Here is a 72,089-nt window from a genome sequence, read left to right on the forward strand (position 1 = left end):
GTATTCGGAACATTTGCTCATGAATGGCGGAGAAGATATTCCCAATGCATAACTGTATATCTCCCATGGGAGGGACGTGGGAACAGCTTGTGGGCAGCAGATTTTAGCCCCAAAAATAGTCAGTTTGGGTTCTCTGGAAATTGTGCCAGGTTAGCCCCAACTGAACCCAAACCTAACCCAAAAGTGATGGGTTGGGTAGAAGTTTTGTATGTATAATTATTATGTAAACATCTATTTAGGTATACAAATATTTATGTACATGCATGTGCAACAATGCATTCATAAATGCATGTACGTATTTATACATGCAACATGATATATGTATTGTAAATATATGTAAAAAAAATTAAGTTTAAAGGCAAAATTTCTTTAAAGAATTTTAACCGTCCTTTTATATATGATGATGTTAAAGGTTAATTGATCTAAACCTTAAGCCTTAGAGTCTAAAGAAGAGCACTTGGCACAATAAAGTGGAGAAGTTGGGCCAACCCAAACATAATCCAACCCACCTATCAATCTACCAGTTCTGGGTTGGGCCTATCTAATCTAATATATATATTAAAGTAATGATTTCAGGCCAAAGACCCTTACAGTCAGACATGTGGCTCATTTACGTTCAGACACCTGTCATTCAAAAGATTTAAACAAAATGGATATGTGTCAAATTTGATTAGTGGTAGTTCAAGAAAAGAGTCCACTGACATGTAGAGTGAGGCCTACTACCATGTAGCATTGTGAGAAGTGGAAAGCTCCCACTTTCAATACTTTCCTAAAAAAAAGGAAACTGTACTATTAATTAATGTAAACTAATTAACTAATTAGTTAATTCCAACTATTGATTACTAATAATAATTACTATTAACTACTTCTAATTAATTAATTATAACTATTAATTAATAATAATAATTATTTTTAATTAATAATTAATTACTATTAACTACTTATAAATTAATTAATTCCAACTATTAATTACTAATAATAACTACTCACTGATAATAATTAGTTACTAAAAATTATTTCTTTTAATAATTACTGCTAATACTTAATTACTGATAATTTATTACTCACAATATTGCTCGTTATTAATTTGAAATGATGATTAATTAATGATAATTCGGAAATAAGCATTTTATATTTATATTAACTCATATTAATTATTTTGAAAATAAATATTTAATGTTATATATTTATGTTATAATTCGCACATTTATATGAAATAATTAATTATATTATTATAAGTAATAAATAATATTATTATATTAATTAATATAATTATATTATTATTATTATTTTTATCAATAATTATAATTAATTATTACTAATACTAATGATGATAATTATTACTTCGAAATGTTAATTAATAGGTATTTTAATAATGTTAATTATTAATTGGGATATAACCATTTTATATTAATATTAATTCATATTAATTATTTTATAAATATATAATTAGTGTTACTTATTTACATTATTATTATTACAAGTAATTATAATTAATACTATTATTATAATTAATCCTATTATTGTTCTCCAATAAATACTTCATTTAGTGAAAGTTAAATTATAAAACTTTCTATTATTCAATATTGTTAAAATTAAAGAATTATAAAGCAAATATTATTTTATGAATTAACTTAAAATCATATTTATAACAAATTAATTACTTAATAAAAATAAAAATAAAATAATAATAATAGTAGTAATAATAATCATACTTAATATTACTGATTTCAAAATCAATACACACATAAAAAGAATATATATTAGTTAATAATAATAATAATAATATACTTATTATTATTACTGATTTTATAATTATTAATATATTATTAATCTTTTAATGATACTGATTATTATTAAAAAATGTTAATAGAAAAATTTAATTACTTAAAATTATTTGCTGAAATTACCCATTTTAATATGGATAGATAATTAATTAATAATTTTGATTTCTTAAAATTATTATTTACTGAGTGATTTTAAATACTCTTTGATTAACGACCTTATTTTTGAACAATTGGTTTTTTATGTTCAATATTTTCTTTTTCAAAAATCCAAATAATTTTTCATTTGCAATGCTAGCCATTTTATTTTTCTCTTATTCAGTTTTCCAAAAGATAAAAAATAAATTAATGAGATCTACCTATTTTTATCAAATTATGTATTTATCAAGTTGTTGTCATTGATGATGACAATGATGATGAATCATCTTTTTGAAAGAGAGGGGTACTAATAATAATTAATGATTTTTAATTAATTAATTTCAGCTATTAATTACTAATAATAATAACTCACTAATAATAATTTCTTATAATAATTACTGCTAATACTTAATTATTGATAATATTTCTCATTATTAATATGGAATGATAATTAATTGATGATAATTAATAATGATTTTCATAATGGTAATTAATAATTCAAAAATAATCATTTTATATTTATATTAACTCATAATAATTATTTTGGAAATAAATATTTGATGTTAATTATTTATATTAGAATTGTTATCAGAAATTATAATTCATACATTTATATGAAATAATTAATTATATTATTATTATTATTATCGGTAATTATAATTAATACTTATATTAATTAATATAATTATATATTTATATTATTATTATTATTAATTATAATTAATTATTACTAATAATAATGATTTCTGATAAAATTTAATTACTAATTATAATTACTTACTGATAATTAATTCCTTAATTATAATAATGATAATTATTACTTCGGAATGTTAATTAATTAGCGATAATTAATAAGTATTTTAATAATGTTAATTATTAATTGGGATATAATCATTTTATATTTATATTAGTTCATATTAATTATTTTATAATATATAATTAGTGTTACTTATTTACATTATTATTATTATTAGTAATTATAATTATTACTATTATTATTCTCCAATAAATATTTCATGGTTAAAGTTAAATTATAAACTTTCAATTATCCGTTATTGTTAAACTAAAAGAATTATAAAAGCAATTATTATTTCAGGAATTAACTAAAAATCTTAATTATAACAAATGAATTATTTCATAATAATAATAATAATAATAATAGTAATAATAATTTAATATTACTGATTTCAAAATCAATACACACATAATAAGAATATATTATTAGTAAATAATAGTAATAATAATATACTTATTATTATTATTATTATTGTTGATTTTATAATTATTAATATTATTAATCTATACTAAATAAAGACATTGAATAAAAAAATATTCAAATTGCTACTAAATGAATGAATTAAAAATCTATGAGTATTCTAATTTACTTTAATTTGACACATCAACATGCCCAATGTTATAATTTCAACCTACATTTCCTATTTCTTTCTCCCAATTCCCATAATTTAGACATACCATTATGTTATGTATAAGTTTTCCTACCTTCTTCCTAAAGATAAATTCTAGCCAGTCTACGTGCATTGTGGGGAACTTAGACTTAAAATCCGTAACCATGATCGACCAAAAGAAGCGTTGCCACCTAACTTGGAGGTGACTTCCATACTTAGGATGGTCCCATTATTCTCTTTTCTTTCATTTTTCCTCTGTTAGATGGGCTTTGGAGTCCTGATTATATTATTAGTTGATTGTAGCCATACATGATGATTTGATTGCAGTAATATATTTTTAATCTCTTACTTCAGAAGATGGATGCATCTGCAAATGTTGTTTGGCATGGATTGTTTTTCTTAGCAACTCTTTAAATGATTGTCTTCCTTCTTTGCCTCTTTGAATGGATATCATTTAAATGCTTTGTATCCATTCATATGTCCCTAAATATTAAGCAGTATTGGTGATATTGTTGTAAACATCCATTTAATTTTACTATTTTATAAATAGATTAATGATTCCAAAGTTATTGATACTTTTTTGGGGGTGAATTGCTCAACAGGACATTGATTTTTTATTGTTAAATAGTAAATTTCAAATTAAATGATATTGTAGTTGCCCCTTACTTAGTATGGGGTCACTGTCTATTATAAATAATTAAAAAAAATAATTAAATCAAATAAATAGACTACCCTAAAAAGTCTATTATAAATAGACTACCCTAAAAGTCTATTATAAATAATTAAAAAAATGAAATAATTTAAATTAATCAAATAATTACTTGCTGAAAATTACTGAATTAAGTAAATAATAATAACAATCAATTATTTATAGAAATAATTAATAATAATAACAATCATCAAGTACTTAATTAAGTAAATAATAAAAAATGAAATAACAATCATCAATTATCATTAATGTTTATTCAAAGCATGCCCCATAATAATTACCGAATACAGTAATTAAACCTTAAATAAGAATCAATATTTATTAACAATCATTAAAATTGTTAAGCCAAATCATCAACGTTTATTCTTAAATGCAAAATATGAATTAACAAATCTATTATATAATAATAATAGTCGGTTGGAAAAAATTATTTTAAGTAAATATTTAAATAATTATAAATTTAGTTAACATTATTACTATATAAAAAAAATAAATTAAATACTAAAATAAATTATTAATAATAATAAGAATGGTTAAATTAAAGTAATAAACGGTTCAAGTTGAATTTAATGACCCGTATAATTTTACGGGTTTGACATATAAGGGTCAATTTATGTGGACCCGTAAACTGTATGAGTGTCTTAAAAAATGGCACTTTATAAACAATAATAAAAAATGGTAATAAAAATCATTAATGTTTATATATATATATAAAATTAACTTCCCTGTACTTAGTACGGGGTCATTCACTAGTTTTAGTAATAAAGAAATGAGATACAAAATTATACTCCACATGGATGGAGGCAACCCTGTGAAGATGAGTTTAACACTACGCCCATCATGAAACAACACATCCAATGATAGAGGATCTGAACCAGTGTTTTCGAACCACTTTCGACTCAGATGGTCAGACTGTTCGGCCCAGGAACCATCCAGGCAATTGGTTCCATTTTACTTCAAACTTGGTCCCTGGGTGAAAACTATGGAATTGGTTAATGATTCGCTATCCCGGACAGTTGAACCACTGACCCATTCAATAGTTTTTGACCATTATTTTATTTTTTATTAAAATAAACCATCCATTTGAACCGATCGATCTAGCCATCAACCTAAAAACCAGTGGCCATAACAGTTTTGGTTCTGTGGATCAGCTTTTAAAACCTTGATCTAAACTCGTTATTCCCATTGTAATTTTATCAAACCTAGAGGCCGTATCTTATGAGTATATCCTATTTCTACTTTTCTACACAATTACATAGATATATCAAAGGCAACCAACTAAAAATTGCCAACCCAGGTATTGAAGCCCTCACCCTCACCCTAACCCAATCCAACCTTCAGCTGATTCAAGTTTGGTGCATTTTCTTCATTATTTGTTTCTAAAAATGTTCTCATTTGCATAGATATAAGTTGGGTTTGGTAACATTGCCAGAAACGCTATGAGTTGCGCCCAACCTGAATATGACATTTGGGTTGGCGCATTTTCTTCATTATTTGTTTCTAAAAATGTTCTCATTTGCATAGACATAAGTTGGGTTTGGTAACATTGCCAGAAAAGCTTTAGGTTGATTAATACAAATTGGTGAAATTTTGTATTGTCACATCAAATATGACAGTCGTTAATACAAATTGGTGAAAATTGTCAGAAATCTTTTTTTTTTATTGGTTGTATTATGAAAGATTCTTGTATTTCTATTACTTTAAAGAAGTCAGTTAACCCTACATTTCTAAGTCCATATTGCGTCTGTTTGGAATCATTGCCGTATTGTCGTTGCATCTGACTGATTTGGGATCCGACGCCTGACAGCCGCACTTCAAACGGCTTTCTGCTACCGCCACCTGCCACCGTCGTTACTAACCGCAGAGACGGCTCTGACAAAGGAACAGTGGTGGTTCTGACCGGCCAGAGGAAATGACATCCGAACTGGCAGGAGTTCAGAAGTAATCATGCCCGATCTGACAGAAGCCTGGGAGTGAGTGTGCGAGGTGGTTATAAAAGGCTCCTACCCCCCAGAAAGGAGGTATGCGAACTTTTGCGCTATCTGGTCTATCTTGCCTTTGAAAGACTCTAACTTGAGCTTTGGAGCCCTTACGCCGGGTCCTCCCCGGAGCTTCTCTTCCCCTTCCGTTTCAGGTCCCTACCACACAGTTCAGAGGCAAGATCGTTGACAGCTAAGATCGGCCGGATTGTGCATCATCAGGTAACATTGCCAGAAACGCTATGGGTTGCGCCCAACCTGAATATGACATTTGGGTTGGCGCATTTTCTTCATTATTTGTTTCTAAAAATGTTCTCATTTGCATAGACATAAGTTGGGCTTGGTAACATTGCCAGAAAAGCTTTAGGTTGATTAATACAAATTGGTGAAATTTTGTATTGTCACATCAAATATGACAGTCGTTAATACAAATTGGTGAAAATTGCCAGAAATCTTTTTTTTTATTGGTTGTATTATGAAAGATTCTTGTATTTCTATTACTTTAAAGAAGTCAGTTAACCCTACATTTCTAAGTCCATATTGCGTCTGTTTGGAATCATTGCCGTTGCACCTGACTGATTTGGGATCCGACGCCTGACAGCCGCACTTCAAACGGCTTCCTGCTACCGCCACCTGCCACCGTCGTTACTAACCGCAGAGACGGTTAAAATCATTATAAATGGATTAGATATTGACTCAATCCAACCAAATCCAATATAAAATCATTATAAATGGACCAGGTCCAATCCAATCCAATAAATACTTTGAACCATTAAGTTCGGGCTGGTCCAATTCGATATGTCTTGTTGGTCCGTCCACTCCATTCAAATTGATTTTAGTTTGAACGGGATCCTTTAAAAAAACCGGTCCATTGACACTCCATGAGATGGAATCAAGGCCATTTGATTTGGGTTGTGTTTAGTTGGTATAGTACTTTTGAAAGACAATGGAGAAATCTATGGGGTGGTTGCGAAAATAATCCAAGGCGGTGATTATTAATTAGGTTGCACTTCTTTTGTACAATTGTTGGATCGGGTTGATATTCAATAAATGGGTATAGTCTCTTCAAAGGGACATTTTTGGTGTATAGAGAGAGAGAACAATAAATGAATAAATAAATAAATAATGAGCCTACAAAATTGATAAACAAACAGTAACCTAAGGAGATTGCAAGTAGAGGTTATTATGGGCAGGTTGCGCAACTCAGGTTTAAATATATTGGGTGAACTGAGGGCTGAGCCTACCAACTACCAAGTATAGAAGTTCTGGGCCCTTGTGGGTCCATATCATATTTTTAAGGCCTGTGGCAGGCTGGGCCTGGACCAAACAATTAGTCTGAAGCATGAAAAATTTACAGACGAGATGGGCCAGGCTTGGAATGAATCCCCGCTGACAAACGACGATGGAAGAATTATTGATACAAAGATCATTTGTATTTAATAAAACATTAATACTTCAACAACCGAAATATGGTAGGAACTCGGGCTCAATCTGGCATTCTTTAATTGTTGAGGAATTCTGTTCTTTATGCTTGGTTGAATCTGGCTAGATACTTAGACAGGTAAAGCCAATGCCCAATGGGCCAGTCGGAAAACAAATTAAAACCATTCATCTGATTTGTCATGTCTCATGTGTGTGTTGGAGCAGTTGGTTAAAGTTAAATTATTATGAAAAAACTGCTGCAATGTTGACTGATGACTCCTTCAGTCGGCCTTTCTCTCCGTCCTTCCATGCCATAATGTCTAATATACCCCCATATGTTAACCAGTGGGCTCAGACGATTGGACGGACCACTTCTCCCAAAATACAAAATTGCCGTATACAAGCAGAAGCAGGTAATGGAAACATAAAACCATCAATAGAAAAACATGGACGAACAATAGATGAACTTGGTTCTGGTTAAAGGATCTGGACCTTGGATTTGGCATTTCTGAACAAGCCAACAGTTGCATGCATTTTCTTTTATGAATCAAGATAAAAACCAATTCAAAAATGGAATCACTTTAGTCACCGGTTTTCAGATCAAATGATCAGCTTGTAATGTTTTTAAAACTTTAAAAAGTATATATAAAATAAAATCAAATAAATGGCCGGTTCACGGGTCAAATGATTCGACCACCCGGATCAACGACGGTTTTAAAATCATGCTATGAACCGTCCATATCGAAGGTACCCGATCAGATGGCTCACCTGCTCCATAAAATGCTTGTTTTTGGATTTTAATAGCCGACGACCAAAACGGCCCATTCTACGTGTATGGGCTAATGCGTTGTATAACAGTCCTTTCGTTCGATCCATTTTGAATGTGGGCTCAACTCTCAAGTACGACGGGTTGGCAGAAGAATGAATTTGGAATCAAAACCAATTCGTCCGTTACAGCTATTATTATTTTAAAATTTTAATGGGGGCATAATGGCATGCCGTAGATTCTGACACGCATTCATTTTCTTCAAATTTAACTTATGGTGGCGTCTCTTTATTGATCCCATGTGACCCTAATTGGCGTCTCCGGTAGAATATGCCCCGACAGGTCGGGCCTTGTGCTTGTTTTGCCGACCCGATGACTATCAGGTTGTGCGGTTGCTAACATATGGACCACCTGTAGACCCCCATGATAGGGCCTCTTCGGTTGTACTCTCAATTCTTTATTATCCATCACTCAATTCATATTTGTTTGATTTATTTTTCATCGGTTCATGAATCATGACTCAACCTGACGAGCTAATTTGGCCCTCCAATGGAATCGTGTCAGGTAAGGGAGCTTGGTAGGAGCAGACCAGGGACTTCGGCAAGAGTACACCGGCGACTTACATGACATGACAACTGGCTTCTATTATGTGTGACTTATTGTTTCCAATTCCTTTGGGATCACATTGCCTAATCGATAGAACTGATTTCCATGCTGCTTGCTTTGGATATAATTGGACAAGTCTTATTGTTATTCACTAAAATTAGGTCTGTAAGTCGGGCTGGATTAGGTTGGGTTGAGGCCAATTTTAGCTCAACCCGATGTTCTAAACCCCCAACTCTAACTCAACCCGACCTTCAATCCATCCTACTCAACCCTAACCCTAACTAATTCCTTCAACCCTAACCCAACCCGATGTCAACTTCAGGTTGGGTTGGGCCCAACCCAACCTTCCCATCCCTTAAAATCTAGTAGAAAAATAAGTATTTATTTATCATGAGTTATGACTTGTGATAAAATTTTTCTCAAAAATATAAATTCATGAAATCAACAATAATAAAACATAAAATTATGGAAATAAAATCACTAATAACAATTGATAGGATCAAGCAAATAATTTGAATCTATTTGATAGGTCACACATAAAAATTACAAGACAAAAGGAAAAGACAAGTAGTCAAGTACCCGTGAATAACTTAAAGAAAGGCATGATAGTATGTAGGGGGGCTATACAACTATCATGACATGTAGTAGACTAGTACTCTAGTACTATAGGGGGTTGGGTTCGGGTTGCCCGGGGGGTCAACCCTAACCCAATCCGAACTAAGGTCGGGTTCAAGAATTTCAATCCTAACCCTAACTCGATCATCAACCCGGCCCAACCCAGCCCAAGTTGCAGCCCTAACTAAAATCACCTCCAAGGGTGGTGGGCCGATAAGTCACATTTTCCCGAAAATCTTGGAGGCACTATGTGAGACTCATGCCTATATAAAGGCACCTCCTTCAACAACAAAAGGTATGCACAATTATGCACTTAATACACTTTTGCATTTACAACTTTCTTGCTCTCTTTTATTCATCGCTAATTTAAGCATCAGATGCCCACTCTGGTCTTACCGAAAAAAAAAAAAGATGCCCACCCTGGATACTCTTGCATTGTTCTCTTACAGCTTAACCTATTGACCTCACCAACCCAACGTCTGAACTATCCTCCAATAAGTAGCTATCGACTTCACCAACCCAACATCCCATGTGAAGTACGGACATGACCCGTTTTAACCTTATAGGTTCGACCCAGATCTGTCATCTTATATATATATATTATATATAAAGGATTTGGGTGCTCTTTGCACTCAAGAAATGGAATCTACTCGTGCGAGTAGATCCCACGTGCGAGCACCCATTTCTAATAATTAATTATTAATTAATAACAATAATAATTAAAAGGATATGGGTTCTCTCTACACTCAGGAAATGGAATCTACTCGTGCGAGTAGATCCCATGTGCGAGCACCCATTTCCAATAATTAATTACAGTAATTAATTATTAATTAATAACAATAATTACTAACTAATAACAACAATTATTAATTAATTATAGTAATTAATAGTGTAATCACCCATTTCCAGTAATTAGTTACTAATTAATTATTAATTAATAACAATAATTACTAATTAATTACAGTAATTAATAGTGTAATTATATAATTACTGTAATAATAATTACTGATTATGTTACTAATTAATAGTATAGTTATATTACAAATTAATAACAATAATTACTGATTAATTACAGTAATTAATTACTGTAATAATAATTACAGTACTAACTAATAACAATAATTATTAATTAATTACAGTAATTAATAGTGTAATAACATGCACCCATTTCCAGTAATTAGATACTAATTAATTATTAATTAATAACAATAATTACTGATTATCACAGTAATTTAATAAATATATAATTAGTGATTATAATTAATAATTACTGTTATTATAAATATTGTTAATAACTAGATATTTACTTTAACTTTACTTTAAATTAAAATTATAAATATTGTTATTAAAAAATACTGTTAATAAATTTAGTAACCCAATTTTAATAATTACTGATTATTACAGTAATTTAATAAATATTGAATTAGTGATTATAATTAATAATTACTGTTATTATAAATATTGTTAATAAATAGATATTTACTTAAATTTTACTTTAAATTAAAATTATAATCACTGTTATAAATAAATATAGTAATTATTGTTATATTCAAAATAATTAAAAATGTTATTAAAAGTATTGTTATTGATTATTTAATAAAATATTATAATTACTGACTATTACTAATAAATACTGTTAATTTAATTTAATTTTGGTAATTATTAATTTAATGAATATTGTTAATAAATCCTCTTCATAAATTTAATAATTACTGTTATATTAAAAATAACTAAATAATATTATTAAAACTATTTAATAATTAGGGCTGTTCACGGGTCGGGTTGGGTCGGGTTACTGGCGCTTTTCCAACCGACCCGACCTGGTCGGTTTACCTAGAAATGAAATCGAAACCGACCCAATGCAAAGTAAAACCGACCTGGTCGGTTTGAATCGGTTTGGGTCGGTTTTGTGAATGATTCTCTCGGTGTGAACGGTAAAGGATTCAAGTCTAACAAAGCAAAGGCTGGCTGCTTGGAAATTAAAAATGATTTGATGGATTAAAACTGATATTTTATAAATCAGAAATTTTATATATAATATGTATATTTCTGAAATAAAGCTGATATATATTTCTACAAATATATATCTGAAATATATATTAAAACTGAAATATATCAATATATATATATGATATATCTGAAATATATTATCTATATATATAATATATCTAAGTCAGTTCAGGTTGGTTCGGTTTGTGAAAACCGAAACCAAACCGAACTATTGGTTTATATCTTTTTATAACCCGAAACCGACCAATGCTAAAGAAAAACCGACCAACTCGGATTGAATCGAACCGGGTTGATCGGTTTTAGTCTTATTATGAACAGCCATACCTACTTTTTTTTCAAACCGAACACAACCTAAATAAAAATCCACGCAGGAAAACATGTGGCCCCTGCCGAGTTGCCGACAACAGAATAACTGAATAACGAGTTGGAAAAACAGAAATTCCATGTAGAATACATTGGTTTTTCGTGCGTGATGAGAAACAACACATCAGCTATTAAACCAAGATTCACCCTTATTCAATTTCAAGCTTAATTTATACGAAAATTATTTAATCATATATATATGTGACACATTGAAATCCAATATATCTATATATAACTATCATATAAATATATATTTCCTTTCGAATACAAAGTCGACACAGAGAAAAGAAGCATTCATTACTTTTTTTTTTTTTTTTTGTTTTGTTTTGTCCTTGCCCTCCTCGAGTTCCTTCTCTCAGGCTTTCTGATCTTCGTCCTTCTTGGAAGGGACACGGCCATCGTTTCCGGCGAGCATCTCGTACTTGTCCTTCCTCGTCAAGTTTGTGCATTCGAACCCTAGGGTCCCAGACAGCACCCTCTGGATATAGTTAGCAACTTCAATTGCCGACTTGCCTCCTCTACATGTAAGCTCGGTAGGCAGTTGGTTCAAGAAAGTAATCTCAAAAGTTGGCCTTGGGTTCATGAACACGAAATAAGGATCCATGAATTTAAAGCCGCGAGCAGTAGTTCCATAGAACATGCTTTGATTGGTATTAATGGCCACAGGAACGATCCTATCGGTGAGCTCTGCAAACAGTGCACTGAACCTCAAAAGGAATGGTTCCCTACAAGTGGTTCCTTCAGGGCAAATCACCAAATCTCCTTCCTGGAGCAAACGCTTGATGTTGGCAGCGTCTTTCTCTCTTTCCCTTGACAAGGCCACAGCCTTGATTGGGGAGATTAGTTCAGAAAATTTACTTATGCTGTAAGTGACACAACTTATCTTTCTTCCCAAGGCCACAGCAGTGACCACAGGGTCCAGTATGGTCCTGTGATTGCAAACAAAGAGGACTCCGCCTTGACCATTTGTGGGTGGTGGGGGAGGGTTTCCCTTCACAATTAGCTTGATTCCGAGGAAGGCATACATGTATTGAGCATACCTTTCGGGCAAGGGAATGTTGAGGTAGACCCTGAGAAGAGAGAGGATAAAGCCAATTGGCATCCATAAGAAGGTCAAAAGGGCAGCCAGAGGGCTGGGTCTCTGAACAAAACGCCCCTCGTGAAATATGACTGGGCTTAGAAGCTTGTTTCTAGGCAGGGGATTGCACTTGCTCCTTGGTACCATGTAGCCTTCCTGCAAATTTTAATTTTGAAGCTTCAGTTTCTTTCACACATTTTTACAAACATTGGCCGTGCATAAATTAATGATATTGGTTTTCAACTTTCCATCCACTCCAAACCAAGTCTAAGTCGTGGGAGATTTTAGAAATTACTTTTGTGTGTGAACTGTGAAGCCCCATACTTTACTTTCATTTTCATTTTTATTTTTATGTTTCTTTAATTTAATTTCAACCAAACACGTCACTTTTCACGGGCCATCGTATCATTTTCCATGCAACACAAGAATAAAGGAAAGGCAAACTGGTGAACAGGGTGGGTGGTTGCTAGAAAGCATTTACCAAGACAGTCCAGTAACAGTGACACATTTGATCCGACTTCTCTGTTTTTGTCCGGCTTTATCATGTAAAGGACTAGAGTTATCAATACCTGTAATTACTTTTTGTCATTAGGTAGGAACATTGGTTCAACTACTTCTAACTTATGAGATATTTTCACCATGACGTAACGGGATCGGGCAATTAGGCTCCGCTCATCTGGGTCCCTACATATATTTAAGCCTCAGTTTGGATTTGGAAAGAATATAAATGCAAATATATTATATATACTTGTTTTTGTAGTCCTTCCTTCCAAACTGAGCCTAACATCCAATAGCAAATTAGGAATCGGTCCCAACTCTATCGGTATCAGACTCCGAGTAGACGGATCTACAATTTCTCATAAGAGGAGGAAGAAGAAAAAAAATCCACTTTTGAGTTTTGTCATTTTGTCTCAAAACCTTTTTTTTTTTTTACATGTTTTTTAAATTTCCTCGTACCGGATCAGCTAATTCTATTAATTTCATTTGGTGGATCAGTGTGGACCCACTTGTGCAGTACCCGGCTCCAACCAAACAAGACCCGAGACGGCCGCATATGATAGGGTCCGGATTTGGGTTTGAATGGACACTTCTATCAGTGTCCAACCCAACAACTCAACAAGACCCCTCGTACTTATCTAAGAGCGTACAGCCACCTTTTTTTTTTTTTTCTCTTTTAACTGAAATTATTATTTTTTGTTATGAAAACTTAGAACAATTTTTAGAGTTTTTTAAGCTACAATAAAATACCATAATAAACATAAAAAAAAATCAAATTTACATAGCATGCGCATGTTAAGAAAAAAAGCATATAAACACAGATTAATTAGTAATATAGACTCGGAAAATGAATTCCTTGTTGATATTTCGAACAGTCAAAGCATAACTGAAATGTGATGTTATTGCATCATGGAAACTCAACAAATAATCTAGATTTAGACCTTTGACATAGGTCTATTCTATTCTATCAAATCCAGAGATACAGCAATTTTAGTCAAGCAAGCATCATGATTCTTAATGAATATGGGAGAAAAAGTAATGGCGAAATGAAGAAGATAGACAGTGGGAATGACAAATTTGAATTTCCCCTATTTGTCCTATCATGTTCATGGGGTTGACGTTTGGGTGAATTCTATCACATATCTGGGCTGTTAGTTGAGTCTGTGACCCAGTTAAGCACATCCACAAAAGCTTCACATGAATAGAGATAGATCCCAAGTGGACCAAGCAACAAATTGGCCGGCCACCTTTCTAGTTGTGTTGTTGCGGGAGTGAAGGAAGCAAGCCCATGCGGCTGTCATATCTTTCAGAATAAGATTTCTAGTTATTGGTGCCATTGAAGAAAAGTTAAGAAGAAGCGGGGATGGATTTGGAATTCTCGATGAAGAGATGAAAATATAAGAAGAAAAAGATATGCAGAGGAACTCATAGGGTGGTCTCAGTCGTATTTACTCCTACCATCCCCATAAATCCCGGCCTGTACCAGTGTCTACAGTCTACGGAGAAAGAGAGAATTTGGGTGAAATGTGATAGACAGCAGATCGAGAGGCATGGCCAGCTGGCCATCAGGTCTGGATTGGTCTCAATTCCTACATCACCTGTCACAGAGACAAGGGGATCAACTCAGACTCCCCTTTGCTGTTTCACAGGTGTCCATTTACAGAGTGTAAAATTACTCGAACCTAATAATAACCTTTAACATGTCCACATCTGTACAGAGTGGAAGGGAGAGTACTGCGGAATTAAGACAATCATAATATTGAGAAAGACAACTGACAACCACCTCTCCCTTTGTATTATTCGACGTACCTGCCACCTCGAGATGTTCATAATTTGGCCAATCAGTTGATGACAGATGCCAAAAGGTTTGGGACATTTGGGGCCGGGTGCTATTTCCTAACTTTGCCTACACCGTTTAGCATGGGACAGTGTAATTATAGGAAAAGGAGTGCAAATTGGAATTGCATCGAGAGAAGGAAAACTAACAAATTTGTATAGAACAAAATTAAAAGAGAACTTGTTGCGCAAGAGAGGTTTCATGCAAATGATAATGCATGGAAACTAATGATCGATCCATAAAGAGATGAAAACGAGACCAAAATGAAATAGGAAAAGTTGCATTTATATATATATATATATATAATGAGATCAAACCTTGCACAGGTACATGAAATCGTGGTCGGTTTCTCTATCTCCCATGCCCACATCCGGTGAGTTTTTGCCGAATTCCTGTTCGACAGCAGCTCTCTTGTGCTCTCCAACCAGAACACCTGGTTTCTTGGCGAACCCAGTGAGCCTTCCAGATTTGAAAACTTGGAGCTCGGTCCCTAGGACCTTGTCAGCCCCAAGATAGGACTTCACAAAGGGTTCCACCATAATCCTTGGATTTGCAGTTATGATGTAGCGTTTGCCAAAGGAACTGAACACTCTCCAACTCTCAGGGTGCACATCGTCAGCGTAAAATTTGGGCAACACGGACCTGGACACCAACTCGACGTCTCTTAACTTCAACCCCGCGAAGGAGATGAAGATGAAGATCTGGATAGCAAATGATTCGGACAAGAATAGGTAAATGAAGTATACAATGGGGACGGATGCGAGAAGAAGCAATCCCCTAACAAGGCTTCCAGCTTCTAGCGCAACAAGCATGAAGTAAGGGAATGCACTCCGAGACACTAGAAGAGTGCCATCCAGATCTGCGGCCACTGTTTGGTTGGACCGCCCCTGGGAGCCACAACTGGAGATTGGTTTGAAACGCGGATGAGCCCCCATGAGACAGACCGACAGACAGAGAGAGAGGGAGGGGATAGAAGTGGTGGGTTATATTATGGGGAGGATTTAAAAGGTGGGAGATTGCATTGTTGTTAGAAAGAAGCGAAAAAAAATAAGTGGATTGATTGTTAAAAGCAAAACGGGGGTGTTAAGGATTATGTGAGATACGTTTGGTGTATAAATAAGGGCAGATGCAAGGAGGAGGGAAGGGGGGGGGGGGGGGGGGGGGGGGGGGCCCGAGTAGTTGAAAGTTGAAACCAACGCCTACACGACGAGCATTCAATTGGCCTACTTTATGGTTTATATTTACTTTAATAGGCGGCGCTCCTTTAAGGCTTGGCTTGAGCAAATGATCGAACACGTTTTGTTTGGTTGGGTAAGTTAAATTTTTTGTTCTTGTAACAGTTTTAACAGGTCTTGACTCCGCTTATTTTCGTGTGAAGGACGAAGAAAGAACACAACATTTTTATTTTTGCATTGGTAACTGCCAACTGGTCACTGGTAAGGAAGAAAGTCATGGGTTAAGTACTAACGCCCATAGATAATCAAATGCACTCTCATTCATTTACTTTACATGCCAACTTTAATTTTAGCTCACCAAGCTAACAATCCCATAATTCTTTTTTCTTTTTTTTAAGAAAAAGAGAAAATTGCTTTAGAGAGACTCTCCTAAGCGAGTCACCAAGACCCACTAGGCTCTAGCTAGCTGATGAGAAAAGAATGTCTAAGGGTGACTTTGGTAATGGTGGGTTTTCGGTTTACTATCCATTGTGGTTGTGGAGTAGTAGTAGAAGGAACCAAAGAATATAACTCTAGTTTCAACTCTTAAAGAGCAATGTTTTCAACTCGCAGTTGATCCAGTCGATCGAACCGTTTGAATCATCACTCTAGGATTTTGGGTCTGGTTCAGTCAAGATCTGTTAGATGGTCAAAATCATTGTCTTGGTCCAGAACTGTTTGACCCAGCCGGTTCAACTATTGACCCATCCAACCCAGTGATCGGGTTGCGGGTTGCACAATCAATACATGCAAACTTTCGAAAGATATAACTTTGCACTACGATGTCTGATTGGTTTTTTTTTCTTTGGATAGCTTTTCGAGATCTATGCATAGGCTCCTTGCCGTTTAACCCGACCAATCAAATTGGTGACCTACGACCCAAAGGCAAAAAAGATTGGACCTCTGGATTGGTTTTTAAAAATTATCAAAGAGTGTTGGTGATGTCAAAACCAAACTGAATGACTAATATTGATTTCTCATAAGATCAATCCAAACTCTCACAAGGCTAGGATTAGGAGTGCCCTCTCTCACTGTATAACAAGTGGGACAGTATCTAGCTATAGCCTTTGGATGGGCCAAGGAGGAGCAGTCCCTGTCTCATTCTTTTTTATCACCTTCATTACTGTACTGTTTACAGGATAACGCCTATTCGTCTATATATAAAGCTCCTGTACTATAGTGTGCATCTTGTGACAAGGACTGTGAGGTGAGGGTGAGGTGCATATCTTATTTTTACCCACAAAAGAAAAAGGGAATTTCAATTGATTTGTATTTTCTGATCCACAAAAGAAATTGGTAACTCTAATATCAAATTTTAGTGTGCAGTAGTGGTTCAGGGCTGAGAGAGCACAGAAATATACAAAATAGTAGGTTTTACACTCTACATATTTGTATTTATACTCCTTCCTAACTGAGCTTCAAGGGTAGTGCAGATCAATCTTTCCCACTCACTCACACCATCAACAGGTGCTTCTGACTTCCTTATTCCTGTTAACAATAACCCATGTTAAATATATGTCTCATCAATGAAGAAGCTTCATGAATGGTTGGAGCCAAAACAATTAGGCGCCATCAGCTAGGCTAGAAGCCGATTATAAATGTAGAAGCTTAATGAATGAATGCGAGCTAACTTGATGGACTATAATTATGATCTAGTGGTCTTGTTGCTTGGAGTATCAATGGTTCAATCTTGTAGGAAAAAACCTTACCTGCCTTACTTTTCAGGGGTTTGTATTAATTAATTTTTAATTTTTAATTTCCAGACGAAGACTTTCGCTACTGGTGTTGCCTAATAAAGGTTTCATCAAATGGGTAGTTATCACATCAACAACTCTCCCCTCTTCCGTTTCTTCTCCTGTTCCCTTGTGTCTGAAGAAACATTTTACTTAAAAGTAACCAAAAGATCATTAGCGGGAGAAAATTTGAGATTTTTATTATTGATAGTGGTTTTTTTTTTTTGGTAACCCGGGGGTTAAGAGCATTGCGTCTCCCTTTATTTATTAATAATTAGAAAGTAAATTTATGTAACGCATGAAATTAAATAGAAAATTGGTTAGGTTTGAGTGGGCAAAATTTGGCTTAGAAATTGGTTTGGATTCAGGCCAATGGTCATATTTAGGGTGTAATTGGGGTTGGATTGAGTTAACAGCATTTTACAAGCTAGTCGAACAAATTGTACTCCTATTCATATTTGGGGTTGGTCTTGGATTAACCCTTAAATTTCACTTTATCCATTTAATTTATACCTCTCGATTTTAAGAGAGAGAGAGATAAAAACTAAAAAAGTTTCAAAGAGATAGAAGAAATGAGAGATTTAAGGGGAAGGAAGATGTTACAAACATTGATTACGACAACGAAAGATAGAGAGAGATAATGATATTATTAGAGAGAAATTATGTATTTTATTAGAGAAAATTAAAATTTAAGAGGGTATTTTATTAGGTCTTAAGCATTGAACGGGACCGGTATTTCTTTTTTTAGGACTAGGAGGTATAGGTATATAGTGGTCATTAAGACCCTCAAAGTACAAACCAACACTACACGAACACCTGTAATGAACCCAGAATCCATCGCATGATTGCAATGAGTTCATTACAAATTTGCGATTGCGATGCATTCACACTTGGGACAGGTCGTGATGAACTTTGGTTAACACGAATTTGCGAAAAAGCTAAGACACATGTGGGTTTGCGATGAACCCCAGACACACATGGATTTTCGATGTATCCGAATACACGTAAAATTGCGATGAACTCGACACCATCACAGAACTGTGGAGTCATGATAGAACGGGAACATATATTGGTTATGCGCACATCTCTAAGTTACGCATATGAGCTTAATGAATGTACGCCCGCCAAACAATGATATCACCTGCGCCACGTCAGTTACGTACGGAGAAAATCTAAAAGGGATATGATTCTATAATAAAGATCCCTTAATAAGACCTTCTTTCCTAACAGGAGTGATCATTTTTCCTAATAGAAAAGAACTCATTCCTTAATGGCTTGAACTATCCCTATAAAAGGGGGGGATAATTCTTCCTCAAATAGACAACGCAATCACAACCCAAACCTAGAGTTTCTCACAAGGGATGCTCCCTTCTCTCCTCTCCTCTCTTCCTCACCTTCTCTCATTCCTGTCGCCTTCTCCGAACCTTGGAAGACTGACCAACTCACACGAGTCTCGGATGATTACTGACGGTTTTCAAAGACAATTTCAACATATTTTTGAGGAAAAAAACAACAACAAAATCGAATGGGTGATGTGATGAGGTTGATTTCAGACGAGACAGCTACAGCATCTTCTCTGTCATTATGTGTACGTAAGACCTCCCATCTCAGAACAGGCCTACACGCGTAAGATTTTCAGCAAGTGGAGGATGACAGAGAGCAGAGTTCAATATAGGGGTGTGTTTGGTGGAGTTGTTTGACAACTGACGACAATTACTGAATTAGGGAGGGCCCGGGGGGATTGCTCTGGCCTCTGGGCAGGTATTATTTAAAGGTTTGAACCTTTTTGTCCGTGAGGAATTTGGATTTGTACAAAGGAGCTTGTAGAGTTAAAAATCATGCCTATGAGAAAGACAATAAACTAGTTTGGCAAATGCTCTACTGTGTGAAAAGTGAAAACATTGTGCATTTTGTATGATGTGAAATGAAGTGTTGTTGAATTGGCACGTGTGTGTCCCATTTTATGACTTTAGTTGACTCAATTCCCACCAAGTATGAGGCAAGCTGAAGTTCTTTTATTGTCGTGTGAAATGGCACTCTTCATTTCACACTTTCTCGATCTCGTACGGAGAATGCATGTTAAGCCTATATACTTGCGAGAGTGAGGAAAAGAAGATATATAATGAATCAATCTGACTTATAAAGAATCCCATGTTACTACTTAAACAAACATACTCCACCAATTGACACGTGGCTGCAGCATTAGGAAAGGGTCCCCTCCTTGAATACGTGTTACGCTATACACACTTATGTATAGCAACATCGCAACAACAGTCCCCTCACTCCAACTCCAACAGCGTCCTTCTCATTCTTAATATTTTATATATTTGCTGGAGCGTGTTTAATCCCCACTCACAGAATGGTGGTAAATATATATACAGGTTGACTGTCAGTCTGAAATGAAAGAAAAAATAAAAAATAAAAACAAATAAAGAATTCAAACCTTAATAATTTGCTGGTTAGGTGTCAATCATATCGCTGAGTATTTTGGAATTGTAAGGGTCGTTTTCTTCTTCATTTATGGAGCAATTTTTTTTTTTAATTTTTAATTTGTTCGACAAGATTAAATGATTTTCCATGATGGTAGTTGTGCTAAGGTGATAGTCTTCTATTAATGGAAAAAAAAACTTTTTTTTTAATAATAAGATTTAGGTCTCACATAAAGGCCGAGGCAGTAGTGGCATTAGGGGTGATCATTTCAGGCTGGCCCTGCCCGGCCCGCATACGTCTGGCTTGAAAATTTTAGGCTTGAGTTTGGGTTTTGTGTTTAGGCCTGATTCGCATATATTTAAACTTACATACATATATACATGTTATATTATATTATATTATATATTTTATATATAAATATTATAACAAGATATGTATAATTTATATTATATATAATATTTTATATTATATAGTATATAAAATCAAAGTTGATATGTATGTTATGTTACTTAATATAAAATATTATAGATATATAATGTTTTATATATGAAAGACATTGACCCGGAATCAAGCTCGACCTGGCCCGAGCCCATATAGACTTGGATTAGAGTTTATGTTACAGGCCTGGAACCCCGAACCAGACCAGGCCCAAACCTAAGCTTTAGCCCTTATCATAAGTGCAAAGCCCAGCCTGGGCCCGGCCCATGGTCACCCCTAAGTGGCATCCTCTCTTCTCAAGAAGTATAAGAAGCATATATTCCCACTTTTAAACAGAAGTATTCTTTCTCAAGCATATGTGATATGTCTACTCATTGCTAGAAAAAAAAGTGAGTAATTTATTTCACTCTCTAAAATAAGTGCAAAATGTTCAGATTAGTTGAATGCATTGTCCCTAAATTACATGGGCACTTATTAAGACTCAGTTTAGAAGAAATACAAATACAAATATGTAAAGTGAAAAATCTTATATTTTATACTATTTTATATATATATATATATATATATATATATATATATATATATATTTGTACTGTACATATTTGTAAATATTGTACTCCTTCCGAACTAAGCCTAATTAACAAGCTGGTGTGGGGTGTTATGATATCATTGGTCCCACAGCCTGTTAAACAGCTATTGCGTTCAGCTTATCCTGTCTCAAGTGCTAATTTTAGACATAGAACTATTTGCTAATTTTAGAAACAACTATTATGACTACTAGGGCTGTTCATAAGAATGCCCAACCCGACCAAATCGACCAACCCGGACCGACCCAACCCGAATCGACCGGGTTTTCATTCGTACTGGTCGGTTTCGGGTTGGGCACATACAAAAACCGATATATGTGAAAACCGAAACCGACCCGACCCGAACTATTCTTTCTTCTACTAGTTTGGTAGTTCCTACTTCCTAGTTTGAGTAGTTTCCTAATTCCTACTAGTCTTCTAGACTTCTACTAGAAATAGAAGACCCATTAGGCAATTACAATTAGAATTCTATTAATTAGGTGTCATTTTTTAGTTTTTTACCTAAATTAGGCAATTACAATTAGAATTCCTACTAGAACTAGAAGGCCCATTAGGCAATTACAATTAGAATTCCTAATTTCCTACTAGTCTTCTAATTCCACTTTTGTCTTCTCTTAAAATCTTCTATTCTCTAACTTAACTTGGTTGGTCCGCCCCCCCTCAACTCAAATCCTCAACTCAAGTACTCAACTAATTCAGAGTTTATTCGGCTTTGTACATGAACAAAACCGAAACCGACCCAACCCGACTCAAACCGACCAGGTCGGTTTGGCCTATCAGTGGGTCGGTTTCGGTTCCCACCTCTGGTAACCCGACTAGGTTGGGTCAGTTGGAAAAATTCCATGAAACCGACCCAACCCGACCCGTGAACACCCCTAATGACTACGTCTAATAATGTGGATCTCATTCTTTAGATGACATAGCTTTTTAATCCAAGATGTGTATTCTGTACTAATAATTTAATTTATTTTTTTTAATTCAAATAAGAAGTCGCTATAAAGACTTTTCATGATGCGTATCCCATTCTTTTAGATAACATAGCTTATTAATGACTGATTAAAACAGGTTTTCTTTTGTAAATTAAAGACCACAAAAACAGGGGCGGAGCCAAATATATTGTTGGGGTCTTAAGGCCCCCCAAACTTTTTGTTAGATCAATATTTATATATAGTTATTAAGTAGAGGTAAGGTCAAAAATTTAATAAAGTGGGTCCTTGGCCCTCTAAAACTTAGAACTAAAATGTTTAAAGGATCATTCTTTAATGTTCCCTTAACTCCCAAAATTAAAAACCTTGTTTATTTTTTCTTTAGGCTCAGTTTGGAAGCAGTGTAAATACAAATATATACAGCGTAAATACCTACAAAATATAAGGTTTTGACTCTATATATTTACTTTTGTACTCCTTCCAAACTCAGCCTTGAAAAAAATCTATAATACACCCAAACTTTCCCACCCCATTTCCCTACACAGCCTACCTCTTCTACTCCCACCTCATTTTCTTGTTTAATGTCGCCCCTCAAGAAAAATAAAATATATTATGTAGATAGTGAAATAAAATGATAGATAAGTATAATTGCCCCATACTTAATATGGAGTCATGTAATATTTAGGATTTAAAGCATTGGGGCCAACTCATCTTAGTTTGAAAATGCTTCCCATATACAACACTAGCTATCAGTCCTTAATTACTAGTAACTACTTTGACTTGGTGATGGCTTTTTGAACCTTTCATACAAGGGGTTGTTCATTTCTTTCGGTTTCCTCAATAGAGATAAACTAGTCTTGATACCATTCCTTGGCAAGCTTTGATACAATTTCCGCTTCATAAAAAAAAATCCATCCGTTACCAAATTCGAATCAAAATGGCTACCTGAAACCTTCATCTTATAAACAACGATATGATTCAAAGATTTATATTTATTACATTACAATAAAGAGGAAGCTATCTTGATTGTAAATGGATCAAATTCGGATTAGATTCAATTTTACCATATCATTAGTATCCATTTATTATGTCAGATTTCTGATGGGATTTGGAAATTTATTTATATATTATAAATGTATATAAATATAAAATATTAAATTTATTTATTATGAATTTTATATAAATTATACATTATATATATATATATATATATAGAAATCACCTTACCCTTAGTCGTCAATCAATTTCTTATCTGTCTTATTAATTTATTTTAATTTTCTAAAAAAATACAAATATTAAATTATTTTTATTAATTTAATTATGCTATTTATTAATTATTAATTATTTTTAGTAATTATTATGCATTCAATTATTTTTTATTCATGTTAGTTCAATATTATTAATTATTAATTAGTTATCACTAATTTTTATTGATTATTTTAATTTTTATTAAACTGTAATAATTTTATTATTTTTTATAGTGATTAATTATTTTTATTAATTTAATTATGTTTTTTATTAAGTATTAATTATTTCCCGTAATTATTATTTGTTTTATATGATTTTAATATTATTTTGAATTTGGTAAATTATTTTATATGAAATAGTACAAATCGAGCTCAAATTTACCAAATAGTCTATTTTAGGGATAAAATAGTAAAAACTGGGTATTTCAGATGTTAACAGTTTGATCCAACACAAACAAACCAAAAGTATTTAGAGCCTTTAAAAAGTAGAAAAACATCAATACCTCTTTTCAGATTTCAGACAATTTTACTATCTTTTTAACTTTTCATACTTCAAATTTTACATTTATCAAAAGCGCCACATTGAATTAGTCAAATGGTTCTAATGAGACTGACGTATCCGAAATTAGTTGAGCTTTAGCTCCATTACTCTTGTTTGTTTCTTATTAGACCATGGAGTCCTATTTGCTCACCCCTACCATGCATATTACAATTCATGGAGAGATGTACCCAATGTATAGTTGTAGTGTCTGTAGGTAGGTGTGCGTAAGAGACCCAAATTCGTTTAGACATGCAATTCTAGTGACTTGTAGGGAGCAGATCGGAACTGTTCTTTTTGTTATGTTCGAAGGGATACCGTTGAGCCATCTCATTGTATGGTTTTATGAAAATTTCTTTAGACCAGGAAGCGTGGAAATTTGATGAATCCCTATAATGTGTAATGAACAATATCTATGTAAATAGTTTTTTTTTTTTTTGCTGTATAATATAGTTGTTTTATTCATAAAAGAAAAAGACAAACATGATACACATTCATCATGGGGATGCTTATCCTTGAAAGTAGGGCTGAAAAGAAAAACATGATACACATTTATTATGGGGATGCTAGGAAGTAGGGCTGATAGTCAGGCCAGGTTAGGTCGGATTGAGGCTAAATCTAGCTCAATCCTAAGTTCTAAACCCCAACCTTAACCCTAATCCAACCCAACCTTCAATCTGACCTACCCAGCCCTAACCTTAACCCAACCTGACCTTCAACTTGACCCACCCATCCCTAATCCTAACCTTAACTAAATTCCTTTAACCCTAACCCAACCCAACCTAAAGTCCTTCAAGTTTGAGCCCAACCCAACCTTCTTCTCATTCCTTAAAATCTCAAAGAACTTTTCAATTTCAGATCAACTCAACTTTAACTACATATATTAATTCTATGTTTCATTAGTATTTGTTTGTTGATGGTTTTATTGGTTTTTTAGTACAAAATTCAGAAAAGTAAGTGTTTGAAATGAATTATGACTTATGATAGATCTTTTACAGGTGGCAAACAACAGAAAATAAGGATTTAGTCTTTTCAATTAGGATTAAATGAAGTGATTAGCTTAAAAGAAATACATGATACTATATGATGGGGTCTATACAACTATCATGCATCTAAAACAAATCATATTTATATATGACATGTACTATGGTGTTGGGTTCAGATTGGGTTGGATTGCCCAAAGGGTCAATCCTAACACAACCTGAATAAAGTTGGGTTCATGAATTTCAACCCTACCCAATCTAACCTAATTTTTTCGAGTTAAGGATGGATGTTGAATTCGTTTTCAACATCAATACTGTTTCAAGCAATCTGGGTTGGGAGTGAGAGATCCCTATGATAACCCGGGCTGTTAAATTTAGACAGCTTTCTTTTATGTATTCATACTTGTAATCCAGTATGCACTCCATGTTGTAATGACTGCTTATTGTCATGAATGCGGTGCTCAGTTCATGGTTGTATGGGAGGGTGGTATTGTTTCACAAGTCTTTTTTATGAAAATAGCACTTTTTTTATGAAGCACACAATGCGAAAGAGGCTATTCTGTTTATGGTTCATTGTTTAACCATGATATGTGGACATTTATTGTATGATTCATGTGTACATGTATTTTTACTATCTTTTGATTGTTTGGACATCAAATAGAGGCATAATTACCAGACTCATATTTATTTGTAAATATGGCATCTCTCCTTCACAAAAACTTTGTGCACACCCTGAAACACATTGATACCTGATTAACACATCGGCGTGTTCAAAAATCGCTGGGGGTCATTGATTTGTTGAGTGCAGGTAACATTTGCTCGGTACAAGGAGCTAGCCATCCCTCATTACCATAAAAAAAAAAAAAAAAAAGCCATTGCGGTCCCTATTGCGATGTATAATTTACAATTTCATCAAAATAGATTCAAATATATGTAATCATATTCTTAAAAATATTAACACAAATATATATTATTTAGCAAGGACCCCTATTGAGCGGGAATTGGGGACCACACGGGGTGAGGAGTACTTTCTCCATCCCTGTCTCATCTCCATCACTGTGGGGGAAAATCATCCCCATATTTACATGATTATATCCTTATGGAGCATTGCCATCTGTAATTTTAGAACTATAAATTATTAATTCTAGAACCAGTGATAACAAATAAATAGCAGGAAAAATGTTGATTCTGTTTGTGAATTAGATGAAAACCAAAGAGAGCCCTGAACAAGACACCTCCTTAATAGTAATCCATAGTCTTGTTTAGAAAACATTATGTGATCAAAAATCAAAATCTTATCCCCAAGCTGCGCTTCTAGCGAGAATTTGGCCTGTCGGTCATATTTGTCTCAATCTCTCTCTCCTTCATTCACTTCAGTCTTGTAGGTAGTTGATGTTGGGGAACCAGAAAATTGAATGCTTCGTATTATAGTAGAAATATTGATATGCCATATAACATTGGCCATTATTTTTATTTATTATTTATCTATTTATTTATTTATTTATTTTTGAAATACATATATTACTCATAATTTTAGAGGATGGAGCTGTGGAAGTAGGGTTACATACTGAATGCCTCTTTTTTTTTAATTTTTTAGAAATGTGTGCCGCTCATTTACTTACACAAATTTATAGTTGAAATATTACTGGCTAGTAGATATGAAAGAAAATTCGTTATAATTTTTGTAAGTAGAATATTGGTTACAAATTGTGGAATAAAGTTAGCTTATTAAACATAATATTCAATAATAAGGGGTTATTTGTATCTTACTCTATGAATTACTAGTTGTATTAGACAGTTAATTGGGTCAAAATCAAATAATAATATATAAAGACAAAAGGAAAAAATGTAATTGAATGCAGCCACAAACGTGTAATTAAGCTCTGAAGAAGTATAAATCCAACCACCCAAGATTAATCGTGTTGCCCTAGTTGGACCACGTCCTGTATTAATGGGTTAGTTTATATACAATTGGCCTTGGCCTTCACTAGTATTAATAAAAAAAAAAAAAAAACAAGTAATTGAGTGATAAAGATATATGGGTCAGGGTCAATTGGCCAAACTAGACGGTCCTTAAAGGTTTTCTTGGCTTTAGTTATTTAAGGCCGCCTTAATGAGAACACATGCACTTTAATTTCTCTAAATCATTGACTTCTTCAACTAACCCTTTTTTCTTTCGGAAAAATTTATGATGCGAAAAAGATATGGTATGAGAAGAGTTTTGATCAATCAACACTCACCCATAAATTTTGATAAATAATACCTAATTAACTATCACATTTGTGATTCCAGTTCTGATCAAAAGTTTTTCAGGTATCATATCTTTTCCATATTATAGTCGAACCCCTTTCTTTAACTTCTACATGCTTTAATTTAAATCCCTCATACTTGCCATACGCAGCAGCGATCAACCAACCGATCGAAAAACAACAGTCACGGCCACCTTCAACTCATGAATCCGTGGGAGCGCAAGAAGGCAAAACTCAAACTAAAGCAGACCCGCGGTCGGAAAATAGAAGTTTATACGGAGTGGTTGTCCACCGGCAAAAGCCTTGCACAATATTCTATTTTGTTCACCTGATCCTTTGCATCACTACCCATAAAGACCATCAATTACTTAATGTCTTAAACCTCCAACAAAAAGAAAATCCATGCATCATAGTTGTCAAGGTGCCGCCTAGGCGACTAGGTGCTCTTGGCTGGGCACTTTGCCCAAATGTCTTGACTTTTAGCAAATAGGCACCCTTTTAGGCGATTAAGTGCCTGCCTAAACAATAAAAATGACAAGGCAATCGCCTTTTATAATATCATTTATGTTGTTGTATCTTATTAATGTATGTGTTAATACATTTTATTATATGTTATATATTAATTATGCTTTGTTTTAATGTTTTATTATTGAAATTTAAAAGATCAAAGGGTTTTGAGGAGAGAAAAAGAAAGAAAGAAAGAATTGAATAATAATTTTTTTTTCTATTCTTTCTCTAATTAAATAAAATAGAAATCCCATCCTTATTTTTTTTCTATTTTACTTTCTGATGGTGTGCAATCCGGTCACTCCTATCTGGCACTTACGTGGCTCTTGGAAGGTACCTGAGATGGAGAAGAAGAAGAATCCATGGGGGGTTGCCCGACGGGAACACTCTGATGGTTAAGTTAGTATTCTGTAGGAGAAGCAAGGAGAAGATGAAGGCTAAGAGTGCAGATAGCACGTGAGTAGAAGATCATACCCCTCTCCCTTGATAATAAGCTCCTTATAACAGAAATTCGTTGCATCAGGCCCACTGGCCTTTGACAGGGCAAGTATAATCGCCACTGTCAGCCTGCCACAACCGTTACTGGCAGGGGCTGATGTGGCACGCACGGGGCCGTCATCGTAGGGTACGTGCCTATCAGGTGTGAGGCACCCTCTAAAGGTGGCAGGCACGACGCTGTCTGACGAGGGATATGGCTGTTGCCCCCAGATTTGTCGGGTACGATGGTCGGGCAGGAGGTCTTCTTGCGATACGCTGAACTACCCTTCCGTGAGTTACCCTGTGCCGGGCTACCTCGGAAGCGGCGAGCTGCCTGTGGCAAGCTAAGCTGATCTGTCTGGCCCGAGGTGTCTTCACCTCGGGGTGTCTATAGGTGAATCGGTGTGTTCCTGTCTGGGAGTGGTACGAGATCCACTAGGAGGAGCTCGGGTATTAGGAAAGGTTAGGGGGCCCTGAGCTCGGAGGTAGCTCGGGGTACCTTAGCCCCCGGGGTGGCGGTGCAAGCTAGGCGGCTCCCGGCGACTAGTCTATTCTGTCGAGTTGCCGGGCTGAACTCGGTGGGACGTTCCCTCCGAGTTACAATTGCGCCTGCTGTGCTGTCGCGCTAAGTCATCGTTTGAGCAAGGTCACGCACACGTGTACTTGGGCTACGAGGTCGGGCCAAATCACCCTCCATCACTTTCTATCTCGAATATTTATAATATATAGTTAATAACCTTCTTTAGCTTCTAATTAATATGAATTTGCTCTATTAAATACTCATTATATTAGTATTATTTTCAAAAATAATGAAGTAAATATATGTAAAAGATTTTTATCTTTTAGATGTGATGATTTGCCACATTTTTAGAGGAAATTTAATGTTCTTAATAAAGAGAATTGCTATTTTTTCAATTAACATACATGTTGAATGTATATAAAACTAGGAAACTAGCCAAAAGTCAGTTTTTTTTTATATTATAAATTTTTTTTTGCCTAGGTGACTAGGCACCCTAGTATTGCCCATAATCGCCTAGATGCCTTGAAAACTATGCCATGCATGCGTTCTTCTCTCCTCCCCTCAGCCATATATCTCTTTCTTTGCCTACTTTTGCTTTTGGTCGTTTTTGTTAGGCCCACCTTAGGTGCTTGTATGGCCTCCTTGATACCAAATACATAGTTCCATATATGAAGACTAACGTCTCAACTAGGGGTGGCAACGAACCGAGCTTTTCACGAGCTGCTCAAGCTCAGCTCGGCTTGATTTTAACCAAGCTTCGAGCCGAGCTTGAGCCCAATTTGGAGGCTCAATTAATAAACGAGCCGATCTCAAGCCTATATATAAATATATAAATATATAATAAAATTATAAAAAATAATATATATAATAAAAATATTATAATTCTTAATTATTATAATTATATTTTTTAAATATCAAATAAAAAATATTTTTTATTTTTATAAAATATTTTTCCTCAAATTGAGCTTGAACCAAGCCGAGCTTGAGCTTATGAGTTTTGACTCGACCCAAACTCAAGCTCAAGCCTTATACAACCTTGGCGAGCCGAGCTCGATCCTCATATTATTTGGCTCGACTCGGCTCAAATCCACTCCTAGTCTCAACCATGGCTTGGCAGTAAGCACAACGGTGGAGATAGGAATTTTTATGAGCGGACCAAAACCAAAAGTGGATTGCAGGGGGTGGGGGTGGGGGATAAATATGAATAGGGCCCATAAAAGGGCCTACCATTGGGGTGGAAAGTGGGGGAGGAGGAGGAAATTTACATGAAATAGTGTATTACAAGTGGAGATTTCAGGACCATTGGGGGGTGGGGGTGGGGAACGGCCATGACTCCTATTGGCTCCGCCCCTGAGTACGCAGTGATCAGTTTGGCCAAGCCTCTTGCTGCCTTCTTCAGTGGTCAGTTTCTTTTCCACGGTTGAATTTGTTCAACTGAGGTGCCCTTGTTTAAGGGAAATAGCTTTTAGTGACCACCCCAAACAAAAGAGATTAGTCTCTTGATCGATTGATTGATTGGACCGGATCAGTGCTTGGTAGCATCCCTCAAAACATAAATAAAACTACTATAATTTAAGATGGTGTTGGCATAGTTGTGTGTTAATGTATTTTGGTGTTTTTGTTTCGACTCAATCAGCTAGCAGTGCAACACCGTGTAATGTTTCTACTAGAAAACCTACTTGCAACGTAATTTTTTGTTAAACGTTTACTTGTTTCAATAGAGAGAGAGAGAGAGTTAAGACTAAAGAATAGTCATGTTCATGGCTATGATATTGCCTGGGCATGGGCCTAGAACGGTCCACACCCCAGACGCTACATGGGTCCACGCTGGGTTTCTAGGCCTACAGACTTGGCAAGAAAATTGAGCTATGCGCAACTCGTATTCCTTCTTTCTCTCTAACTTCCAAGTTTGAGTCGGCCCATTAGTTGCATGATTGCAAACTACGGAGCAGCAGGCAGAGGGCAAGGCGTATTGAGGCTATTATATTTGATTTTTTAATATTCGGATTCGAATCAAGTCTTATCCTTTGCATTTATATTGGATCCACATTGAATTTGGATTGTATTCGGATATTAAATTAAAAATAACCAAAATATTATATATCATTTATATTAAATTAATAAGCATGTGTATTTAAGGCTGTGTTTGGTTTGAAAGAAAAGGTACGGTTTTCTTTCATACCAAACACAGCCTATATGTAACCGAATCAGACTATGTCAGAATAAGGGGATATCAATATTCAATCCGATTATAAAGACATCAATTTAGAATTCAAATTCGGAAAATCTAATATCGTTTGCAGCCTTTAAGACCCTAACTGAACACTTGAAATAACAATAAGCTGAACCTGGTTTAAACAATGGTAAGCTAAAACCTTGGGCCCTGGGCCCGTGGCTCATGCCATTTCTGTTATGGGCCTCATTATTGATAAGCCCATACCACAAACCTCTTTATAATACTGGACGAAAGCTTGGCGATCATCGTTACATAAACAAGAAGTTGGATCCAAGTTAATTATTAGTCAAGTCTACTCCTCTAAACAGTGCAAAGGTTGACATGTTCTTGCTTTCATTTAGATAGTTGAGTAATTTTTCTAAAGCTGCAAGTATAACGTAGAATTACAAGTTTATAGAATTAGGGTAGAACACGTTATTGAACGGGTTGAGCAAAAAAAGTGGGTGAATCGTTTGCTAGGAAATCCCCCTTTTAAGATATATATGAAGAATGGATCAATACGTCATAAACCTCCAAACTTTTTAGCATGCCCACGATTAACGATCCCTCAGAAATGAGATTATCTCACGCTACATGTACAATTTGAAAGCACTCAAGTAAAGTGCATAACTATCAAGTCGAGTCGTCCCACTCAGGAGTCAGGACTCAGCTTAGTCCTTACTTGATAAATGGGCTTCAATTTTGGGAATAAACAAATTGCCCTCATATGGTTATAAATGTAGCTTAAGCCCAACTCCATGATTTTCTAACATGGACCTGGACCTGGCCCAACCCGCCCTTGGAGGAAGGCAATCCTAGCTAGCTCCCTAGAAATAATAAGACCACCCTAGAAGCAGAAGGATGTCCTAGTTTATAATGTTTATTATCTAATCAACCAAAGAAAGGCCCACGTCTAAAGAAATTTTTCTACCTTGGGCATTGTTGCCCACAGAAGGGCAGTAACAGTTTTGCTTTCCACCTATGTACTGTTACCTCTTACTTCGGTGCAGTAGATACCACCAAATTTCTACGTTAGGCCCTCCCTTAAGATCAGGTGGTGGTGGTGGTCCAAGACTTTCTTTGGTTTACAGGAATAGGAGTCTAAAATTAGAATCAGAATGGGTCATTACAGTTCCAACTGTTTAGTTGAGTGAAATCTTAATTCCATTCTCATTTCTGATGGAATGGCATTTTCCCATTTGAGGGAATGGCCATTCCTTTTCCTTTCTTGAAAATGAAATTCTATTTTTATTTTAATTTATTCCAATTCATGTTTGAACCAAACAGACTATAGGAATAGGCCATTCCAATTTCAATTTCAAGAGATTTTGATTCTAATTCTAAATACGAACCAAATGAATCCTTAGATACAATGCAAAAATTGGGTAATGCGACAATAGAAGCCAAGGGTTAGAAAAAAGTGAACACAGGGACGTGACGTTAATAGTTACGTTTTGAATGGGTGAACATGAAAGAAAAAGAAAAGCAAGTAAAAGGTAGAAGACAGAATAGTTTGCCTTTGCGTTTAATACTCCACTTTATTGGCATGGGGATATGACTTATGGGCGGTATGCATGGACCCATCACCCAAGCAATTGCAGGGTGCATCTCTACCTCACCGAGTTCACATCTGCGCATAAGGGGCGCCCCACAACGTCCCGCAGTACATTCCTGCCCTGTATTAAGAACATCTCCCCGATGAAAGATAGCATCAATTTTAGTTTATTATCAGGAGATGTTTCAACTTTGAAATACACGACTGAGATGTGCTGTAGGACGTTGTGGGGCGCCCCAATCTGAACTCCTACCTCACCACACTCAGCCCGTGGCTCTCTCACATGGCTATTGTCTCAAACCAAATTCCAAATTTTAACATATCTCTTACACGTCAGATCACACACACACAAAGATTATAGAGCACAGAGGGAGAAATTGCAATGGAAGTATGGAACCCACAACAATAATATAACTTACATTGTTCTTAGCAACAGTAGTAGGTAAACTGGCAAGGGCAAGTCAGGTTGGGTTGGTGGAATAGTGGACTTTCTCTTTTCTTGCTGTACAGTTCTTCACAGCCACACATCCCTACTGTGCACCAAACGAAACACAGCGGACAGCGGTTAATAAGGAGATAGAGACAATAGGGACCCACCCCACCTCTCCATCGCCCTTTTATCTATGCAGTGCACCCACCCACCACCTCTCAATTATAGAGATGATAAACAAAGAAAGTCCCTCAGAGATAAGTTCCCACTATTCTCACATACATGTCCAAAGAAGCAAAAATACAAAAGACAACACAGATGACCAACAGCAAGGAGAACCGGAGAAACCACTCCTCTAACTCTTATTCCGTTTAGATCTTTACTGCCAAATTGATGAAGAAAAATCAACAGCAACCAATAACCAAGCTCATCATCACTTGGATTTGAATGGAATTGCTCTGATCACAAGTTGATGGTACAAAGCCGCAAGTGCTGCTCCAATGAAGGGTCCCACCCAGAAAATCCACTGCACCCAGCATTTAAATTTTTAATCAGGAAGCTTTTTAACTTAACTAATAAAAGGGTGGATGCATGGTTAAAACTTAAAACTTAAAAGCCTCCCATGTTCTAATCATAGCATTGGCCTACTACATATAACATATCCAATGGCCCATAATGGCCCGGGCAGAAGGGGAATGAATTAAGAAATAATAGTGATGAGAGATCAATATCATGATAAGAGCTAGCTCAGATCCTCAGGACTATGAAACTAAAAAAGAAAAGAAAAGGAAAGAGCTTCTTACGTGATCATCCCAAGCATGGTCCTTGTTGTAGATGATAGCTGCACCAAGACTCCTAGCAGGGTTGATACCAGTTCCCGTGATAGGGATGGTGGCCAAATGGACCAGGAACACTGCAAATCCAATTGGCAATGGTGCCAATATCTGTTCCATTTAACACATGAATTAATATACACGTCAACCTCCAATTCATGACCCAAACAACCTCTCACAAATTAAAACTAAAACCTCGGAGTACGTAGACCTGTTAACTCATACGAGTCAAGAGCATCGAAACTCCAAGGTAGTAGTCCCTATGGCTCACTGCCTTGTTCCGGAAACCCGCTCGATCCACACCACACGATAAAACATGGAGAGAGAGAGGAGCTTACGGGAACATGGGAGTCTCGGGCGTTACGCTTGGCATCAGTAGCGGAGAAGACGGTATAGACAAGGACAAAGGTGCCGATGATCTCAGCGCCAAGACCATCGCCCTTACTGTAGCCACTAGCCACGACATTAGCACCGCCACCGAGCATCTCGTACTGACTCTTCTGGAAACCCTTGACGACACCGGCACCGAAAATGGCACCGAGGCACTGCATCACTATGTAGAACAGCGCCCTGGATAACGACAGCTTCCTCGCCAGCAGTAGCCCAAATGTCACAGCCGGGTTTATGTGGCCCCCTGAATCCATGCCACCACGTTTTTAATTAGATATACGAAGCCTTAAAAACAAAAAGAGGGTAAAAGTTGGGGTGTGTGGATCAATGAAGAAGAAGAAGAAGAAGAGAAAGAAAGAAAGAAAGAAAGAAAGAAAATTAACCTGAGATGCCAGCAGTGCAGTAGACGAGAGCGAAGATCATGCCACCAAAAGCCCAAGCGATGCCCTGAATACCCACAGTAGCACATTTATTGCTGGACTTAGAAACACCCATCACGGTCAAGATGGTGATGTACAAGAAGAGGAAAGTGGCTATGAACTCGGCGATTCCAGCCCTGTAAAAGGACCATGAGGACAGCTCCTCGGGCTCGAACAAAGGCGCCAGTGGTGGCTCCTGGTAGTCCCGGTCATCGCTCTGGGCTGTGGTTCCTATGTTATGCCTCTCAGAGTACCTGTTGACGCCCAACCGAATCTCATCATCTTTCCTTTCCATCTTGGTCTTGCTTGATCGATTGCTTTGATCAGGGAAATTAGCTTCTCCTCCCCCTTCTTTGTTTTTTTTTCGGATTCTTTGAGCTTAGACCTTGGGAGTGAGGAGGTGTGAGCTCGAGAGATAAAGCCTGAATGTACATGGGGTACCAATGTGGAGTGGAATTTATTGAGGGAAATTTATTTTTAATTAAAGCCATTGGCTCATTGGACATATGGTTTTTCCTTCCTCGAGGGAGGACGTGGCCCGTGGGATAGTGTGTCAGTGACGGGTGGTGACCTCCTGGCCGGTGGGACCTATTCCACCAAAAATCATTTTCGTTCCTCCATTCATTTCTCTTCCTCTCTATAGCACTCCTAAACAGTTAGGAATTTATTGAGGGAAATGAGATTCCGATTCGCCCAACCAAACAGTTAGAATTAGAATAACCCATTCCAATTCCGATTCCAGACCCCTATTCCCGTAAATCAAACAGGGCCTAATTAATTAACCAATCACCATCACAACTGCGAGTGACGGAGTGATGAGTAAGGAGGCGTGAGCAAGGATCAGTGGTCAATGTAGGATGACTAGGACGGTGCCATGTGTTAAGCTGGTCACCACAGCACAAAAGCATTTGGAATTTATCTTTCAAGAATCCCGGCTTCCACTCCTGTTGCGTTTGTCCTTTCTTACTTTTAGGACCTTCTTCTTCCTCCTCTTACATCGGGTCTTATTCATCTCCACTCCAGATGGGGCGGTGGAGATCGAATGTGGTAAGGTACATAACTCTTAGTCTCTTACGTATCCTCCTTTCTCCTCATTTCTGATTCTTTCCTAGAAAAAAAAAATATTTTTACATTAATTAATTAATTATTATGGCTACAAATTAATAAATGTCAAACAGAGGGAGAAGGGAGAAGGTTTTCATTTTGAACAGTACAACCGGTATCAATCAGTTTAAAGGGCGAGTATGAAATTGCCACTTGTTGAGGTACATACACACAGTCAAACTGCGCATTGGATTCTCATGGTGGTAACTGGTAACACTAGTTTATGACGAAGAATGAGGATTCCCACTTTTAAATGGAAAAGCTGTCAGCAGCAATGGAGTAGAAAGTCCAAAAGGCTAACATGAGTGATGCGGGCAACACATGAAATTCTTTCCCTTTTTCACCCATGCGCAAGATTCTCGAGCAGCTTAAAAATCATCTCTACTAACTACTTTTACTACTGTGTGGAACTGTGAATTAAACTATTCATCGTCCTCCTCCGGTGACCACTGCCCACTGGTGGGGCTGCAAATGCATGTAACTTTACCAACTAGCCCACAGTCGTTTGCCATTGTAAAGGATGATGATGATTGGTTGTAGCTCAGAGTTCTGTGCTCAAGTCCCACCCTTTGACTTCACCTGTAACATATAATAAATTACACCTCATTCTTTCTTTTCTTGGTTGGAGTGTTCAGTGTAGAATTCATTGTACAGTAGAGTGGAGTGGAAATAGCCTTGCTTAGAAGTTCTCTTCCTTGTCGTTGTAGTAGATTTGAGCGGATCTGAACAGATCTGGTGGAGCAGTAGTAGTAGATGCAAATCTGGTTTCAGACATTGTCAAAAGCAGAGCATATGGTCCCGTTAGCTCCCAATCTCACTCGACGGACTCGCTGATTCGGAAACTTTTCTCAGTGAACTTTTCTACAGAAACTCTTCCATAAAACTCTTTTTTTTTGGTGATTTCTTCAGCGTTTCCGATGACAAAATCACCGTCGCCGCTGCAACTTCCAATAGTGGCGCCCCCTTCTCCTCTTTGTTCTCCCTCTCCACCTCCCCTCTTTGCATATCAGGAGTTCGCCGGAAAACCAGTCCAACTGAGATAACCCTTTTACACAGATTACAAAAAATAGAAGGGTAAAATAGTTTTTTTTTATTATTATTTTGTCGTAATCATAGGGTAATTTAAGAAATTTACTCATATTTAAATATAAAATTTAGAAATTTAGAAACAAATATCATTACAAGCCAATGGTCCAAAATAACGGAAATTTATAAAATTTAGAAGGTATATAAATTCCAAATCAAAATCAATGAGGACCAACGCAACAATTGCTCTGACTTGACAAACAATAAAAATCAAAACTTGCCAATAAGAAGTCACTCTTGCCGCGATATTGGCAGCCCATAGACATAGAGCTTTCCCTACAGCGATGAAGGCACAAAATAAAAGCTGGCTATACTTTATCGACATAAACAAGTACCTTTAAAAAAAAAGAAAAGATTTTCTTTCAAACTTCAGCATTCACAAAAACTAAAAATGGTTAAACATTGGGAATATTCCTTTTCTAAATTCAATAAAACTACAGTAATTGATTTGTCATGAGAGAAGCATGTAATAATGTGTATGATGGGCGATGATAACGTTTAGTGGGAAGTGGACAATTATCGTTTCTTCTATACGTATCTCCAGTAAGGGGCATGGACAACTCCGGATCTCCTGCCCTCAAGAATTCTACCCCGTGGGCAGAGACGTGAACATGGTGGATTAACATTTTTGTAGGGAGTGTGTGGTCGGCTGTTTGTATTCGATCGTTCTGCCGTCCGTTGCTCCATTATCATCTCACTCTTGAGTCTTGACACTTGACCTTGGGCGTCTCCTAACCACACAATTAGAGATGGGCTGATGATTACAGAGACAATCTGTCCTTGGACGAGCGGCCCATGGACCAACCGACTTTCACCGTCCAAGCCATATTTAATTCAGCCAGTGGTGATACGTTATGGGTTGTCTTTAATTTAATTTGGATCTCAGAATTAAAATCAAAGTTTTATTTGAATTTGATAAGGTACTAGCAATCACGCATCTTCCGTCACGTGTAAAGTACAAGGCTTAAGGATGGGCGGTGGATGCTTTTGGCTGTTGATATGAACTTTCTGCAAAATGGGAGAGGATAGGTAGGAAAATGGGATGGCTGAGAATTGAGAAACCTTAATTCTTAATTCCCTCTCTCTCTCTCCTTAGGTTTGCAGCCAAAGAAAATAAAACAGTTTCAACGAAGAAAGATACATGATATCTCTCTAGATCCCCTTTGTTCTAAGAGCTGGCATGGATGTGAAGAAGGCGGAAATTAAGGCTGTATTTGAAAACGATGCAAATATGTAGAGTATAAAAGGGTTCATATAAATTGCAAAGTTGGGTTGGTTTTGCGCTGATAAATTTACCTTATTTTCAAACAGACTTTTAGTTGTAATGGAAAATTATATGCTTTTTTTTATCACACACCCACTTGAATGCAAATTTACTTCTTTTTTATTGATGTACTTTTATATTTATGCATTGGTCTATCATTCGTCAATGTATAAAATGTAATATTGCCAAATACATACAAAAGTGAATCAAAGTGCAAATCTACCCTGAACCCGGATTTACACTCCATTTGCATCATTTCCAAAAGAAACCTAAGACAAAATGTTGTCACTGGAATAATGCAAAGAAGCACTTTAAGATTAAGATCATCATAAAGAAAAATTTTGATGTCTCAAGAATAAGAAATAATAATTGTACCTACAATTACATAGCTAGAAACCACAAAGATGAAGCTTTAAGGATCCTAGCAGGTCCAATAGGAGAAAGTTCAATAATGGTAGCAGAAATGAGGGCATGCTTTGAAGCCCCAAGCTTGCAAAAGATCCATGTTACCCTAAGGCTATGTTTGGTTTGAAGGAAAGGTGGGAAAAGGTAGGAAAACCTTTATAAATTTTGTATAAGTTTTCTTGCCTTTCTCTTTCTTTCCCTACTTTTTCCTTCAAACTAAACACAACCTAAGGTGATTATAGAAAGGGATTCGAGAATTACGATAGAAACGTTACAAGAAACATATAAGGCTGTATGGAAATGTCACGATATAAAGGAGGAATTTTAAGGACAAGAGGGGAGACAAACATCTTTAGGTATTAATACATGCTGAGAGAGGGGAATCAAGCTGCGGATTGGCTTACCAACCAAGGCCACCATCGATGTTTTGATACTTCTGCCTCATTATCGTGTGATCTGAAGTTCATAATTTTTTAGACGCTTTAGGTAGTCATTTTGCTCCCTTGGTTTAACCTCTCAGATGCATAAAAAAAAATTAAGATCACCCAAAAAAACTGGTCCATGGTAGTAAAACCACCGAACTGGTGAAGTAGATGGTGCACTAGTATAACGTTTGGCTAGCTATTCTCTGGACATTGTTGGGTTTGCATATAGCATATAGGGCCTGTTCAATTTTTGGATTTTGATATGGGGAAAAGTCAGTAAATCGTATTATCTAGATGCTCATATTCTTTTTTCTTTTCAAATTTATGTAGGGTTCATGGAAAATTCATTTTCTTTGGTATTATTTGTATGGGTAAGTGATACTCAACTGGGAGAAATTGCCAATACTTGGATGGTACAAAATTACCCCATTTAATAATGGTTTTTCATGACTAAAACAGTCATTATTTTATTTACCTAGAAAATAAAAGGACATGAATAAATACACTTACCCATGATGCATAAGCTCAATTAACAAAAAAATATTTATACAAGAGAACAATCTTTTTCTTTATTTTATTTTATTTATTTACTTATTTTTCTTTTTTTTGCCAAAAGGATAGGTTTTAGAAATTGGAGACTGGTTAGAAGAAAGGTGGATTAGTGACAGACCATTCAGTAGAAAAACAAAATTATGAAGAAACGAAGAGGGAACACACATCTAATAATGTACGAATTGAATTTTGCAACATTTTTTAAAATATTAAAAAATTATAAGTAGAGCCATAATAAATGTGCACAATAAATGCATGACTAATAAAAATTAAAAAAAAAAATTGTTGACTAAATTTTTAGCAATATTGCATGTAAAAGAACAAAATTATAGTGATTTATACTTATACTACTAAAAGTTTTTGCCACTAAACTTGAAAATGTATTGTTGATAATACATAGTTGCATAAAAATCGAATGCATGCTTGTATACATGTTTATATGATGTATATGAAAATATGGTAGGTTCAGGTTGGGTTGGGTTGGGCTGCCAAATAGCTCAGCCTTAACCCAATTTGAAGTTAAATCGGGTTTTATTTCTCAACCCTAAGGTCCCTAGCCTAGATTCAACCGAATCAAACCTAATTGGAATTTTTAGGGTAGGGTTTGAGCTCACCCGCCCAAGTCCATCTCTATGTATATATCTAACTTCCACAACAAACGGGGGAAGTTTGACCCATTCACCCAATCACCAACATGTAAATGTTCTTCAAGGTAAGGATATGTTTGGTTACCCCAATCACTCAATCACTAAAGATATGTTTGGTTTGAAGGAAAAGGTAGGAAAACTCATATAAGGTTTTTTTACTTTTCCTTTTCTTTCCTTACCGTTTCCTTCAAACCAAACAAAATGATAGACTGATAATGGTAGTTACACCCACCCACCCCCCCCCCCCCCCAAAAAAAAAGGGTGAGTGTAGGAATCATTGATCTTAGTCAGAAGAAAACCCCAGAGGGACGAGGAATGCCACGAATAACGAATTTTATGTGGCTTTATTTATTTATTTATTGTAGGCCAAAGATCAAACAAACTTTAAATTAAAAACTGAAATGTGTGTACATCAACACCTTCAGGACGGAGTTGGAATGTTGTGTATCTATGCCCACCCTGCAAACTTGGTAAGCTAAGTTATTATAATCCCTATTTATAAAGTTTACCTGGAGGTTAACAAAACTCCTTCGAAGCTCCCAGACTTGATCCCTATACATCTTATCAGGTGTAGTCTTATCAAATAGCTTCTGAGTTTCTGACACCCCATATAAATCTAAATGCTATTACTATCCTTTGTATAGATGGATTAGATCGCATCTACCATTAACCATGTTGAAATTCACATGAAGAAGTATCCAAACAGCTCTTGCCTCTTGTTGACAGAGCACACAAATGGTATCTGTTTGAGTTTGTCCTTTGTAGGGACCCCACCCCAATAAAGTTTTCACAAAATAAAAGAGCCTAAACCTGAAAGGGACCTTCACCTTTCAAATACTCTTCCATGGTACTCTTTCTTTGAGATGAAGTAGAGGAGGGAGATTCTCTCGTAAAACATTGATATGCAAACTTGACTGTATACCTATGACTGAGAATGCTTCCACAATAAAAGATCTTCATGAATGTTACTAAAGAAATGAACTTTCAGTATCTCTTGTACTGTTTTGTTGATCGAATAAGCCATTGAGGACATGCAAATTCCAAGTTCCACCTGTGGAAATAACACTCTTGACAGTACATCTGTCTTGTACTGTTTTCCTGACTATCACTGTCAATAATTAAATTAAATAATTTTTCCTTGACAGTACATCTGGTACGAAATAATCTATGCCTTTGAGAAGTATCCTTATTTTTCTGGGACAACATTAATTTTTTTACCACACAAGTATAATCCTCATGTTCATATGGACCATCTTCATCCTCCCCATCAGGTCCACAATATACTTCATCCTCAATATCTTCTTCCTCCTCCCTTTCTACCATATTAACTGCCTTCCTCCTGAGACAGTCACTGGATCTATGTCCAACCTCATTACATTTAAAACATTTAATAAGAGCAGGCCTTACATAAGCGTTACTGGGTTTAGGAGAGTTGGAAGGATTACCTCGAGTATGTCCTCCTGTAGTAGCCTTACCGGCGTTACTTGTACTTGTCGGGTGAGAAGGTTGTACTGCCGGAACTGATTTGTTCTTGTCGATAGTTGCCGGTCTGTTGTCGCTCCCGCTGTACCGGCGATAATTATCACTGCGTGCCTTGTCCTGGAACATTAATTCTGCTTTCAAGGCTAGGTTCCTTGCTTCCTACACACTAAGAACCATCTGTACACCAATTTTATCTCTGATAGACGGTCTTAAACCGCTTAGATAACGGGTTGCCTGCTGGTTATCACTTTCAGATAATTGATTTCTTTCAGCTAATCTCAAAAATTCAGATGTATGTTCATTAATACTACAAGAACCCTGCGCACACCTCTGATAAAATTCAAACATATATTGTTCATAGTCAGGAGGTAAAAATCTACCTCTGATTAATTGTTTCATGTGCCTCCAGGTTCGAACAGGACCCCTTCCTTCTCTCATCCGGGTCTCTCTCATCCGTCCCACCAAACAGATGCGCCTCCCTTTAATCAGAAAGTTAATAAAAGTAGGAATATCTACCTTAAGTTTAAATTCATCATTATTCCTACGGGGGTTGAAATTACCTTGATTGTGCCAATTTCTACCGTTTCTGTCGTTGCCGGGAAGAACTGGAGCACCACCAAATTCGAAATCGTCATCACTGTCGTCGTCAAGAACTGGACGTCGGGACGCAGTAGCGACAGGTGGTCTGTCGTGGTCGTCTCCTGCGATCTGCTGTGGATTTTCCCGAATTCGTGGGACAACCTCCCGTAACAAGGTTTGCAGTTGTTTAGTCACCTCTGCCAACTGCCGTTCGATGTTACGTGTGGTTGTACGCTACTCTTCGATTGCTCTCCAAACAGCTGGGTACCCCTGATCTCCGTCACGAGGTGGGTTGCGACTGCTACCGTCTGGGTTGGACATGACTGGGCGAATTCCCTGCTCTGATACCACCTGACGCAGCGTGGAAGCAATGAGAACCGGAGCTGGCTATGCAAGCACCAGGCGTTCACTAGCACCTAGCGAAAAACACCGATTTCTCTAGGAGAGAGAAAAGGTGGCGAAAATAGGAAGAAGAGAACTTGAAGAAATTCTGAAAATCTGAAGTATGAATTGATGAATAACTTTGAGAAAATAGCAGTATTTATAATACATTTGGAAATTGTAAAAGAACTAGGAAAGAACATGAATCTTGATCTTGATCTTGATCCTCTTGGGCTGTCTTGATAAGGTCGAACCCTCTTGGAATTCTTGGGCTTGATCTTCCACCGTCCGATCTCCCTGTCTCTCCTTATGCATGAATCTGGGAGTCGTGGATTTCTTGATGCTTCTTGGAGTCTTTGTTGGATCTTGATTGGAGTCTTGAGTTCTTGCTATCTTGGAAGAGTCTTGATAATCTTGGATTTTTGATAAGTCTTGGAGTCTTGGATTAAGTCTTGATGGATCTTGAATTATCCTTTCTTGACTTATCTTGGACTCTTGACCTTATCCTAGGAGCTGCCGCCCCTAGGGGTGAGATGGGCCTTGGGATGGGTGTCCATCACATTTTCAGGAAGTTATTTACTCCAAATATATGTGTTTACTGTGAATTATCTATCTGGGTAATTAGTGCATTTATCTATGTTCGTTTGTTTCTCGGGTAAATAAGAAAAAAACTATTTCAACCATAAAAACAAATATGAACCAACTCTCTCCCTTTCAAAATCCAAAAAACAAACTGGCCCTTCTGCAATAGTTAGGCTTAGTTTGGAAAGAATACAAATACAAATATGTAAAATGCAAAACCTTGTATTTTGTTGTATGGTACATATTTATATTTGTACTCCTTCCAAAATGGTAAAGTGTAAATGCAACTAGCATATGTATATTGAATCAGAAGGACCCTCCACTATTTTCAATTAACTCAAAACCCAGCAAGCGTAAGATCAATTAAGATAGGAGGCTTGATGTTGGGTGGCTCGTGGCCTCAATTATATTGACATCACGGGTGCTGGGTTTTGAGTTGTTTGAAAATAATGGGGGATCTTCTACTATATATGAAATCTCCCCCTTTTCAGTTGACTGGAGAGATCAATGTCGAAGAGACTGAAACTGGCCCAAAAGACTTTATTTGTGGGGTACGTTGCTGTATGCTTTGCCCCCAAAAACAATAAAACTCTTGAACAAAAGGACTCACATATGTCTGAAGTTATGGAAACATGTGAGTTGTAAAGTGAAGAAAAAAAATGTACACAGCAAAGGAGCAGGACCGGCCACTATATATGTCAAGTGATCATGAGACGAATAGGAGTCCCACTGCAGTGTTTCATGATCACATGAGTTAAACCATTATATATATATATATATATATATATCCTCAGAATTAAACCATTTTATAGTTCAGAGTTTCTATTTTTTTCCCAACATTCCATCCATGTTCAGTAAATCAGTACCTATTTTAAACTCTCGCATCTCTTGGCAGAAGATAGAAGATCGATACATGAGTGTCTAAATCCTATATAAATAAAAAATCTATCGGATATTGGGCCGATTATGATATGCCACATCATCATAATTAATGTACAGATAGCTAACGTGGTCTCTTGTAATTGGTCCAGTATTATGAGTAGATCTATAGAGCCAATATATAGTGGGGCTGAAAGAGCTGATGTAGAGCATGAAAGGGAAATGTTAATATTTCAAATGCTTAGTTATCTATTAGTCATAGACGGAGAAAATTTGAGTCATCAATTCATTTATAATGTGTACATTCAAAGGAAACCAACATTTTAGTCAAATAAAAATAAATAAAATTAGAATTTAAAGTATGACTATGACGTTGAGATGGATCGACTTGGAAATTGGCCGAATGGGAAGGTCATTGGGTATTTGGGTTTGGAAATAGTGTACATCCAACATGGGTCCCACCACGGAAAATATAACTGCACCAATTCGATTTTCAACCTCAAGCACGGTTCCCATTTCCCGACGACATTGGTTCTGTTGCAAATAGAAAAACAACAAAGTTCTCTTTCGTCAAACTTATTTTCCCATCATTTTGTATTTTGTGGTTTTTATAACATAAATTAGGTAAATTGTTTTAGGCTGCGTTTGGTAGAGGTCTAAAATCGAAACGGGGTAAACTTTGCACCCCGGTTCCATTTTGTAGATAATTGGTAAGCATGTAATTTTACACTGAAAATTAAATCGGTGTAAAATTACATTTTACCTTTTAATTATATCGATAATCGATGTATTAAATACATTGAAATTTTTTATGTATTTATTACATCGCTCGTGCGCTCTCTCTTCTCCTTCTTTCTTCTTCTTCTTCTTCTTCCTCTCTCTCTCTCTTTCTCTCTTTCTTCCTCCGACGAGAACAGAGGATCTCTGGCAGCTTTTCCATCGCTTGTTTCTGGGTCTGATACGCCAATTGTAAAACCCGGCAAGGACTGCAACCTGGTCTGATACGCCAATTGCAACACCCGGCAAGGACTACAACACCCGACGAAAACGATAACAAAGAGGCTCATGTACGAGAGCCTCTCCTGTTGCAACACCCAGTCACCAGTTTATGGGTCTGATACGCCGCTTGCGGTGCTCTGTTTCTTGGCCGACCGGCAAGGATTGCAATCTCTCGGTTGCAGTGGACTTTTACCCTGTGTTCATCGTCGTTTCGTTCACAGCACCATCCACAGCCATTGTTTCCACTCCCTCTCTCTCTCTTCCCCTCTCTATCTTCTTCTTCTCTCTCACTTTCTGTTCAGCAGCTTGTTGGCTTCTCTGTTCTCTCCCCCTTCCTTCTTCTTCTTCTTCGTCGTCATTTTAACCGTTACACCAGTTGAGTGCAAAAGATGAACCGGTGATCTTCCAAACAAGCATCAGTGTAAAACTTTTACATGACCGGTTCATCTTTTACACTTATTAGATGGGCTGTTTTTCAAATACATCGGTGTAATTTTGTATTTACATCGCATCCAAACTAAGCCTTAAGGATTTTTTGATAGACAACCCTTGAAATTTGAGGAAAGATTAATTTCGACCTTAAGGAATAAAAAGAGCCATTTTCGACCCCTGACTTTTGGTAACCGTTTATGGGCCACTTTAATAAAGTTATTTAAAAGATTACACTAATTAAGATAATTAAGTAATTAATAAGTAAATTAAGTTAATTCAATAAACGAAGTTACTTAATTTAATTTAATAAAAAAGCTAATTAATCTAAATAAGTAAATTAAGCCAATTAAGTAAGGTTTTAAAAACCAATGATGGTTTGATTGTTTGGAGCAAATGGATTAACCAATGATGTTTTGAAAAACTAAAGAATATAATATAATTTAAATAAAAAATGACCCAAAATGATTTACTGGATCAAACAAATTAGCGGTTCAACCTTTTGGGTCAGAAGTTTGTTGACAAAGTTAAAGTTTTCAAGCAATCAAACTATTCGACCCAAGAATTGGTTGGTTGTCTAGTTCCACTTTATACTCAAGCGGTCGAACCATTTGACCCAGGAACCAGTCAATTGCGCAATTCCATTTTATACTTGACTTGGAATTTTTCAAAAAAAAAAGATACTCACTTGGTTAACAAAGTGGTACTGAGAAGTTGGTTATATTATATTTTAATATAATATAATATGTTATTTGATCTAGTAAATGATTTTTGAGTCACTTTTTTATTTTAATTATATTATATATTTTTTATTTTTAAAATGTCATGGTTGATTCATTCGGACCGGACAACCAAACTATTAACTTAGAAACTGGTGGCCAAAGTATTTCTGTTTTAGGTCGATTTTTAAATTACCTTGCTTAATTGGCTTAATATACTTATTTGGATCGATCAGCTTCGTGTTCTTAATTTAATTAATTAATTTTGTTTCCTTAATTAATTTAATTGCTTAATTTACAATTATCTTAATTAGTGTAATTTTTTAATTTACTTAATTAAATACTTTAGGGTATGACCTTGAAAAAATTTACTTAATTAACTCATTTTCAAACCTTAGGGTCAAAAGTGGCCATTTTCAAACCTTAGCATTTCCACAAAACGTTGTCTAACGGATCTGCGAATGTCGTTTCAAATGCCCTCTATTTTTGCATAAAAGTGAAAGGTTGAAAAATGGCCCTTTATATTTTTTAGGATCAAAATTGGTCTTTTCACAGAATTCAAAGGTAATCAGAACTAAAAATCCATTCTTTTAATATTCTTAATAAAAATAAATAAAAAAAAAGCTTTGTCTTATATCTGCACTTTGTTTTCCTAAAATACTAGTGTAATTTGGATTAACCGAAAGCATTAACATGTATTTTATGACTGATGTGAAGCATTACGATTGGTTTTACAGCTGTTGAGATTTAGCCACTCAATGTGGGTTTTGGGAGAAAGGGATGTGATGTTGTCCGATCTGAGGTATTTTGAATCGAGGATATAATCAGATTGGTGCTATTTGTGGGAAATGAATAACAACTTATTTCCTAAATCCTTTTTCGTGCATTAAAAGCAATCACACCTAAAAACACGTCTGACCACTCTAGAGCCCATTCCCCATTTCGGGGATTCCACTCACTTTGTAGCTTCGTGCCTCAGGAAACCCAGGATCAAGCAGTAGTCGACCTCGTGTAGTTCCAAGCCATGCAACAGAAGGTCAACTGTATCCTAACCAAGATGGAGACACCGGGGCAATCGGTACACGCCCCCTAAACTACTCGCACTGCTGCGCAGGTGCCTACTATAGTCGATCCTTGCATCAAGGACCCCAAAAGGCACCACGCAAACAAGCACTGGGCCCAATCCAACAGCGAACGACCATAGCCATCTAGAAGATCTGACTCCCTAGCCCAGCCTCGCGCACACGACGCCTACAGTAGATCCCATCACTCTACCGCTCAGGTACCGGTGAAAGAACGGCCTGACCAATGTCTACAACAACCGCTAATCTCGACAGTTGAATCCAACTTGGTCTGAGACCGGCCCATGATCCCTAAAGGGGAAAAAGTCCACAAATGTAGTCCCAGCCGACAGAGATGCCGAAATCAGAGAACTAAGAGAGCAATTGGCAGAATTGGAGTGCAGCTAAGTAGATAGAAGAACAACTCCTCTGACAGCCTGACCCTTAGATTAACACCACAGCCAACCCGCAAAGGAACCCGTTTTTGTCCAGGAGATCGTTGATGAGCTTCCCCCAACCGGATGGTGACCCTCTCAGTTTGAGATATACGATGGAGCCTTGGACCCCAACGATCACATTGAGGGGTTCAAGGCGATAATGATGTTGCATAACTCCTCTAAGGGTCTTATGTAGAAGGCCTTCATCACAATCCTCCACGGAGTTGCCAGGACCTGGTAGGCCTCCCATCCGCCATGGTCCATTTCCTCCTAGGAGCAATTGGAGACACAATTCTTGGTGTAGTTCACCGCTAGCCAAAGGTGTTGGAAGACCTCGGCCAGCCTCGTGCAAGTGCATCAGAGGAAATGAGAGACCTTGAGAGAATACTTGGCAAGGTTTAACGCCAAGGCCCTTCAAGTCCAGACTCTAGACCGGTCGGTGGCTGGACCACCATCATGAGTGGGCTGCGCTCCTCAATGTTTAACTTCGCTTTGCAAAAGAACCCTTTGCCCGACCTAACTACGCTCATAAAGCACATGCAAAAGTATATGAACATCGAGGAGGCACAAGCACTACGTAGGGAGAAGGAAGACCAGCTCAACCGAAAGCGTAGAAACCACGATGGCCAAAGACTAGACCGAGATGCCAAGAGGCAGGGTCGCCGACCTGACCACAAACCGAGAACCCCGTTATCGACGTATCACAACTTACTCCACTCAATGCTCTACGAGTCGAGATACTGGTGCAGATCCCAGACTACAACTTTGTCAGGTGGCCCCAAAAGATGAAGACCCAAGGAAACAAGAGGAATCGAGATAGGTATTGCAATTTCCACTAAGACCACGACCATGACACTAAAAGCTGCCATGACCTTCACCACCACTTGGAAGACCTCGTCCAATGCGAATACCATTGTGGGATCATCGATATGAAAGAGCATAAATCTAGAGAAGAGCCACACTACATCGACGAGCCCCCAGCCCGAGCTCTCCCTGTTGGGATCATTGTCGTCATCTCGGGCAGAACGACCCTTAAAGGGGGGAAACTAGGCACAAAAGACCTACTTTGAAGAGCTAAAGCACTAGGACTAAGATGTACTAACAAGGATCGAACTCTGACGACCGAACTCCACACTGACCAATGGTCGCAGCATGACGGCAACCCCGTCAAGGACCCAACCGACCGATAACGATTGAGGCATAACAACAACCATCATGAGACCCAACCGATTACAGACGGTCAAGGCCAGGACACACCATCGACGAGTACCGTGGGAATGACGTCCTCGCCACATAGTGGAAAGAGGATAGCCACCAAACTTTGCACACCCTCCCAACTTGCAGTCGGAATAGAGCTAACCAAAGACCATGGCTAGCCTAGTCAAAGAGCATGAAGCTCTCCAAGCCCAAGTGCCACTGAACTCCCCAACAACTTTGAGAGCATGGAAGCACCTCGGCTAGCGCAAGACCAAGGCCACAAAGCCGAAGACCTCAACTGGTAAGCATCAAGCCAAGCACCTCCACCAACCCAAGACCGAGGCAATGGGGCTGAAAACCTCGACCAACATAGGACCAAGCACCACCAAACCCCGAAGTATGATAACTTAAAAAGAGGGGAAGTGAATAGTGCACAACAAGAAATCTACTTGGCAAAAAAAAATCTTCGTTAACAAAAAGGCAATATAGTCATAAGCCCGGCATACCGAGCTGCATACAGCAACCAAAAGAAAGGAACGTCACTCCAGGCCAGTTGTGCTATCCGCGAGGATCACCTCCTCGAGAGTCATCATGTTGTCGTTTAGGGCAGACTGCTAACCTCCTCGGCATCGAAAGGACCGTACTACTCCACTATTGTGGCAATCTCAAGGTGTTCGCGCATCACTCTCCTCTGGTAACGAGAAAAACCAATTTGCTAGGAATCCATAGCATAGTCATTGAGGGTGATCTAGAACTCCTCGGACTCCTTGTACCTTGCCATCGCCTCCTCCTCAACACAAAGCAACTTCGCCTCCACCTCCTTGGTCGCCTTTCATGCCTTGTCGCGACCCTCCTTGAGCTCAAGCACATGGCTCTTCAGACATTGCAGCTCCTCGTCCTTGGCTGTTGTTGCTTGTCTTATCTCGACTCCACCTATAGATAGGAGAACTCACCCTCCCAAGCCTTGGCCATTAGATGGAGGGTGCACATCCAGTCAACCAATGTCGTTACTGTGCAGACAACCTATAAAAAGAAACTTAAGTTAACGAGCTCTACAAAGCACACTAAAGAACAGAGAAGGCAGTGCAAAAGAACCTTACTGCAATAGACTCTCTAATGGCACCACTCTCCAACACCCCGCTCATTCAGTCATTGGTCTCCCTTCGGATGTTTGGCAGCAAAATACCCCGAGCCAGCTGCTCGGGTATGCCCTCACTTTCTAGAGTGTCCTTTGGTTGGACACTCCAGCTCGCCCTATACACTTCGGCCCCCTTCTCCGCCAAACCTGAAGGTGGCACCTCAAGACTTCCCTACGGCGCAAACTACGACCCAGTGTGCGACGAAGAACCGCCAAAGTTGACGTCCACCATGTCTCCCTCAACTGACCTTGACATCTTGTGCAACCAAAGGTTCACAACCTCTAGGCGGCACTACTACTAAGCTACCGCCCTTCTCTGCGCGGTAGCCTACATGTGCCTCATTCTCTCTTCCTCGTCAACGACCACCATATCTGCCAGAGAGAACAAGCCAATTAAAGCCAAAGAAATGAAACAAGAAGAAAGAAACTTACAAAAGCAAGGATAGACCAATTTGGGGCTTCATCATCCTGGCATAGATCAACATGGAGAATGACGTGTACTCATGTACATTTACCCACTCTATTCACCTGATGGCAACCCCTCCCTAGACAGCTCGGCTTTGGTCGGCACCTTCACCTTGGTCCTCGGGATTGACAGTTCGACGGGGAATGGCCAGCCCCCTGGGCAGTACACGAAGAAGAACCCTTCCTTCCAGTGTTTCACTGAGGAGGGGGCTTCGACAAGCATCTTATTGTGTTGTCGAGTCGAGAAGTAATAATAGCTCTATTGGTTCTTCTTCAGGTGTAGCAAAGGAGGCTAACCAAGTAGTAGGGTAGTGTCCACGTTGTGAACCAAGCAGTAGCAAAGGAGGCTAACCAAGTATCTGAAGGAATTGGCATTAGCTGGACTAGATGCAGTACCACCTTAGTACCGTCATGATACCCTCACTCAAAGGAAGCCCCAGCCCGGCTATTAGGCTATGTTCGTAGATGTAGAGCTCTCCCAGTTGAGCCAAGGTGGCTCTTTCACCAACGTTGGGGCACCTTAGCTCATACTCCTCAGGAATGCAGTAAAGGGCCCTAATTTGAGCTAGGTCTCCAAGTGTTAATCCACAGGGCAAAGACGCAAAGCGGCTGCCAAACCGCGTAGGAGCGCTGAGCCTCTCTTCTGACACAATGTCCACTCCAGCCTCGTCGGTTTCCTCGACCTCAGCCTCCTCTGCTGTGGCACCCTCACCCTCAAGCCCATTGACCTTGGTCCCATGGTCCTCAGTCTCGTGGGCCACGAGCACAGTAGCCTCAGGGTGAGACCCCATCTTGGACTCACTACCCGACGTGCAAGAGCTAGATGAAGAGGAAGATGAAGGCATCTTACCGAAGAGTTACACTACAGGACACCTGAAGCACTAGCCGAGGACTAAATCTCGTCGAACTCCTATGATCGCTCACTCAAAATGACAATGTAAAATGGCTCGCCACTTCACCTTTTATAGGGGCGACCAATGGTCCAGATCAGCTCAAATCAACGGTGTCGATTCGACGCCGCACCTCGTATGCACGTGACCTCGGGAAGACGAAACGATGTGTTTGTTGACCCATAACGGAAATGGTAGGAGTGTTGAACCAATCAGTCTGCCTAGAGAACCGGTCTTACTCTAGGCCACTCAACTCAAAGAAACTAAAGTTCCTCAACTAGCGCTATTTCAACCTGCTTGTCCCGGCCACATCCTTCTTTATTGACTTAAGCATTGGAGTGCCTACCCAGGGAACAAGTCCTCGGGCCTCTGACTTTTCTCTTGGTTGCAGATCTCGATGCACGACTTCATCCTCCCACCTCGGCCTCATCCAATTGATAAGACTATTTAATTGTATCCTCGATTCAAAACACTTCAAATCGAACAACATCAGTAGGGATGAAATGAAAACCTGGTTAAAGTGCTTTTAAACACTTAAACTAGAGATTGAATCAAACAACCCAAAAATTAACTGATCGACAGTTGATTTGGGTTATTTCGATTTTTCGCCATAATAGCTTTTATGTTATTGCAAGGCCCACCTTGGAAAGCGAGAAGCGCCTGCCCTTTAGCCTTCAACCCTCCCAAACAGGCAGGCTGTTAGTTTAGTGCAATAATGTATAATCCATAGGGGTATTAGGCGGGCCTAAGGGTGTCAATTGGACTGGATTTGGTCTAATCCAGTCCAGTCCAATGTGAGTCCATTACAAATGGACCTGGTCCAATCCAGTCCAATGAATATTTTGGACCATTTTGGACCGGTCCAGAGACTATTCAATCTGTTCAAATTCCTGTTCATTTAGATTGGTTTCAACTCAAACTTGGTCCATTGACACCTATGTTCTTATCTTCTATCAATGGACCAAATATTGGTTCAATCCAATATAAATTCATTATGGATGGACTGATCCATCCAATCCGTCCAAATTCAATATGTCTTATTGGTCCGTCCAATCCGTCTAAATGGATTTTGATTTGGACGGAATCCAACCCAAAACCGGTCCATTGACACCCCTAGGCGCGGGCATAGGCCTACTCTGAACCGGTGATCCAACCATTGGGGCTAGACATACAGGCTCAACCTAGCCATTTAGCTTGACATATTAGGCATAACCCGGCCTCAAAGTGGCCAATGACCTGCAACCAAGCATGCAAATCGACTGGTTGGGCCCTATTGCCCTAAACAATTGGTTACTAGTTATTTTGTTTTACTTGCTTTAAACTAATAATACTTATTAACAATAAGTACAATGCGTGGGCTCTTTGTCAGAGATTCCATAGTACAAAGGACCGTGTAATTTACTCTATTATTACTTATTTAATTACTTTTTATTAGCCTTTTTTAATTTCAACAGACTTCTTGATCTAAAAATTTCTTTTACTGATTAGATCTTAAAAGGACCAACTAAGCTCTAATACTTTTGAAATAAAAACATTGACAGCCTATTGGGACCTAGGGTTTTGTGAGGATTCATTTACCTTGTTTAAATCTTCAACTCGAACGGTAGTAGCTTATCTATGGTAACGTTATTGTCATTCGGCGAGCGACTCATAAAAAAAGTCAGGGAAGAAGTCTCAAACAATATTGCTAATTCTTTCATGCTCATCCACCCAATTTCCATTACTATCCATGAGCCTATCAATATGTTTCCTACTCCTTTGAATCGTAGTGACATGAAAAAATCTTTGTGTTCCATTTCAGCCATTTCATCTTTGACTTTTGTGACCAAAGGATTTTTTCTCTTAATGGCTTCGAATTTGGTCTCTTTTCTAAGTCTTTTCTTTCTACTTGCATTCTCATTACTATTAGCATCCCAAGAACATTGTTCAACTTTAGCTCCAATGTTCTCAATATTTTTTGAAATATTCCCAAGATTTTTTTTAATTCCCCTCTTAAGGCACTATCCTTTAGACCCTATATACAAATTTTGGCAGTTGGAACATTTGAGAAACCACTTCTTTTCATCCAAGTTTCCTTCACAATCGAATTAAACCTCTCATGGGCGCATCGGGCTAGCTCAAACTTGAAAGGCCTTGGATGATGTCCTTCCATTTTTGGGGTTGCATTGATTAAAATTGGACAGGGTGATTAGAAGCTAGTTTTACAATATGGAAGACTCAGGCTCTATCAAAATGTAACAGTAAGAAGAGACCATCTCTGATTCTCTATAACATGACAACATACATCATACTTCCCTTTTCCCCTTCTCCCCTTTCATCCAGAATGATGCCATCAATGTCAATATCAACAGATTTTACTCGGCACCATGCATGCATTGATTGCATAACAAAACATCAAAGGAAACCTTTTTTTCTACTAGCCCTTGGATCATAGCAATAAAGATTTTAAGAGAAAAAAAAAAAAAAAAGCTTTAACTTTTAGTACCTGGAAGATGCCATCCAGCTCGATTAATTGTGAAAAACAGTCGACTATCATGCTTGGCTAGGGTTCATTCAAATTTTAGGAAAAGCTCAATCCGTGTGCAATAAAACAATTTTGATTCAAATTATAGATGAATGGATGAAGAGCGTCAAATTGTCATAAATTTCAACCAAAGATCACATTAATTATCAAACCTCCAAAAGTTATACTTCTTGTTTATCTCTGTAGGTACTCATTGATGCCTGAAAATCTAGTGATAACTTTGATGTTCTCTTACATTTCAATTGTATAAAGGACCACAGTTTGCATCACTAAACCAAATACGAGTTAGAATGAGAACAAACTTCGTTTTGCTTACCAAAAGCACAAACAAGAAAAATCTATTGCCCCAGAAAAAAAAAATATTATATTTGATAAAGATAGTTAAATAGATAAATAATATAGGCAGAATTTATATAATAATAATAATAATATACTTTATTTAAAGAAAATTGAAATTCTAAGTATATATAGGGAGTGTTTTGTAGCGTGGATGAGAAATTAGTGAGTGTGGACTGTTCCACACCATACCCTATGGCAATGACCAATAATCCATACTACACCATAGTCTGCAACTATTCTAAACTATAGACAAACTATGCACCCATAGTGGTGTTCTATAGGCGCACTACACTTTTTGATTCCATATATCTTATATTCAATTTATGAAATAATCTATACAGTCAATCATAAAATGTCTAATTTATATAATTTATATGATAAACAAATTGAAAAGAAAAGCTTTGGCAATTCAATATTAACTAAAAAAATATTAATTTCAAGAAAAATGATAATAAAATCATTTAAAAAATAAAAAATATTATTTTATTAATAAAAAATTTAAAATTAATATTTAAAGAAATGAAAATAATATACCAGCGGTGGAGACATTCTAACAAATCTGTTTCTGACAAATCTAACGGCATATCGATGGTAGAGAGACTTGGTAGAGCATAGCAAAAAAAATCTTTGGCGGTAGAGACCTTCAATGGTAGGTTTAGAGGGTGATGTGAAGTAAGATATCAAAAATGAACCGTAGACTGACCCCCTCCACGAGAAAATACTATCGACGATAATTTGGGGTATAGACAGGACCGATATGCCTATGGAACAGGGAATTCATCCTGTGGCATGAATGGAAATGGTCCATCCATGAGATAAACACTTTACCGAATGACACCCTAATCACATCCAAAATCCTCATGTGTTGAGAATATAAAATATGGAGAAATGGAGAAATACACTGCAGCCCAATGCAGAATTCTGAAATTATAACCCCCCATAGTCTACTAGTAGCCCCCCTCTATGAACTGCATCCTGCCCATGGGTTTAGCATCAATCCATGGTTAGGATTCATCTCACCTGTAAGATGGAACTAAGAATACTAAGAATTCTGAGGTGGGCTGAAACAATCATTCTCTCCATAAACTATTAGGGTGAGCATTATTCGGTTAAAACCGAAAAATCGAACCGAAAATTTTTGATTTTTTCGGTTTTTTGTTATTTTAGTTCAATTTTTTCAATTTTGTAAAATTTTGGTTTCGGTTTTGATTTTCAGGTTTAGAAATTCAGTTAACCAAAAAAACCGAATAGCCAGACTTTATTATCTATTATATATATTAACATATATAATATGTATAAAATATATTATATTGTATTATATTATGTATTAAAATATATAATTTATTATATACATTGTATAATATGTATTTTTTAATATATTATATATTAAAAATATACACTACAATATATATTAAAATATATATAGTGTTGAAATTCGATTTTAACCGAAATAACCGAGAACTAATCTGAAAATTTTAATTTTGATTATTTTGGTTTTTCAATATTTTAATTTCAGTTCGATTTTTCATTTAAAATTTTGATTCTAAAAATTTAGATTTATTCAATTCGATTTTTAACCAAATAAATCGTTTGCTCACCCCTATAAAATATTACCGACAAATGGGATCGGATTCGGTTCCCCTAGTGATGTCTATTTGTCCCATGTAAGGTTGGGCTTTCATGGCACATTGGATCTTCACAATATATCAAACTCAAAGGTCATTCACGGTTTTAGGCTGCGTTAGAAGCATCATAGCAACAGTGATTCCCCGTGAGTTAGCTAGCTGTCAGCGTTGGCTGCTACGATAAAAAAGTATCATTTTTTATAATAATAAAATAGATTTATTGTTTTTTTTATAATATGAGTTATTATTAGAGCTGAGGGAACCCAATACCACCATCTAACGTAATACCAAAAAAACATCTAACGTGCCGTACAATTAAGGTGGTTACGTACACAAAGTGGGCCCCATTTAAAGTTTTTAAATGAATAAGTAACATACCATCGCATTGACTGTCATTAGTTAAAAAGTCCAAATTATAAAATGGCATGATCCATCGGTGAGAGAGATCATTCGTTCATTCATTCATTGTTATATTTCCAAATTTCTATCGCGCATATTATAATTAGAAATAGGAAAGGGGGGATTTTACGGTGTGGCCGAGTCTAGGTTAGAGCAGTAATCCTGCCCAATAAGGATGCTCACGGTCAGGGGTTGAAAGCACGTGCAGACGTCGAAAAGAGAGGAGAGCTCCGCACGACGACGAATCGACGACGAGCTTGTGAATTGTGAATTTGTGAAATTGTGATGTACTCCCTCCTCTATGTTTGAGGATCTGTTTGGGCTGGGGTGTAAAAAAATAAAAAAAGTGCAGAAACAGGCCTTGCTTCGCGCTCGCGGCAGTCGGCAGACAGCAGCAATGGCAATATAGAGATCCCATCCTCACCAAGAAAAGTAGTATTTATGTTCCACCATCACCGCTAATCTTCGTTCGTCGCATGGGAAAGCCTGGCTTCTGTTTGTCATCTCTCCTCCGTCTCGGTTACTTCCTAAAATCTCTGTGTACGTGCTTCCAACAGGGACCGCTGTAGACCAACGCCGGAGAAGAGGTGGAAGAGAAGGATTGGTGGGACAGGAGGAGTGCAGATGCAGTGGAACTCCTTCCACTTTCACTAAATGGAACTATCAAGGTTGCCGGAGTGCCGATGCACTCGTCATCCCTGAAACATGCGTTGTGGACTCGGATCGGTGGCCAGTCTCTTACTAAGCTGCTCTGATGAGAGGGAGCTTATTTAGCCGTAGGATTCTTCAGAGGTTTCGTCAGAACACGATCTCCTCCGTTGGATCCGTCAAGATCAAGCTGCTCCTCTGCTGCTGCATCGTGTTCACGTTAGTGCTTATCGCTGGCCGCGCCGCGTCTTTTATGGGATGGAGACATAATCCAGCCTCCATCGGACGGTCCTCTGTTCCGAGGTCCGTACACCCGAAAAATTGATTTCTTTTTTACCTTTCTTCTGTTTCCGTCATATCTTTTTGCTGTTCTCTCTCTCTCTCTCTCTCTCTCTGCACTGTTTATTTGCTATTTGGTCCTCTCTTTTCAGTCTATTCCTGATTGCTATTAGAAAGGCGGCATACACTTGATTCTATGATGCTTTGGTTGAATTCTTCTCAATCAATTATCTGGTTGATCGCTCAAATTTGCACCCTTTAGCCTATTTCTTTTTCAACACTTTGCCTTTTCTTCCCCTTTACTGTATTTGGTTCCACTGCAGCATTTTCCTTTGGACATTCATTTATTTGAGCTAGTTCGTGTTCGTTCTGAATTATCAGTTAGCCCTGAATTCGTTACACACTTGTCTGCCTGAATTCGTACTTCCCCCTCTTATAATAGTTTTATTATTCATTAAGGGTAACCCGACCCCATACAGTTCGAAAAAGGCTGAGTTCAGTTGAGTGTTAGTAGTGATGAAATAGTTTTCCAGACGGTTGCTTGCTTTTGAGAAGTTGAGTGTAATCTCTGAACATGTTATACACAATGGGACATGTTTTAGGGACCCTTAGTGAATAATGAAAATGATAAGGTTATGCCTATTTTTTCTTGTCTGTTGTTTCCACGTCTGCCTTTTCTATTCTGAACGTTATTTATGAATGCTATACTAACCAGAGGGACAGTCATCCACTTAATGAACTGTCTTGGTATTGTATTAATTGCTTCACTGTTTATGCTAGAAATTGTAAGCCAGGGATTGAGAGCTGAGATGGCAGCTAATTATAGAAAATTGGAAACTAAATGTACAAAAATGGTTAGTTTTCTAACTAAATTTTCTTGGAATCTTCAATCTTGATTCATTGGACTGGTATATAGAGAACTTCTTCTCAGATGGTGCTACTAGTCTTTCATTAGTTTCTAGAAGTCATTTATACCTTAGGTCTAATTAGATGAAGGGCTTCAGTTTACTGGAAGTACTCCAAAGTAAACATTATACTGTTTCGTTGATCAGAAAAAAGAGAATTATATGATTGTATAATTCTGTTATTTTGTAGATAAATAAAAATAAAATTATGTACTTTTAAATTTTTAGTCATTCTAATTGTGAATGTGGTGGTGGCATGGAACCAAAGGCGAGGTTGCAACATGGGCATGAAATCCAAGGTGGTTTACTGCTCAAGTTACTAAACTTTCAAGAAGAAAATATTTTAATGGTGGGTTTTACCAATAATGGAAAGAAAACAGATACCAAAGAATAATAAAGGGAGAAACTGGATGAGAATAGGAATATAATAGGTAGAGTCACAAACATACCACTTCAAGAATGAAGTCTCACCACCAAAGGAAGAAAGATCCCTCTTCTTCAAGCAGAATTTGCAGAGCAAAAATGGGCAAGCTTCTAACTCCCTAATAAGGAGTATAATATATGATGCCTAGATATGGCTACTGACAGAGATATGGATACAGGATACAGGAATATGACTCTCCATTTCCTAAGATCCTGGATATGGATACTGTATGGGCATCATATTTATTTATTCTTTTCAGTTCTTTTTTTATTAATGGAATATATTTTGGCTTGTGCCAAGCTCCTCTTCTCATTTTGGCTATCCCACAGTGTCTACCTCATAATTTCAACTCCTTTGCTTACATATTACAATTGGTTGTCTTGGGGGACTGTCCCTTAAAACAGTGCCTACCTCATAATTTCAATTCCTTTGCTTACATATTACAATTGGCTGTCTGTACTTCGAAGAATTTGTACTGTTATGTTTGAAACATCCTACTACCACCCCAAATTCTCAGGCCATGCAACACTAAATCCCATTTATTATGCCTATATCATGCTTCTGTGTCTAGTTTTTGAAGCTAAATTTCATTTATCAATACATATATCTTTCCAAAATTAATTTACCTTCTAGCATATACCTATTTTTTATAGTATATATATCTTGTTAAAACATATAATTTTACCTGTTTGAAGTATTGATGCTATAATGTGTATTTTACCAGTGTTCCGTTATCCAGTGTTGTGTTTTGAACATATCATGTCCAACACCAGTATACTAGTCATGTATAGATATTCAGGTATCATAAAGTATAATGCCTTTTATAGTGGTAGATGGGCTTACCTTTAGCTTGAAAAGCAAGACAGGAATTACAGAATATTCCTATTCCAGATTCTTCTGATTCTGAAAAAGTCTAATATGATGTCTATTACAAAATGGTGGCTGGACCATATGCTAAGCCAGAGCCTGCGCCCTGCAGGCTTGGGCCTGCAGGTGCAGACTTTAAGGCCTGTGGGTTTGACTGCCTCAGAATGGCTGAGCAATCCCTTCTATTTTTCTGTACAAAATGCTGAACTATGTAATAGAGATACAAGTAATTGAATAAAATTTATTCTTTCCTTGATTTGGTTCCATATTCTTCTTGGTGGTTGAAGCTGTGTTTTTTTTTTATCAATAATAGAAACTTTATTAAAAAATTAATAGAAAGGTATAGAGGAAGCAAAGGGAGAGGCAAAATCTCTTAACCCTCCCTGAGAAAAAAAAAAAAAAAAAACAGAATTACAATACAGCCCAGAACATTTGATCCCTTCCCACCCCTTGTTTAGCAAGAGCATCCACAAAGGAGTTATCACTTCTCTTAACCCATTGCAGCTGAATCTCTACATTTGAGTTAGCCAATTGAACTTTCTTTTTTCGTTGGCAAACTACCATAATCCATTTTCCTCCTTTTGCAACCAGCTTATAACCAATTTTGAATCTCCTTCAACAATTAGCTTTCTGATATTCAATTATTTAGGCTTCTTTAACCCTTCCATTACCACCATAAACTCAGCTCTAAGTGAATTCCCTACACCAATCGGACCTGAAAACATAGCAAGTGGTCAAAGTTATATCAAAGTTCTTGATTCAGGTTTTTGGTGCAATTCTTGTTAAGGCCCAGATCTTCTTTTGTGTTACTGCACCCTTCTCCTGCACTCAAGCAATGGAACTTATCATGACAACTAGTTTACTTTCCAATGATGCCCTGAGAGATTCCATCAAAATACAGATCAAATTTTGTGTTACTAGCGAGACCAATGACCCAGTCAAGCTGTATGAGTTTAATTGTTGATTCCATCAAAATACAGATCAAATTTCCAAGTTATCAGAAAATGATTGCGAGCCAGAATGAAAAGCAAGTCATTTATTTTCTGAAATCGTACAAAATCAGACCTCATTTGAAAAGCTGAATATTCACACTAGAATATCTATACAAGATGTTGAAGATGTAATAGAGACACAAGTTACTGTATACAGTTTCTCTTTTTCCCCTCAAGATTTTTTTAAAACATGTGGTCTGTCTCCATACTCTTGGTGTGACTAAATTGAAACCCTTAATTTAAGGATTTGTGCCATGTTGGTTCTTTTCTTAACAAGGGAAAGTTTAACTTCTAATTATCCATTTATTGATTTTCTGTCAAGTTTACTGGTCATTTTAGTTTTAGTGTTTTAGAGTTATAAGTCTTACTTCTAGATCTCTATTAGTTCTTGAATCCTGGTATGGTTTCTTGAATTTTATATTTGATTTGATTCTTGATTTCCTCTTTCTATATGTGTTCTCTTTGACCACAATGCTCTTATTCAAATCATTGATAGTGCACCTCTAGCCCTTAGTTTTCTTCCCTAGACTCCTAGTCATACAATTACCTTTTTTATGCTGCAACATACCATTACCTTTTGCTAGGATATGTTAATCACCTAGCATAAAAGCCCATGGTCTTAGTGAATATTCTCTATATTTTATATTTTAATTTTTTTTTATCTTTTATTTGATTATGCTTATCAGACCCTAGTATGTACCACAAATTCTTTTAGGGAGCTTTAGCTCTATTCCTCACTGTTTCTGATATAGCATTCAGTCCAGTCGCATCCTCACTGCACTCAGGTAACATCATTTTTGAGGGATAAGAAATTTTGAAGTTTTTCCACCAGGTTGACATCTATAATTTATGAAGACAAGAACTTGATTTTCATACATCTTTTTTTTTTTGTTGGGGGGGAGGGGGAACTAAAAGATGTAGGACCAGGGTTTGACATCCAAATTTTTTGGATCCATAATTTTAAGTAGAGGAATTGGATTTGTCTTGTAAAGCATGATCTTGTGGATTCCTGGGTCATTGAAAGGATCATACGGTAACATTAGAAATTATGCTTCTGAGCCTGGTGTTAGATGTGTTGTCTAGTCATACAGTGCAGGAGCTGAAGTGCCAATTTTATACACCAAGTTGGTGTAAATAGGCAGATGTAGGGCAGCAGCTGTCTTATAGATGGATACATAATAGCTTGAGAAATTATTCTTTATAAAGATTAACATTCAGCTTAGATGTCTACAAGTACTAAGCATAGTTGTCAAGGCGACGCCTAGCAACAAGGCGCCCTTGGGGGTTGGGTTCGTCTTGCCTAATTGCCAAGCAGTTTTGTATAGTGTGTTATAAAAAAATTTTTATATTCTTAATTTTTTGTGGTTATAATTATAAAATAGACATTATTAAACTAAAATGTTAATTTTGTGTATTTATATACTTATTTCTTTTTATTATTTTCTTATTTGTTAGGGTTTAATCAACACAAACATTGCTAAATGCTGTATTGAACCCTCGAAGACTTAAAAACCTGAACCAATAAGGAAAAACTTAAAATGCTGTCTAGTCAACACATTTTCTTCTTCCACCTTTTCTTTTCTTCTTTTCCTTTAACAGAAATAGGGGTTCAGCCCCTATATTTTTTGAACTTTCTTTTCTTTCTTCTTTTTCTTCTCATGAATATGTTGATTTTCTATACTTCAACATGAAGCTTATACTTTTCTTATGAAAATTATGGATAATTATTAAGGAAGTATGGTTATGGAACCTAGGGAACTACCCTAGGGTACATGTTTTTTACTTAAAAATCCATCGCCTGGGCGACTAGGCAACAAGGCACCCCCCTGTTGCCTAGCCTTGCATTGATGCCTTGAAAACTATGGCACTAAGTTGCTAAGCACTGGAAAGGTAAGATTATGGTGAATTTTTATCCAACTAAGAACAAGACATGGATGTATACTTTGCAGAAATGAAAAAGGTAAACCGTCACTTGATCAAAGAACAACCAATGTGCCTTCTCTTCAGTACAGTTGCAGTATGCTCCTGGAAGTCAAATGGAAGTTCTTAAATTGCTGTTCCAATATCCTCCTGATGCTTCTGCTTAACAACATCAAGTATAATTGTAGGAGGTCATTGCTTATTGGGACTGTATGTTTCTTTATTGAGCACTAAGGTCAAATCTATTAAAGAATGAGCTAACAATTCTTACTTAGTTAGAACCTACATACTCATTAGGTATCCTTCTTATCCTTGTAGAGTCTTAAGCTCACACAAAGCACTCCTTTCTATCAGGTTCATTAGTTTGTCTTCATTTCAAATGGTAAAGTCATTGCCCTGTAATTTGTGATCATTTGACCAATTGGCGCTACCCTAGGTTCTTTCAATTTTATCATTTAGTTAAGGGTAAAATACAAAAACCTCCCCTGAAGTTTCTGACAATCATAAAAACCTCCCCTATAGTTTCATTTTAACAAATACCTCCCCTGAACTTTTGAGAAACTCAACAAAAACCTCCCTTCCATTACTGTCCTAGACGGAAAACGTTAGATTGATGCACCAGTTTTTTTCCAAATACCCATTCTACCCTTTTATAAATTATTTTACATACAAAACTACTGAAATAACCTCATTTTAACTCAACGAAAACCACTTTTAACGATCATTTCAGTAATTTACATACAAAATTACTGAAATATGTTTTTTGTTGAGTTAAAATGGGATTATTTCAGTAGTTTTGTATGTAAAATAATTCATAAAAGGGTAGAATGGATATTTGGAAAAAAAACTGGTGCATCAATCTAATGTTTTCCGTCTGGGACAGTGACGGAAGGGAGGTTTTTGTTGATTTTCTCAAAAGTTCAGGGGAGGTATTTTTAAAATGAAACTATAGGGGAGGTTTTTATGATTGTCCGAAACTTCAGGGGAGGTTTTTGTATTTTACCCTTTAATTAAATTACACATCTGTCTAAATGTCCTTATCTGCACTACAATCATCTAATCAATGTATTTTTCCTTGGTTGCCGAATGTTTTACTCTACAAAAAAATGGCTGGTTTTATAGCAATCCTACTAGGTTTTTCCTTCAGTTTTAATGGCATTCATAGCTTGCATGATCTTCCAGAGGTACATCTAAGACACTATACAATATCAAAAAAGGAATCCTGTAGAATAAATATTCTTCTTGTGAAGGTACTGGGATTTGAGCAAATTATATATATGGTAAAATCTTGCAGAATAAATATTCTTCTTGTGGTTCATCTAAAACTGGGTTTTGAAGAGTTAAAAAGTGAGAAAGGTGGGTAACTTTAACAACTGGAGGCTCTAAATGCTTGACTCTAGTGGAAAGGAAGATGGTTTTGAATAGTTGTTGCACTATGATTTCCTTTGTGATTCTTATTTCTATGTACTGGATTTTATCTTGTGTGAACAGAAAAGGATACACCATCTTGATTAACACATGGAAGAGAAATGATCTTCTGAAGCAGTCTATTTCTCACTATGCATCCTGTCGTGGACTTGATTCTATACATATTGTCTGGAGTGAACCTGATCCTCCATCAAATTCTCTCCATGAATTTCTACAGCACACCATTCGGTCAAAGTCTAAAGATGGTAGAAATATTGAACTGAAATTTGACATACATAAGGAAGACAGTCTGAATAACAGATTCAAGGAAATCGAGGATTTGAAGACTGATGCTATTTTTTCAATCGATGATGACGTTATATTTCCTTGCACTTCAGTAGAGTTTGCTTTTACTGTTTGGCAAAGTGCACCTGAAACCATGGTGGGATTTGTACCACGTATTCATTGGGTGGATCAGTCGGTAGGCCTTGAGGTTCCTTTTCCTCTTTTTTTTTTTCAGTAGTAATAGTTTCACTGCTTTAAAAGTCTCTTGGTAAATATTACACGGCTTCACGTTAGGGAAATCTTTAGGACGTCTTATTTCAGGACTTGCATGATTTTTTTTGAATCTTGACTATTTTCCTTTTGTCAATCATCAATAACATCTTGAGCCATAATTGATCAAAAACCAATTATTTCTGCTGCTGCTCCACGATCTAGTCTGGTTGTTGATTTAAGGTAGTACACTACATCTAATCTCCTGTTTGCATGATATAGCACATAAATTCTATACTGAAATTCACCAATACTCTTCATTGGTCACATTAGCTTGCTTTGCTAATGCATGATATTGTTTTTTCATTTTCTGCTTTTATTATCTTCATGTAACTTATACAATCTTCAAAGCCTAGGATGCCCATACAAGGATATGGACACAGTCGCATGTACTGGAAGCAGGGATAAGCTCTTTATTTCCTAAAATTCTGGACACATATATGGGTAGGGGCATCCCGTATAATATCGTTATATCGTGTGTTTATATCTAGTTTCTGTAGCTAAATGTCATTTCTCAAGACTTACATCTTGTGAAATTTAATTAAAATTTTGACATATACAAATATTTTTATAGTATAAATTGTTAAAATATACCATTTTATATATTTTGAAATTGTTAATGCCATAAAGTACATCTAGAAGTATTGATGCAGTATCTAGTGTTGTATCTCATAATTATCAGATATGACACAGGTATGCTAAGCATTTATAGGTGCTCAGATTTGTTATTTTCAATTTAGCTTTCGAACTTTGGCATTAAGAACCTCTTATATCTATGAACATTGTCCTACTTGTAGAAGGGTGGCAAAGACTACTACACTTATGGAGGTTGGTGGTCTGTTTGGTGGATGGGTACATACAGTATGGTGCTCTCCAAAGCAGCCTTTTTCCACAAAAAGTATCTATATTTGTACACACATGAGATACCAGCATCAATTCGAGAATATATAACCAAGAACAGGTTTTGTTTTCATTAAATTCTGTTTCATTATGCAATTGTTGATGGTTTTTCTACCTATTATGCAGCTATAGTGCTATACTGCTTATATTCTACATGTTTCAACTAAATCCTGAATTCATATACCAGGAACTGCGAAGATATTGCAATGTCTTTCCTTGTTGCAAATGTAACAGGTGCTCCTCCTATATGGGTTAAAGGTAAATGACATTGCTTTCTTGTTTACTTCTGCTGTGCATGTATCTTGTCTAAATTGCTTAAACTTTTTTTTAGCCTCTCATTCTAGGTTCTCTGTGTAAATTAATTTTACTTCTGCAACAGGATGTAAGATAACACATGTGAAATGCACATAAGGTGGATGATTCATGTGGGCTATGGACCATAAGTGGTCTTTATAATTACGCACTATGCATGTGACAGTGTGTATTATGACCCACTGTACCAGGATGTAAGATAAGACATGTTTAGTGCACATAAGGTGGACAACACATGTGAACTATGGACCGTAAGCGGTCTTTCTAAGAATACACTATGCATGTAACAGTGTGGGTGTTATGACCCACTGTACCATGGACTTTCACTTGGATGGCCATTTAGGCTGGAAACTACTGCAGAGTCAGTTGATCTTAGCTAGGATTATGATAACAAAATGGTACCCACATGTAAGGATCACTTTTAACTGTTTGCTAAATGAAGCTTCTGGCATGAAGCAAGGTCACCAATGTGGTCATTTTATCACTGTAAATCTCCTATTCACAAATTTGGTTTGAAGTGCATCTTTTTTATCACCAAATCCTAGTTGAAAGTCATGAAAGCAGTTACTTAAATATGTTTATTTATATATTTTTTTATGCACGAGTTACTTAAATATGTTTATTCACTGATAATTCTATGGGAATGGTTAGTGGCATGGGGGAGAGCATTCATCTTTTCTTTTGATAAATAAATTCATTTTCATTGGATACAAGAAAATCCCTTTAAAGGCGCAAGGTGCCGCCTCTCCTAACAGCAAATACAAGAACTATAACAGAAATTACATCAGTGTTGATGTTAAAACAAGAGTTACAGTTGTGCCCAGAACAATGTTTCCCTATTTACCCCTTGTTTGGCCAAGGCATCTGCAAATGCATTAGCTGATCTCCCAACCCACTGTACTGTTATAGACATATTTCTTATGCAAGCACAAGTATAACATCCCATAGAGTAGAACTATCCCCCTTAAATTGGAATTGAATCTCAATCAGCTCGCCTAGGCCTTAATTTTTTGCTTCATTGATCCAGTTTAACTTTTGATTTTTTTTATTCTTTTTATTCTTTTTTGAATTTTTAGAATGTGCCCCCAGTTTTACAAGTGGCTGATTTTAATGGCTTGTGGAATCTTTACTTCCTTGTCATTGGGAATTATGATTTGAAAATGAATATTCTTTGGTGTTTGCAGGTAAGATTTTTGAGATTGGATCAACTGGTATCAGTAGCTTGGGAGGTCATAGTGAACGAAGATCCCAATGTGTCAACAGGTTTGCTGCAGAATATGGGCGTATGCCTTTAGTATCAACTTCAGTGAAGGCTGTGGATAGCAGGAACATATGGTTTTGGTGATGCCACGTTTCCTTTCCCCCTGTGCTGCTTCCGTGATTTTAGTTTGAGTTGATTCTTATCCGATCCTTGTCTCCTCCCACCTTGTATCATAATTTGAATTCTTTCTTTTCAATTGATAGCATTCTTATGTAATTTGGAATTTTAGCCAATTGAACGTCATTTCTGTGATTGGTTCATGTATCCTCACATATAAACTCTATTACATCTCCAATGGGAAGAAAAGAGGCTACAGTAGAACAAGTGCAGTCGCTATTCCATGTCTCCCTGAGCATGTTCAAAGCTCAACTGGACCAGAGATTCTTAGATTTCCATTTTTTATGTTCTATTCTATAGTGCATTGAGTCTTCTCATTCTAGTTTTCACATTGCTCAGGAATTTGACCAACTCTGTTAGTAGAAACTCGAGTTACTGCCACTTAGACTCACTCTTCCAACCACATCTAGGATGGAGGAAAAGAAACCACAGAAATAATTTATCTCATTAGCTACAATTCTTTTAAGCCTTTTATTTAAATGAAGTAATTTATCTCATTAGAGTAAGGCAAAACAATTTGGGATTAATAATTAATATTGGATTGATTAAAAGTTTTTATGTTAGCCACCAGTTTGATGCAATTCTCCTCTTTTATTTAGTTTTTGGGACTATCAGTGTAAGAGAGCTATAATGATGGAATTTTGTTAGAACTGAATTTTATTCTTAAAGCAAAAACACATGAAACATGTTCTTGAGTAAAAGAAATTTTTATTGAACCTCGGTTACAATAACCATTTTGTTTAATTTTAGAGATTAAAACACTTTTTTGTTTAATTGTGAATGCATATTTATGCTAGTTTTTAGCAATGAGGGTATATTTTTCTTAATCAAGATGAAAATGTTGGAATAAGCTGGTTTGCTTGAGAAGAATCTTTTCTATGATCAGACCTGAATATGTTGACGTGGATAAGCTTTGTGTGATCTTGCACAGTTGACAAGGTTGGTTTGGTATCATTGCCATTTCAGGCTGAAATGTTTAGATAGGCAAAATGACATAGTTAGTTTGGTTGGTATTTGATGGTGTGTATCCGTGTTTGTTGGATGTGATGCATTAAAATTATAGAATATATCCCTACACTACCATATAAGATGCCAATTAAGAGATAGTCCATCTTTGTTGAATGTGATGTGATAGTGCACAATCTGGATGCTCTTAGCTGGAGGGTAGCTCGGACGACGGTCTGTTTTGCTGGCCGGTTGAATTGCAAAAGATGAAGACTGTGAGTGCTCTGATGCTTAAATTAGTATTTTGTGTGCGAGCTAAAAACTTGTATGCTAGAAGGCTAGTGAGCAAATAATCGCATATACCTTGTGTCATCGAAGTTGGTGCTCTTATATAGGTGAGCAGCCGTAGGCCATACGAAACACCTCTGAGATCCCCGGTCTGTGCTATTAGGAACTTGTTCTGCACCAGGAGGTGGACTTCGTGTTAGTTGATAAGGCTTATCGAGTCCATCTGATCCGGGTGGGATAAGGATAAGGCTTGCAGACGTGTGGAATGATCCTAGAGAGCTCGAAGATAGTTGACTATGTGTCACCTCGGCAGGTCGGGCCATCATGAGTTGCTCGGACCTCGGTCATGTTCGAGGTGCCTGAGGTATCCGAGTTGACTTGGCTCGCTAAGGTGGTAGGGAATGTCAAGTCGTCGTCCAGTCAGCAAGTTGCTTCCACATGTTCGGGTGTTGATGGGTTGGGCCAAATTACCCCTCATTATGATGCATTACGTATCGGCTGATATGTATCGTATCTTTGAGGTTCTGACATAGGGAACAGTATCAAACCTTTGAAAGAGGGCTACCCCTCTTTTTCCCCAAACCCTCTAGAAACTTTCATACCATTCCTAGAGATTGAAATCTAGCCAAAATCCACCAAAACATCCGCAAATATGCAAGATCCAACAAGTTTTTCAATATTGTTAAAAAATGAGCGAAAATATTTATTTATTTTTCATTTTTTTTAAAATCTCAGCCAATGTTTTTGTGTTTTTTTTTTTAGTTTGGATTCTTAGAAACATTTTTGTGTATGTTGATATGCTATTTTTATGTAAAAAATCCCACTTATGGATGATCTACCATAGATTTATGGACATGGTAGATTATCCATAGATCAATTGAAATTTCTTCTAAATAATTGTTTTTTTTTAATTTTTAGAATAATATATAATATATAGATAATTTCTTCAATTTTATGTGATCTAACACTATAGGTTGAGTATGTTGTAGAGCTATGACTGACATCAATATATTGAAATATCATGTGAAAATTTTAATTTATTTTTTTAATTTTTTATTTTTAGATTATAAATATTTATTTATTCCTCTAATTTTTTGCTATGATTTAAATTCTAATAATAAATATTTACAGTAAATATATGGATGATCTATTATGTCTATAAACCCATTCAATTTTTCTGTTACATATTTACTTTTTAAATTTTAGTTTAATTTTTAGAATAAAACATGCAAAATAATTATTTGAATATAAATAAATAATTATTTAGTTTTTGGAATGAAACATGCAAAATAACTATTTCATTTTTTATGTCCATAAATGCATTCACTTTTTCTGTTACATATTTACTTTTTTAATTTTAATTTAATTTTTAGAATAAAACATGCAAAATAATTATTTGAATAAAAATAAACAATTATTTAGTTTTTAGAATGAAACATGCAAAATAATTATTAATTTTAGAATAAAAATAATAGATGTCCTTGAAACTATTCAAAAAAATATTTGTTTAACTTTTTTAATAAGACATGCAAAATAATTATTTGAATAAAAATAAATAATTATTTAAAAATACAGAAAAAAATGTTTGATTCAATAATTACAAATTTTACATAATTATTTGATTCAATAATTGTTTAATTGGATTAGATAACACTTGGCAAAATGTTTAAAACAATTAAAAAAATTAGTAATATTTAAAAAATATAGAATAAAAGGCATTGATATAGTTCACATGATAATCTATAATTTGAATGTGAATATAATTGTGGCCTCAAAAATATGAAAACAATTATTATTTGTTTAATTGGATACTTGTATTAGATATTAATTGAAAAAATATTTAAAAATTTTCATAATAACAATTGAAAATTAGTTTACTAACACATTAATACTTAAAATTGGATAATTTATATAATAATTGAATTTTTATGTGATTCATGTAAAATTGTAAAAATCATATTGGGATTCAAATGTTGAATTTGTAAATTATGATAAATTTAAAATTTGAAGTTAGAACTTTGAACTGAATTAAGTACTTTATTAGATAGTTTGTTTTGGTTCCCGTTTGTTAATTATAATATGTTTTTTCATAAAATCCATTAAAACATGTGATTTTTATGTATAAACAATGTGATCTAACACATGTGTAGAGTACTAAACAATGTGACGTTTAAAATCCGTTTAAAACCCAATATTATCCCCTCGTCCCTTCCTCTGATCAGCAATCCCTTCCTCCTCAGACCCCCCGTCTCTTCTCTCTTACCTCTGTGATAACAACAATCTATCAAGATGGTGAAGTTTACGGTACAGGAGCTTCGCAGGATTATGGACCTGAAAGGCTGAAATACAACATCCCTAATATGTTTGTGATTGCTCATGTTGATCATGGGAAGTCTCCAGTGACTGATTCACTTGTGGTTGTAGCTAGTATCATTGCTCAGGAAGTTGCAGGAGATGTTCGGATGACAGATACACGCAAAGATGAAGCAGAGTGTATCATTACTATTAAAGAAAGCTATTGGTATTTCTCTGTATTATTTGATGACTGATGAATCTCTGAAGAGTGAAGAACTACAAGGAAATGAGTACCTTATAAACCTCATTGATTCCCTTAGGCATGTTGATTTCTCATCTGAGGTCACGACTGCTCTCCGTGTTATTGAAACTAGAAATTTTAATTTAAACGCAACCCTGAATAATACCTTCCAGAGATCGGCTTCAAGGCCAATTTTTTCCGTAGTTTCCTCTACAAAAGGTGGAGGGCTACAGGGGTTCGGAAAAGGGCAGATCGAAGTGTTCCTAATCAGCGGAAGCAACACCCTCTCCTCTTTGACGCAATGGCAGAACACCGGCACCCCGGTCCTTTCGTCGGAGAACATTGTCGTCTAGATCCACTCTCTTCTTGATAATTCACTCATTGTTGCTTCTGATTATTCCTACTGTTTTAGAAGAGGGAAGAAGGGAAGAGAAAGAGAGGAAGAAAGAGATGGGAGAGCAGAACAAGGTTTGTCTTCTAGCGCTTTGTTTGGAGACGACTTGTGTGTTTCGCCGCTGGATACTTTTAGTGCGCAAGAACTACTGCACAGGCACCAGCATAGTTTTAGTGCAGATACCTGCCCGTCGGCATCCACCTTTTCTCTCTCTGTTCTTCCTTTCCTTTATCTTCTTATGAGACAGAACTACAGCGAGGCTCGCCCAAATTCTAAAAAAAATGAAGGCCATTATAATTGAAAAGAATAGAGAGAGAAGAAGCCTTCCTGTGGCAAGGCCTCAAGAAACGACTTTACTGCCTTTTTTTTTTTCGTATGCCATGGGGCATTTTCAGTGGGATTCTGGAAGAGGAAGTGAGCGGCAGTGATCTTCTTCCTCCGCCCCCCTTCCCCTCTTAGTTCTCTCTCTCCACAGTTGAAACCCTATTTTCGTTTGAAGATATCCTATTCATCATTGCATTTTCTGCTTTTTTTATTAAATATATCTTGCTTTCAAAATCGCTTCTGGGTTCGTTTGGTTGCCCTAATTGCAACAGCTTCAGCATGAAAAATTAAGATTTTTGTATACATGGAAGGTGGTGGATTCAAATTGTCATATCTGAATTGTTGGAGCTGCGGGAGATGGGTAACAGATTGTCATATTTTTTATATTTTTAATCCTTCTGTTTTATTTTGAAAATTTGAAAAAGAATAAAGGGTAAAATAGTCTTTTTTGTCTTTATTGTTAATGCACGCTGGGGGTGAAAACAGTATTAGTCAATCTTTAGAA

At 36.6% G+C, this 72,089-nt stretch overlaps 3 protein-coding genes across 5 annotated transcripts; 1 reads left to right on the top strand and 2 right to left on the bottom strand.

Annotated features, from left to right (window-relative positions):
* Window positions 1-11,947: 11,947 nt before the first annotated feature.
* LOC104596970 (glycerol-3-phosphate 2-O-acyltransferase 6-like) lies at window positions 11,948-16,302 on the bottom strand. The gene is made up of 2 exons (XM_010258315.3): window positions 15,529-16,302; window positions 11,948-13,032 (listed from the first exon to the last, which is right to left on the bottom strand). The coding sequence occupies exons 1-2, from the start codon at window positions 16,144-16,146 to the stop codon at window positions 12,154-12,156; spliced, it is 1,497 nt and encodes a 498-aa protein (XP_010256617.1). The 5' UTR covers window positions 16,147-16,302; the 3' UTR covers window positions 11,948-12,153.
* Window positions 16,303-33,207: 16,905 nt separating this feature from the next.
* LOC104596969 (aquaporin PIP1-2-like) lies at window positions 33,208-35,359 on the bottom strand. The gene is made up of 4 exons (XM_010258314.3): window positions 34,867-35,359; window positions 34,432-34,727; window positions 34,064-34,204; window positions 33,208-33,786 (listed from the first exon to the last, which is right to left on the bottom strand). The coding sequence occupies exons 1-4, from the start codon at window positions 35,195-35,197 to the stop codon at window positions 33,694-33,696; spliced, it is 861 nt and encodes a 286-aa protein (XP_010256616.1). The 5' UTR covers window positions 35,198-35,359; the 3' UTR covers window positions 33,208-33,693.
* A 21,376-nt stretch (window positions 35,360-56,735) lies between these two features.
* EPC1 (Nucleotide-diphospho-sugar transferases superfamily protein) lies at window positions 56,736-67,316 on the top strand. Of its 3 annotated transcripts, none has more exons than XM_010258313.3 (5): window positions 56,736-57,461; window positions 64,037-64,433; window positions 65,305-65,468; window positions 65,595-65,665; window positions 66,904-67,316. In XM_010258313.3, exons 1-5 carry the CDS (start codon window positions 57,265-57,267, stop codon window positions 67,062-67,064), a joined length of 990 nt encoding a protein of 329 aa, XP_010256615.1. In that variant the 5' UTR covers window positions 56,736-57,264; the 3' UTR covers window positions 67,065-67,316. The 3 variants fall into 3 exon arrangements, with proteins under 3 accessions (XP_010256615.1, XP_010256614.1, XP_088754283.1); XM_010258312.3 differs by having other exon boundaries at window positions 56,818-57,461; window positions 64,037-64,445; XM_088898157.1 differs by having other exon boundaries at window positions 56,818-57,461; window positions 65,308-65,468.
* The last annotated feature ends 4,773 nt before the right edge of the window (window positions 67,317-72,089 follow it).

This window comes from Nelumbo nucifera, chromosome 2 (assembly GCF_055504915.1).
Source record: "Nelumbo nucifera cultivar China Antique chromosome 2, China Antique-T2T, whole genome shotgun sequence".
Taxonomy (NCBI): Eukaryota; Viridiplantae; Streptophyta; class Magnoliopsida; order Proteales; family Nelumbonaceae; genus Nelumbo; species Nelumbo nucifera.

Coding starts and splice junctions, on each gene's coding strand:
- LOC104596970 (XM_010258315.3), bottom strand. CDS start 16,146: ATGGGGGCTCATCCGCGTTTCAAACCAATCTCCAGTTGTGGCTCCCAG. Junction 13,033..15,528: donor ATTTCATGTACCTGTGCAAG/GTTTGATCTCAT, acceptor TAAAATTTGCAG/GAAGGCTACATGGTACCAAG.
- LOC104596969 (XM_010258314.3), bottom strand. CDS start 35,197: ATGGAAAGGAAAGATGATGAGATTCGGTTGGGCGTCAACAGGTACTCT. Junction 34,205..34,431: donor CCCGAGACTCCCATGTTCCC/GTAAGCTCCTCT, acceptor TAAATGGAACAG/ATATTGGCACCATTGCCAAT. Junction 33,787..34,063: donor ACCATGCTTGGGATGATCAC/GTAAGAAGCTCT, acceptor TGCTGGGTGCAG/TGGATTTTCTGGGTGGGACC.
- EPC1 (XM_010258312.3), top strand. CDS start 57,265: ATGAGAGGGAGCTTATTTAGCCGTAGGATTCTTCAGAGGTTTCGTCAG. Junction 65,469..65,594: donor GAATATATAACCAAGAACAG/GTTTTGTTTTCA, acceptor TTCATATACCAG/GAACTGCGAAGATATTGCAA. Junction 65,666..66,903: donor TCCTCCTATATGGGTTAAAG/GTAAATGACATT, acceptor TGGTGTTTGCAG/GTAAGATTTTTGAGATTGGA.